This window comes from Cryptomeria japonica, chromosome 2, assembly GCF_030272615.1.
Source record: "Cryptomeria japonica chromosome 2, Sugi_1.0, whole genome shotgun sequence".
In the NCBI taxonomy this organism is placed as follows: Eukaryota; Viridiplantae; Streptophyta; class Pinopsida; order Cupressales; family Cupressaceae; genus Cryptomeria; species Cryptomeria japonica.
The window spans coordinates 636279355-636351443 of NC_081406.1; the positions used below are offsets into that span (position 1 = coordinate 636279355).

General features: G+C 37.1%; 2 protein-coding genes across 2 annotated transcripts; both read right to left on the reverse strand.

Annotated features, from left to right (window-relative positions):
* Positions 1-31047: 31047 nt before the first annotated feature.
* On the reverse strand, positions 31048-33273 carry LOC131055638 (uncharacterized). The gene has a single exon (XM_057990110.2). The coding sequence runs from the start codon at positions 33271-33273 to the stop codon at positions 31048-31050; it is 2226 nt and encodes a 741-aa protein (XP_057846093.2).
* A 6387-nt stretch (positions 33274-39660) lies between these two features.
* LOC131869072 (replication protein A 70 kDa DNA-binding subunit A-like) lies at positions 39661-40767 on the reverse strand. Its single transcript, XM_059215728.1, has 2 exons — positions 40065-40767; positions 39661-39794 (listed from the first exon to the last, which is right to left on the reverse strand). The coding sequence occupies exons 1-2, from the start codon at positions 40765-40767 to the stop codon at positions 39661-39663; spliced, it is 837 nt and encodes a 278-aa protein (XP_059071711.1).
* Positions 40768-72089: the final 31322 nt, after the last annotated feature.

Sequence of the window (72089 nt, forward strand, 5' to 3'; positions counted from 1 at the left end):
GTGCATACAGATCATACTACAATAAGATATCTCATGAATAAGCCATCAATCACTAGTAGATTAGCTCGTTGGTTATTGTTGATAATCACGGTTGTTGATAAGCCAGGGAAGTCTAATGTGGTTGTAGATTATCTTTCACGTCTTCAATTGTAGGAAGATTCCATAATAATAGATGACACTTTTCCAGATGAACATTTGTTTCTCATACAAGCTCACACCCCTTGGTATGTTGATATCTCCAACTATCTAGCTACAGCTAAGATGCCAATTTATTTCTCTCCTAGGGAAAAAAGGTTGCTAGTTGAAAAAAAAATTAACTTTTCATGGATTGTTGATTGTCTATTTTATACTGGACCTGACCAAGTCATGCGAAGATGTGTCAGAGAAGATGAAACATATGACATCCTGCATGCATGTCATGATGAACCATGTAGAGGTCATTTTGCTGCCAAAAGAACAGCACTTAAAATACTTAATACAGGATACTACTGGCCCATATTACACAAGGATGGAGCTCAGTACACAAGGAAATGTGACAAATGTCAGCGAATGGGCAAACCTACAAAATCTGATGAAATGCCACTATATCCTCAAATATCAATTGCACCATTTGACAAATGGGGCTTAGATTTTGTTGGCCCAATTGATCCCCCTTCTAATGGCAAATCTTATATCTTGGTATGTACAAACTATGTAACAAAATGGGTAGAGGCTAGAGCCATGACACATGCAAGAGATAATAAGGTGGTTGAGTTTCTCTATGAGAAGATATTTACAAGATATGGAGTACCAAGGGAAATTGTCTCTGACCAAGGACCTCAATTTACTTCAATATTGATAAAGGCATTGGTCAATGAATACAATATAAGACACAGGAAATCTACTCCATATCATCCACAGTCTAATGGACAGGTAGAAGTTACAAATAGAGAGCTTGAGACTATTCTTACAAAAACAGTGTCTGTTCACAGGAAAGATTGGTTTCATCGGCTTTCAGAAGCAATTTGGGCATATAGAACAACTTGGAAAACACCAATTGGTTTCACACCTTTTAAGGTGGTTTATGGCAAAACAACAATGATGCCTATTAAATTTGAGCATAAAACTTTGAGAACAACTTTGCAATTAAATATGACATTGTCTGAAGCACAGAAAGAACGCATTCAGCAATTAAATGCTCTAGATGAATGGAGAAAGATAGTTGTTCACCAGACAGAACTGATTCAAAATCAAAGAGCAAAATGGCATGATAAATATATCAGGGAAAAGAAATTCAAAGTTGGTGACTGGGCACTACTTTATGATTCCAGATATAAAGATACTATGGGAAAGCTTCAAACCAAGTGGTTAGGTCCTTATGAGATAGAAGAAGTTTTCCAGAATGGAGCAGCTCGTTTGTCTACAATTGATCTAGTTTGATTTAAACTCTTAGTAAATAGGTACCGACTAAGACTATATCATAAGCCAACTACTAAAGAAGAGTTCCTGCAGCAGTTTGTTCCACAAAGTGACAAAAAGGTTCCTACAGCCACTGAAAAGGTTCCTGCAGCAACTGATACGGATTCTGCAGCAACTCATGAGCTTCATGTTGCAATTAAGCAAGCTAATAAAGGTAATGTTCTTGCAGCCTCTGCAGTGAACATATTTGCCAGTTCATAATAAAATATTTCTATTTTATATGGGAATATTCTTCTCCGTGCATAAAATCTCATCCATGATATTCCATCCCACATTCTTACCTATCATTTCATTTCATTTTGCCTTCATTTTCGTGCAATTGCAGGTACATGTATATTGTATTTTATTTTAATTATGCATTTATTATTTCATTATGATTATATCCTGTTTAAATCCACTCCACTACCCGAAATCTTGTCAGCTTGTGTGGACACGTGCAAGGTTAAGTTGGGGGGGGAGTACTTTATGGTTCATTTTCCAATATGATTAATTATCAGTCCTTTTTGGTACCCCAAATTGATCTGCTCCCCATCATTACTGATTATGTTATTATTTCACGCAAGTGAATAATAAAGTCTGCCACCAGACTTAAGATATGTAAAGAGATTTCATTTTTTTTTAGCAATACTGTCAAATATTCTGGTTCAGCTGCAGAGAGAAAAATATCAGAGTAAAAGATGGGTGGTGATCTAATTCGCCATGAGTCAACGGTCCATGAAGGGTTGTTGCAGGATGGTGTTTGTGAGCATTATTTCCAAAAGCATGGCTAGTTGGATTACTTCTTGAAAATTAGGGATTACAACGAAGAAATTGCGGCAGAATTCATGCATTCCTTTGATGAAGGAGAAGCTACGGTTAAAGGTTTGAGGGTAATTGCTACGGAACAGTGAATAGCAAAAGTAACAGGGTTGCTACGGGATGGAGAACTCTTTCCGGAATCAAAAGACGCAAGGAGTGCCAAGGCAGAGTTCACAACTCCCACTGACGGACCCTTAATGGTGGATAGACAAGGAACTAGAAGAGTTTCTCTACCAGCACATTGGCCTCAAGTAGCTTTGTATGTTATGAAATACATTACATATGAAGGGTGGTATTCAAACCTACATTCACCTCATTTTATGTTACTTAGCCATTTGTGGCATGGTCGGCGAGTTAATGTACCTAATTTCTTATACCATCTCATTTCTACAAGTGCTAAGGAGACGCGAAAGAAAGGAAATCGCTCTGTTAGCCATCATGGACTGGTTAAGCTACTTGTAAAGCGGTCCCTGAGAGATGTTTCACAAATGGAATGGGGTGTATTTGAGGATATACATCAATTTAGGGTTGATGATGCCCCTATTGCAGATAATCCATCGGTTGAAGAAGAAAATGTTGCAGATAATCCGCCTGTTGAAGATGAGGGTTTGTTTGTTGCTAAAGGAGCCACAGTTATTATGGAAGAAAATATTGAGTCAGAACCAATTGAAAAACAACCCTCTACTTCTCTTAAAAGTGATTTGCCAGTTTTGCGAAGGAAGGGAAAAGAGTTAGAAATGGGTGAAACAGAGGAAGAATTTATTACGTGGCCGCAGGTAACTCAGATTCCTCCTGCAGCCAAGAGGCGTAGGACAAAAATAAAAGCTCTTGCAGCCATTCCAAAAGTGTATGTGAGAATAACATGAAGGAGGACACAAAAGACTCAACCTATGGGTAATCTAACAGAGGTTATTGCAGTAGAAACTTCGGAAGAAGGAAGCCCTATGGAGGATGAGATTCAAGAAAATGATGTGGAGATTCAAGAAAATGTTGTTGAGGATAAACTAGAAAATCTTGCTTCTGTGGCACTGCAATTTGAAGAAAATGTTGAAGATGTTCTACAGCAGCCTGAGGAAAATATGGAGGTATGCCAGCTCAGAATGAGGAGTTTATTGAAGAAATCCCATGATCTAAGGTAGTACCTATAAGACCTCCTTCATCCCTAAGTATTTATCTATTTCTTTAACATTTTATAGACAATGGGAAATAGAGAAGGATAGGTTGCAAGGAATTATTGATAAACAACAAAAAGAGATTGAAAAGAGAGATAATAGAATTGAAGAATTAGAAGCTAAGGTAGAAATAATTTATGGTATAGTTCCTGAGTTGATGCAGTGTAGGGAACCTCCAAGAATTTATGCAGTACATTTGAAAGAGCGGTATCTGAACTTCAAATTAAACCACATTGTTAGGGACCTTAATCCTTCCTTAGAAACACCTGAAGAATTCTTTTCTACTTATCAGACCTCTCCACCTGCTGTGAAAAATTTGCTATGTGAATTATATTTACATAACTATGTTGTACCTTCAGATAGGGAGTGGAATCCTTTATTGTATATTGGGGATATCCATATCAGAGCTTTAATGTCATGGATCCAAAATGAGATTATCATAGGGCCACAAGCTAGGGAGTATGAAAAATTAGAACTTGATTGTCCATTGCCATTAAGAAAGGAGTCACAAGAACCAAGGGTTCTTTATTATGATTGGCAAAAGTTACTAATAAGAGATGATGTTAGTAAAATATTACTTCTAATGAGAGAAGAAGTTAACCAACAATATGAGCATTTGGTTGAAACTAGCAGGACAGCTGCAATGGAAGGGTTAACTTAGCGCTGGAATAATCTACCAAAACATTTAAAACAAGGAGAACCTTACTACAAAAATTTTATGCAGCCATGCAAAGAGCCCCCAGATACATACAGTTAGGCAGGAAGAAAGCCAACAACTGGCTACCATTGATCTTTCAACCTTCGATCCTTATGTGGCCACTCTTGGCATGCCAGCCAACAAAGCAGAATTATGATGTATTCACAGAAGAAACAGCTAGATGGGCCAGGCTGGAAAAATTGAAAGGATTTTATTGGAACTCGGCTTCAGGGGGGACAGGTGAGGGCATTGTTGGTGATTTAAGGGTTATAGCGAGAATCAAAAAATTTCCTTTTGATGCAGGATCAGCAAACTCTTAAACTTGGGGGGCATGATAAGTTGATACTTTGTCATGTTTTTACTTTCAAAACTCTTAGGTTTTTGACATCTTTTGGGTTGCATTGTGGTAGTAAAGTATTGTGAATTGACTATATGCATTCCATGCATAAATCTGAACTTATGAAATCATGTTTGAACTTTGCTGGTCTATTCCTGCTACCATACCAATTTATTCCTGCAGCCAAGTGGTTTGTTCCTATTATTATGCAGATTATTTGGGATAATGCTATATGTGAGTTAATGAATGTATTAATTAAGTAAAATACGTATGCATGTCCTTGTATGTTGTTCTTGTTTAGTGCAGATAATAAATGATGTCGCGATGGATGTTCTCCTTTCGCGCTTAAGGAATGAAGAATCACGTATGAGATAACTGGAGATCAAACTGAAGAGGAGCTGAGTGAGCACAAGATATGGCATAACCGGAGCAGCCATACATCACTATGGGAGTTTAACTCTAGTGGGCATTGAATTCGTAAAATATCGCTACGACGTGCAAAGACTGTGGTTCGGTTTAGATCCATGTTTCCTACAGCCAAGCTCTAGTTATCTTCTTCATCTGCCAATCATCTGCCTCTTCTTCTGAGCGTGATTTGAGTTGTCCATTGTAGTTGACCTTTTCTTTATAATAAGCTCTTCCTTTTTCTTAGAGGTTAGACATAATAGAAAGGAATAGAGCAGAGAATTTTGATAGGCATTCTAGAGTTTTTCTTTTAGAACATGTAATCATTTTCAGGAAGAAATGAATGAGAAATATGTTGTTCAGATCTGTTAAAAGTATTTTGCTGGAAGCTTGATATCACTCATCCAAGGGGGCCCACTTGGTGAGTGATCCTGTGTTTATGTTCATTGAAATTATTTCTTCTTAGGTTGCAGTAGAAGTTCATGCCTGGATTGTTCCTGCAGCCACTGGAAATAGATTCACTGACTGTTCCTACAGCCAAGCCAAAACAGAGTTATTTATGTTATTTATATTAGATCATTCCAGCATAGTTTTTATAAGTTTTCATGTAGCCTTCTATGATTTCCATTCTTGCTTTTCCTTTCTGCGTAATGTTAAGTTACTGCAACAATGCAGAATAGCCATTGAAGGAGCTTAGTGCATATATAGTGCAGACCCATTTCAAGTTTTACATCCCTGGGTTGATAACTAAATGAACGCTAGCCATGAAAATAGTAACTTTACCATATGAATGTCCAAACTTCGGATTGAGATTTCAATTAGAGTTATTATTATTATAGTTGGAGTAGACAATATATATATATATATATATATATAATTGAGAATAAATCTATTGAACATATATTTATGTATAAGAAAAAATTGAGAATAAATCTATTGAATATTCTTATTAAGAAAACAATAAATAAATGTCATAGTTAAGTAAAGTGTGTTACAAATAAAAAAATTTATAAATTCATATTGACTCGAAGTAGATCTCCCAGCTATGTTATTAGAAATAAGTTTGTATATCCATATAATTTTTACATATATATACATATTTTTTATTTCATATAAATAACTAATTTTTTATTTATTTGTAAACAATTAATATTACAAGTTAATAATAGTATATTTAATTTTTTATAAAGCAATTTATATCATTAATATTTTTAATTTTATAAATTCCAAAAAGCAAACTAAACGATACACAAAGTGTAAACGCAATTAGAATAAATTAGCTCAAGTTAAAAAGGCTCTGGTAAGAAAACTATTATTAAAAGGTCATGTATCCATTGTGTCCAATCAATAAAAACTATAAAACTATACTCAACAAGCAGTGATCCGGCAAGTTCAAATGGATTAATTTCATGTGTCTTAAAAGACAAACCCTTAACTCATTGCAAAAAAGAGATTTAAATATTTTTGTTTGAGATTTCGATGGAAAAAACCATTAAACAAACTCTAATAAGAAAAATCAATAACCAGCTTCAATCATTCATATGATCCACTACATTCATCATAGAAGAAAAAGTTACAAAAGAATTAAAAATCTCTCGTATATCTTATTTGTTTTCAGACCGTTCAGGGGATTGTTTTGAGAGTAGGATAATCATAACTCTTTTTATATCATCCAATGAAAGGACAATAGCATTCAATATGTAAGAGTACAATCACTAGAAATGATTCTAATATAAAAAAGACCAAACCTAATAACAATACAAACCAAAAATAAAATATTCTATATAAAAGTGTGGGTGGCATTGCAACTACATTTAATCATTTTTTGGAATAAAAAATGGTTTGTTTTTTTTTAGCTAGGATGTATTGGTATTTTGTGGATCCACCGCTCCTCGTTAACAAAACTAATTGTGAGAAAAGGTGCAGCTTCATCATCACTCAACTCATTATATGCCCATGGAACTCTCCTTTCAATGTTTGAGCCTGGTCCAAAACATTTATTTTGTCCACATGTCACAAGCCTGCACAAAAACAAAATTCAAATCGATGTCAAATTAAATAAAACAAAAATCAAGAATGTCTCATTTATAATTGATTTTAGTTTTTTTGTTTTGTAATTTGCTTTGGATTCTTCTTGGGTAAAGTAACTCACTTTTGTCTTGTAAGATCATTCCAATCATCCCATCCTTGAGGGAATATAGTATCATCCATGTAGGTGAAGGCAAATATAACTGTGGAGTAATATCCCCATGCTCTACCCAAATACATTAATCCACCTCCTGTCACCTTGTGGTTTAAGAAAACAAACATTGTTGCTTTTCCACTTGCATTCCTTCTTTGTGCAACAATGGCTCCATTTTGACAAGGAATTGTATGTAGATGACATTTTTGTCACGAAACTAAAATACTCAAAATGAATAATCAAAATAAATTATTGTAATGGGTGTGCTGATTTTTTTCCTTACACTATTGTAGATATTAGTTTTTGGTTTAGTTTGATCTACCTCATAGAGAGATTGTCCATTGCCACATATAAAATCTACACCACCTTGAATGAAACAGTTTTTGAAGTAATGCCTAAAAACAGTCTTGATAGCCTAAAAACCTACAATTATAAAATGTTGATCTGTCCCCTGGAACTCTAATAGCAACAACTGCAATAGGGTTATCATCTAGCTCATATGAATTTTGCATGAATTTTTCAATTTTTTTAGTAACTATTCTTAAAAATATAAATGTAGGGTTTTTATTTTGATGTTGTTAAAACTCCATCATACCTCAATTGTAATATATCTCGCAACAAAATCTGAAACAAAAACTGTCAGAGATGCACACGAATATGTTCCTAATGCTTCAGCATTGTCATTCCAATTTATGATGGTGTTGTTGGCATTATAGTCGCTGAGTATTATGTAAGGCTTGTCTACAGGAATGGTCACTTTTTCCCTACAATATGTTTAATGATTATACAAATGTACTATTTAGGGTGCTATCTCTATCTAAGTGGGTTAGAATAAAAAAAAATTACAGGAACCTGTAGATGTTAGGCATGACATGGATGAGCACAAGATATGTGTTGTTATTGGGGATGGCATTGATTGCATCTTATATCTTGTTGAAATACCCTTCAGGTTTCCTTTGAGAAACAATTAAAACAGAGTTATAATGCAACTCATCAATATCATTAGCCACATACTTTTGTACATTCTTTGACTGGTTAGATACACGCGAATTTGTAAGGCCATAGGTAGGTTGAAAAAAGAACAACGCTTGCAATGCTACAAGTAGAAAGATAGTCATTAGGCTAGCATTCATTTTTCTCCTTGTGCTCTCTACTATCATCCTGATGATGGATCAATTTGAAACGATGATGAAAAAAACTCACACAATCGAATGTAAAAGAATACAGAGATAAGGAAACCTTGTTAGCACATGAATTATTAAGAATACAAGGGTAACTTGTTATTTTTCACGAGTTATTTTGTATTTTTTATTTAAATTTAACTAGTTGAACTGTCCATATCCAATGTTTTAAGTGCACTTTCCACTTAAAATTAAGTAGTTAAACTGTTCTCATGTAAATTAAAAATTAAGTTTCAAGAGTGAAGTGTTCTCATGCAATGCTTTTAAGTGCATTTTCTATTTTAGTTTAAGTAGTTGGAGTGTTCCCATTTAAGTTAAAAATTGAAAATAATTTTGCTTACTCTATGTTGAATTATTTTACTATTTACAAAAGATTTTATTTAAGTGTACATTTATTTTATTTGTTCTATATTTATTTTATTAAATTAAACAACTTCAATTAAGAGTGACTGAATTTAACGTGGTGGAGATTTTATGGTTCCAATTTAAATACCAGATTCATGTAAATTTTTATTCTCATAATTTACATGCAAGAGGTTCTCGAGATCACATTCTGCATGCATGCACTAAAATTTATTTTAAATTGTTTAATGCTAATTTCTATTCTCATATTATACTTGCAAGAGTTTCTCACACTCCGCATGCATGGGCTAAAATTTGTTTTAAATAGTTTCATCATAATTTTTATTCTCATATTCTATATGCAAGACTTTCTTGTATTATGTTCTATTCTCGTATTCTTATTCTAAGTTCAAAATTATATGTTTTATAATAGGAAGAGTAATAAATCATTATAGCAATTTAAATAAGTGTACATATAAATCAACCAAAGATCCAAAAAAAATTAATTTTTCATATGATATTGTGAAATACACCTAAAAGAATAATAAAATATAAAATTAATGAACATGTGTTATGAGAAAACTAAAATTATAGAAAATTATTGATAAATAATATAAAATAGTTGAGAATAAATCTATTAAACATATATTTATGTATAAGAAAAAATTGAGAATAAATCTATTGAATATTCTTATTAAGAAAACAATAAATCAATGTCATAGTTAAGTGAAGTGTGTTACAAATAAAAAAATTTATAAATTCATATTGACTCGAAGTAGATCTCCTAGCTATGTTATCAAAAATAAGTTTGTATATGCATATAATTTTTATATATATACATATTTTGTTAGGATAAGAAAACTATTATTAAAAGATTATGCATCCAATGTGTAGTGATCAGACAAGTTCAAATGGATTAATTCCATGTGTATTAAAAAACAAACCCTTGACTCATTGCAAAAAAAAAAATGTAAATATTTTGTTTGAGATTTCGATGAAAAAAAAAGTTAAACAAACTCTAATAAACAAAATCAATAACTAGCTTCAATAAACAAACTCTAATTTAGCACGAGGCAAAATTGATAATGCTTAGATTTAGATGAAAGGGTTCCTTTTTGAGGAGCTTTTTTAAAGTTTGTGGAAATTTTGTCAAGGAGTACATATTTCTAATAGTGATTAATTTAACGATACTTAGCTTCAGTAAAGGGGTTATGCTTAGATTCAAATTAGTTCTACCTGTATAATTTTGTGTTGTCTTTTACATATGATTCTTATTTCTTCTTTTACTTTTATTCATTTAGTATTTCTAATTCTTTTAAGGTTTTCTAATTCTTTAAAGGTGTGTGTGAAAAGATTAATATGTTAAATTTAAAAATATTTTTATACATTTTATTATTCTCTTCTTAAGATAAAGATTCATGTTTTCGATATATTTTTTTTCAATTAATGTGCATTCGAATTAGTGTCTTCAAATAAAAAAGAGTAATATTATAGTTTGAAAGTTTTTTTATTTTTTTCATTGGTAGTTTGTATTTTTGTCAGTATTTTTGTCAGTGGTTTTTTAATTTTTCATAAGAAAAAAGAATTTGACCAATCAATTTACACAGATAAGATAATCATTTTTGGTCCATAGACTATTTTATGTAAAAGAATTATGACCAAATGTCACGCGGAAAATATTTCTCGTGGACAATATTAGCCGCCAAAAGAAATTCACATTTTCACTTGAGGCACATGTAATTTAAATTTTGCTTTTAAAAAAGTCACCCACACATGAGGATGGGTTAATTTTTTATTTTAAATTGTTTGTTTTTAATTTTATATTTTTATATGTTTGTTTTAATTTTGTTTTTTAATATGTTTTTAATTTTTTTATTTTAATTATTTTTTATATTAGATTTAGTTCTATTGGTAAAGAAATCTTCTGGATGGCGTTTCTCTGTTGCTCTACGTGTGCAGGTTGGGGAAAACCCTAGCCGCAACTTCCCTTCCTTCCTGGGAGTTCTTCGAACCTAGTTGCTTCTTGTCGTGGTGGTGGGGTGTCAGGCAGGCTGTGTGGGGGGTGGTTATCAGTGGGTCGGGGTGCGGTGGTGTAGGAGTAGAGTGGGGTTGCCCTGCCCTACCTTCTTTTTCTTTTCTTTGGTTTTTGCAATGGGTGGTGGTGACGAGTTTTGGGTATCTGTGTCGCTTTTGTTGACTGGTTTGTGCTTTGGTTTTTGGGGTTTCGTGGGTTCTACTTATTTGTGTGGGGGCCTTGCATGGCTGCCCAAAAAGGACCCGTGGGTGCTTCGGGCACATCATTTCGTGATATTTTGACAGACAATATTTCTTCCTCCTGCATGTGGGAGAATCTGATGTTTGGTTTAGCCGGTTCATATATGGGGGAACAATCTTCTCATGCTAGAGGTTTCAAACCAACGAAGGTTAATGGATGTTTGGCTAAGAGTTGCATTAGGCCGATTGTTGTGATTTCTCTAGCTTCTGTTGAGGAGGACATTGAATATTTGTCTAGGAATGCTCTAATTTGTAAGTTTATGGGGATTCAAGTGTCCTTGCCTTTCTTGGAATCTTGGGCTCAAAGGACATGGAATCCAGAGGGGGAAATAGATGTGATGTTAGCTACTAATGGCTATTTTTTGGTAGTATTTTCATACTTGACTGACAGAAATAAGGTGTTTGAAGGGGGGCATTATTTCTATTATCAAATTGGCCTCTTTATCAAACCTTGGCATGTTGGATTTAATCCCACAGAGGAGCTTCCTTCGAGGGTTCATGTTGGATAAGGCTTCCTTGGTTTCCCTTGGAATTTTGGAGAGAGGACATTTTCAATCTAGTTGCAGCTCAGCTAGGAAAGCCAATTGGCCCCTCACGTCAGACTATGGAAAATAAGGTAATTACCTATGTCCGTGTCTGTGCAGAAATTGTTTTGAACAAGTCTCTCCCTGATTCCATGGAACTCCGGTTGGGATCTGGCTCATGGATTCAACAACTTGATTATGAAACACTATCATTTTGTTGCCGAATTTGTCATGAATATGGACATTTGCAGAAGATGTGCCCCAAGTCTAAATTAGCAGGGGATTTTAAATCCGAGACAGCCAATGCTCCCCCTAAACAAGATAAGGGGAAAGCTCCTATAAGGGAGAATAAGGAGGGTTTTGCCCTGGTTAAACTCAAAATAAAGGTCGGGGTTTAAAGAGGACTCTTATGGATAGGCAGGCAGATGAGGTCTTTAATAGATTTGATGCCCTTGAGGATCTGGAATAGTTTGATGGAGTTATTGCTAGTATGCCTATCAGCCAAGGTCTTTTAGAGGCAGGGGTAATAGGTGTGGAAGAGATCAATGATATTTAGATTGAATCACTGAATGAAGCAGTTGGGTGTGGATGGATACAGATACTTCCCTGAGGCCTGTGGGAGGGTTGGTAGGTAGTGGAGGTATGGAAGTACAGGTGACCTCAAATTCTATCTGCTTGGAGACCTGTGTTGGAAAGGACCTTAAGAGTGGGAGCAAAGGTACTTGAACTTCCCTTGTCTTAGGTATTCAGCAAAAAACTTTTAAGAAAGGTACTTAGAAGAAGTCCCTTAAGGTGGGTAGGAAGAAAGACCAGGAGAAGGTTAAACTTGCTGGTGAGACTTTAGTGGGATCTGGTGTTGTGAAGACCATTGATTCTCTCTTATCTCAACCTCAGGAAATGATTGTTCTCTCATAGAATGTAAGGGGGTTGAATAGCATCCCTAGACAAAAGGTCATTCAAGAGTTGATACGGTCTTATTCGCCTGATGTGGTTTTCATTCAGGAAACAAAGCTTTCTGTTGATGGTATGTTCAACATGGCTGCTAAAATTTGGTCAAGATGTCTTTGTCAATGTATTGGGGCTTAGGGTAGTTCGGGAGGCTTGGCTTTGTTATGGGATCCTCGCAAGCTTGTCTCACTTTGGTGGATCTCTAACAAGTCCTCTATCTCCTTGGTGGCCACTTGCTGCGAGACTGGTGAGACTCTCCTTCTCACTAATGTGTATGCTCCAATTAATTATGTTGGAAAATCCTCTCTAGTCACATATAGGTGTTGTCCGCTCTCTTGCGCCTTTGTTTCCCTAGATTCTAGCAGGTGATTTTAATGTTGTATTATGTTTGGAAGAGAAGGGGGGGGTATTTCCAGGTTGGACCCTTATACGTGGCTCTTGAGGAGTAACATTGAGACTCTGAGGGTTGTGGATGTCCAACCTTCCAATGGTTTATTTACCTGGAATAATAGGAGATGTGGGGCTGAGGCTATATCAGAAAGATTAGATAGGTTTCTAATTTCTAGCTACTGGTTGGAGGATAGTTGGACTACCTGTTTAGAGATTTTAGATTGGAGAGGCTCAGACCCCTGGCCTATCCTTTTGTCAGCCACTAAGTTTAGTAGGACTAAGAATCCCTCATTTAAGTTTCAGGTTATGTGGTTGGGGGATGTTTCTCTTCAGGATCATATGCTTGAATGGTGGAGGGAAGGGAAGCCGACTTTTGGTACTGGTATGTATTCCTTTGTCAAGTAGTTGCAACATATTAAGTATAGGCTGAAAAAGTGGAACAAGGTGAGCTTTGGTAATCTTTTCTCTGCCATAAGGAATGCTCAGCAAAGGGTGGACTTCATTACTCATCAAATTAGAGACCAGGGGATGTTTGAGCTTTATACAAAGAAGAGGCTATTGCTTTGAAAGAGCTAGAGGAATGGGAGCTTCGGGAGGAGATTTATTGGAAGCAAAAATCTCGGATTGATTGGCTTCAAGATGGGGATAGAAACATGGGATTCTTTCACAACTCAATAAAGGACAGGAGGCATGGTAGTACTCTCAATTCTCTCATTACTTCGGAAGGGACTCGGGTTTCCTCTCATAGGGAGATTGCCCAGGAAGCCATTATATTCTTTGGGAACTTGTTCAAAGAAGATTTGGTGCCTACTTGTGCTGAAGAAAGATTGGTGCTTGATTGCATTCCTTCCATAGTTACTCCAGAAATGAATGAGATTCTCATTAAACGTATTTCTCTTTCAGAGATTCAGGCAATGGTCTTTGGTATGAAGAAAGGAAAAGTTCCTGGGCCTGATGGTTTCCCTATTGATTTCTTTCAAGCTTTTTGGGATATTATCAAGCTAGATCTCTTGGAAGTTGTGCAGGAATGTTTTGGTAACAACCAAATGCTTAAGGCCCTAAATGCCACTTTTCTTGCTCTCATTCCTAAGAAGGAAGGTGCTAATTCTCTTGACTCCTTTAGGCCCATTATTTTGTCTAATGTGATCTACAAAATTATCACTAAATTGATTGCTGAAAGGCTAAAGTCTTGGATTAGTAGATTAATTTTTGAAGAGCAAGGGGGTTTTGTGTCTGGGAGACAGATTTTGGATGGTGTCATTATTGTTGTTGAAGCAGTGCATTCCATGGTTGTTTCTAAGGAGAAGGCTATGTTTATAAAGCTTGATATGGCCAAAGCCTACGATAGGGTCAGATGGAGTTTTCTGCAAAAGGTTCTCTTAGCTTTTAGATTCCGAAGTGAATGGATTAGTTGGGTTATGAGTTGCATCACCTATTCTTCCTTTGTTGTTCTTATTAATGGTGAGCCAACTGATTTGTTTGGTGCTACTAGAGGCCTGAGGCAAGGTGATCCTCTCTCACCCTATCTATTTCTTCTGATGGCTAATGGTTTGGGAAGGTTTCTCAAGTCTCAAGTCAGGCAAGGTTTGATTCAGGGTTGGAGGTGGGATCCTAGTATTCCTCCTTCTTCTCATCTTCAATTTGTGGATGACATTGCGTTAATGGGGGCTGCTAGAATCAATGAAGCGGCCAATTTCAGAAGAGCTCTGGATATTTATGTGAAGACCTCTGGACAGCTGATTAATGAGGAAAAATATCATTTTTTTTTCTTCTATACTCCTGCTCCCATTCAGGTGAGGATTGCACGGATTTTGAGGTTTCAAATTGGCACCCTTCCTTTTGTTTACATTGGAATTCCTCTTTCGATTCATAGATTGCCAGGAGTTTTTTGAAAGGAAATTTTGGATAAGTTTCAAAGCAAGGTGTGTCACTGGACTAATAGGTGGCTCTCAACTGCTAGTAGAGTTACTCTTTTAAAGTCAGTTGTTCAGGTGTTTCCTATTTACATGTGCTTTGTGTAGTCAGCCCCAGTTAGCTTTATGAAGGAATCTGAAGACCTCTCTAGATAGTTCTTATAGAATGGCAATTTGCTTTCCTCCAAGTGGAGTTTGGTTAAGTGGGATAATATGTGTAAATCAAAATAGGAGGATGGCCTTGGTTTGCGGAAAACTATCTTGAATGGTTGCACTCTTGCTACTAAGTTGTTTTGGAGATGGTGTGTAAATCAAGATCAAGGATGGGCTAGTATCCTTAGGATTAAATATCTTGGTGATGTGGAAGGGATGGATGTCCCCTGGTGCATCTTGAGAGGAAATGGGTCAATGATTTGGGACACCTTGAAGAGAGGATCTCATCTAGTCTAGAAGGGTCTCTTTTGGATTTGTAATAGAGGATTTGAAGCTTTGTTCTAGAAGGATTCTTGGGATGGATATCCTCCTATTTTGTCTCAATTTCCTCATCTCCAATCTCTCAGTGACATCTTTATGGAAGCAAACTGGAGTAAATTTGAGGACTTTAAAGTGATTTCAAGGGTGGGTTGTGGTGAGGTAGCTCGATGGAACGAACCTCAGGAATGACATCCTGGGGGTTTTGTGGACGAGAGGGAAGCCCTGGCTGAAATTCTAGCTGGGAGATTGTGTAATTCTCTTAGAGGTGTTGACACCCTTGCTTGGGGCCCTAATCCGAAGGGCAAGTTTTCTATGGCTTCTGGCTATCAATAGTTGGAACATATGTACTTTGCCAAGGTGGATGTTCCCTAGTGGAAACAAGTTTGGAATAGGTTGGCTTGGCCCAAGTGTAACTTTTTCTTGTGGCTTGTGGTGTATAATAGGTGTCTTACCTGGGAAAATCTTCAGAAGAGGGGCTTTCATGGGCCCTCTATATGTGTTTTATGTCATGAGAGTGAGGAGAACAACTCTCACCTTTTCTTCCAATGCTCCTTCGCCAGAGATATTTGGCATTGGTGGTGGGGAGTTTGGAAACATGCTTGTGTTCATGCTAGCACTCTGGTGGAGCTTTGGAACAGCCTTGGTAGACCTCCTACCAAGACTCCCTTCTGGATGCAGCTTGTGACATTGGTCCAGGTTTTATTATCTAGAAGGTTTGGTTGGAAAGGAACTGTAGTATTTTCCAGGATAGGATGAAAATGGTGCGACAAGTGTGGTTGAAAGTTTTAAATATGATTTGGGAGACCCTAATGGCAAAGTGTGACCTTTCAAGAGATGTTGATCCTGGTGACATGCGGGTGGTTCAAAGTTTGAATATTTTAGGCATGGGCCTTCATGATGCCTTATGTAAGAAACTTCAGGTCATGAGAAAAAATGTTAAAAGGACTTGTCGGGAAGGTAAGTGGACCCCTCCTCCTTTGGGATATCTTAAGATTAATACTGGCAAATCTTCTAGAGGTAATCCTAGGTATGTTGGGGTTGGTGGAATTGGCAGAGATAGTTCTGGTAATGATGGTTTTCTCTTTTCTATCTATAAGGGTTTCCAAACTAATAATTATATGGAGGCCCTTGCTATTCTGATGGCCCTTAAGAGAGTTTGTTCTCTTGGGTGGAGTAAATTATTTGTGATTCTGGTTCCCAGGTTGTGGTTGATATGTTAAATCATCAGCGGATGGAGGATGTAGAGTGGCATTTGGTTATGGTGGGTAGACAGATCCTTTCTTTGAGTGTTGCCTTTGAAACAGTTTCTTTTTGTTATGTGCCTCATGAGTGGAATAGAGTTGTTGATTGTCTGGCAAAATGGGCCTTAGATCACCTAGATGGGTGGAGAGTTGAAGATTCATCTACTCTTGGAGTCTGTTCATGTTGTTAAAGGTTTGGTCAAGGAGGATTTAGCAGTTTAGTTGTTGTTTGGTTGGGAGCTTTATGTTGAGTCCTCTGCTTCTTTTTGTTGAGATGAGGCCCTGTTCTGTGTATTGCTCAATTTGATTCAATAAATTTTTACCCCTCTTTTTTCAAAAAAAAAAAAAAAAAATCTATTGGTAAAAATCTATTTTTATTATAAAATATTTTTTAATAATTTTATTTTTTAATCGGTAATGGGTCGAGGCCAAGACTTTTATTATTTTTTATAAAATTATACATCCCGATTCGGTGGGAAGCTGGTAGGAAAGAATCGGGTGAAGAAAACCTCCAGCCTAGCCCTTAGAAATAATCCTTGATAAATACATTACAATAATCTCCCGAGGAGAAGAAAGTTACAATGCTCAGAAATTAACAATTTATCATCTACATGCCTAATTTCCCTTTTGGTCTGGAGAATTACATATTTGTGAGCTACTTTAACAAATTGTTACAATAAACCACCAAAAGGGAAATTGCTGCAATAACCCATTTAGACAACCTTCTGAGAATTTTCTTAAGGGGTAGCTTCAGCCAAGAAGTGCTTTATCAAAGTAAGGGGGTGAAGTAAGAGGCAACTCTATTTCAACCTGCAAACATCAGACTAAAAACTTCCACATTGTCATTTGTTAGGTATTAGCCAAATAGCCCAATGTATCAACCAATAGAAGGTTCAATTTAAGAGCCTAGTTATGATCGTAATCTAACAGAATTCACAAATAGAACCAAAATCTTCCTCAGGGCTGTTACAGCCATGAGTAAACCAAATGAACCAAGCCATATATCTCCTCGCTATTAGGAATCAAATGTTAGGCAGATATGTATTTTCTATCTGAATGGTAACCATAAGACTACTCATCAATAAACTACTGCATCTACTCTTGGATAAGGCATAGATACCAAATTTACTATTGCATGTCATCTAAGACTGGAAATCTACATCAGGACATAATATTCGAGCATGAAAACTTAGAATTTAAGTAAGCTTGCTTCTGTAAATCTAAAATAACAAGGGTCAAGGAGTATCCATTATGAAGAGAACTATTTTAGCTATCTAAAAAGAAAGTAGCTTAACTAAAAGAAGAAAACTGCAAGAGAACTGTCATACCATCCGAAACCAAGACAAAAGGGCAGGGAGATCTTACCAAGGACCCAATCTAGGGTCATGACAACCGTGGATGAGAAGAGACTCCATAATGAAAAGAAAGATGCCCGAGCTAGAAAAATAAAGGAAAGGAAATAAAAGAGGCAACAATATAATAAAGAAACAAGATATAAGAAGAAAAATATAAAAACAAAAAATAAAAGGGGATATATAGATAGATAGACAGATAGATAGATAGATAGATAGATAGATAGATAGATAGATACGAAACAGACCAAACAACAGAAAAAGAGAGAAAGAAAATCAGAATAAAAGTAAACAAAAACATAACCTACAAAGGAACCTTGTAGCCTTATAAGAAGGTTATACCTTGTTGGTAAACAGATTTGTCACTGTGATTGTTTCTTTGAAATTGACCATGTTTGTCCAAAGAGCAGTGACAAACATTCTAACAGTTGGAGAGATTGCAACCAAACCACAATCTTCCTCTGCGTTTGAGAGGGGTAGCTCCCTCATATGATGGGGGTATTTTGGGATTTTTGTGTACTTTTAACCTAAAAGTACATAAAGGAGAAAACATAAAACTAAGGAAAGATGACTCATAGAAACCCCAACATTAGACATATGAAAACCAATTGAGATTCCATAACTAATAATGATTACAAAAGGGGTTTATTACCAAATAGGTTGAAACATGCAATGATGATGAAGGAAGTACAATAAACCTCAACATACAGAGAGACGAGTTGTACTGTCACATGCAAGTCAAGATACCAGGAAATGATGTGTTTCATCAAATCAATTACATAGATCAAGGAACATAAAATCAATGGATTCCACCAATACACAAAAGGATTATCAATTTAACATACGAGAAAGAGATAATCATAACACATAAACACCTCCAATACATACGAATCAAATGCATTCTTTGTTATTCTTTTGAAAATATACAAGTCCAATTGCTTTGAGTACCAAAAGTGAAAACCAAAAGTTCTTTAAAGTTTCTCTACAAAATCCTGCAGGTTTCCCCTTCGTAAAAGTCTCCCCTTTACAATGCAAAAGCCTTGTATTTATAGGCTAGAGAGAATAACTAACTTATAACTACTTGGCCTAACTACTTAGGATAACTAACTAAGTTAGTCACTTAGGATAACTACCCTTTTAGAAATAAGTTAGGATTTACCTAACTTTTACAAAGCTCAAGCCAAAAAGATAACTTTAGTTAAAATTGGTGACAAAAAGTCACCTTTACCGAAAAGGTAACCTAAAACCCATATTTTGAATAAAAACCAAATTATGACTTTGTCAAGGTAGGTTTCATCTTTGTCTTATTACGACAACTTCCAAAGTTTAATCTTACTTCTTCATTGTACAATGACGAGGTACAAAAATGCTTGAACATATGAATTTGAATGTCGATGCCCATCACTGGCATATCATGAATTGCAAATAAAACTTCAGTAGAAGCATTTGAAAAGCTCTTTAACGAATCCATTTTATGAATATTTTGCAACCATTACATCAAGTTTATCACTTTTCTGAATTCCTTTGTCAATCTCCACATTATGATCCAGATCAATCATTTTGAAAGTCGTACTATTGGAAACATTCAGCCTATATTTGTATATTATCTACATGCACCAACAAAACATATTCACATAATCACAGTATTTCTAAATGGCATCGAGTGTTCCTATGATAGCCACCATGAGAATGACAGTCAACAATGGACACCTATTGATCAAATATATATGTAATGCAGCCCATGTGATTGGAATGTGTACAACCCTCGTCCACCAAATAGAACACAAATGAAGCAAAGCTTACAATGTTAGCATGTGCTCAAGAGTGTTTCATTAGTTCAAAGGTTTTGAGAGATTCCTTGCAAAGTCCATTTTGCACACATTCTTCAATCACTCCATTGAGATTAAATCTCTTTTGAGGTATCCCATCAAACAATTCACAGCCTTGTTTGTGCTTCTCAATCGGCCTTCAACTCGCACTTCTTATAGGCAAATAGTCAAACATTTTGCCTGCTACCTCTACTTCCACATTTGCATTCGGTGGGATGACATCTCTGAGGCATTTTGTCAAATATTTCACCTACCTTGTGTACGATTCCAAGTTCTGCAAGCAAGTCAATCATGCATCTCAAATCGTATACCTAATAAAAATCTTCATACACAGTGGTTTGATGGATGTCCATATATTATTTGAAATCTCATGCTCGCGGGCCAAGAGGATATCGACAAATATTTGTGTTGTGTACCCGCCAATTACACATGTCGTGTGCATTTGGTCTCGAGAGTTTTCAAAGCCTTTCAACAAATTCAATTTCTACATATTGTGCAATCACAACATACCATTCCTTGAAATAATGTCTCTATGAGGCATCTTTGTTCAAAACAACTAGGTTGCTTTGTGTATGATGCGGCCATGTCGTGTTATGAGACCACATTACTTCGAGTATTTTTCCAAACGGTTCACTTGCCTTGCCGATGCTTTGATACATGTCTATAACCTATTACAAAGGCTCCCATTTTACACAAGCAGGGAAAATGTTGGCAAAGTTGTTGAACTTAGCTTCACGCCTGCCAATTGCATTTGCTTGGAAGTTTCGCAAGCTTTGAGATGACATCTTTGTGAAGCATTATGTCAAACAGTGCATGTGCGTTGTCAATGCAATCACATTTTTTTTCGAAGTATTCTGTCAAATCCATTGTGCATATGCCACAATCATTACATACAATGGGATGATATCGTTTTGAGGTATTCTGTCAAACAAATCATGTGCATTGTCTATGCTCAGGGTTCCTTCAAAGCTTTATGTCAAATGATTAACGTGTTGTTTATGCACATATATTTGCTTGGAATTTTTTAAAGACATTTTCAACAAATTTATTTCTGCATATTGTGCAATCACGACATACCATGAGATGACATCGGTTTGAGGTGTCTTTGTTCGAAGATTCTATATTGGCACGAGTGGACTACTGGTAAAGGTCGTGGAATTCAGCTATACATCTGCCAATTGCATTAGCTTGAAAGTTTCTAAAGCCTTTTTAACAAATCCATTTTGTACATATGTTGCAACCATGGCATTCCATGAGACCACATTTCTTTGACGCATTTTGTCAAACAATTCACTTGCCTTGTCTACGCTTCCACATTTTGCATACATGTCTACTAGAGTAGTTGCAACTACAACATCTCACGAAATTCCTCTATCCTTTATGCTTTGATGAATGTCCATACCCTGATCTAAAGCTCCCATTTTGGCATAGGCTGCGACTATGTTGACAAATGTGAACTGATTGGGTTGGAAGCCTTTTCGTTGCATTTGGTGAAACAGTGCTACTGCCTCCTAAGGATACCCATGTCTTCAGTATGTAGCAATAACCGTGTTCCATGACACGATGTTTCATTCACTCATGTGATCAAACACTTTAAGTGAATCCACCAAACTTTGGCACTTGACATACAAATTAATAAGACTGTTCTGAAAAGAAGTGCGCGTAGCAAATGCAAATCGCCTGTGAGCAATGAAAGAGTGGACATTTTTCACTTGTGAGAGAACGTTCTTGAAAATACAAGTCTACAATAACTGAAGATATGTAGAGGAGTCTCCATGGGGGTTGTGAGTGGTAAGAAGAATGTGCAGCGCCTCTTTCAACTGGTCCTCTCTACATAATGTTGTGAGATTGAGATGAGGAGTGGATGGAAATGGTATCTTTTGATTGTAATTGGAGCATGGAAAATGTCCAGTGTCATGAGGTTAGGAACTTAAGTTTTTCAAGCAAGGGAGGTTAGAAAGTTAGGATTACTCAGCAAATGAGCATAAAGGTTAGGATTGCTCAATTTTTTAGCATATCTAACCTCATAAGGTTAGGATTTTGACTTTTCAAAGCAATAGGTTAGGATTGCTCACCTTTTGAGCAACAAAGGGCATTAAGCAAATGATCACTTGCAACAACTCAATCCGAACCTACATAAATACATTTGATTGTTTTTCCTCTTAAAAAAGGGTAAAATGGGAAATATATTGAAAACAATTTAAAATATTTGAATTATTTTTAACAGAATAATTAAAATATTTCCCATTAGACTTTAATGCCTTGATTTAGGAAAAATGGCCACAACTTTCAATTGGTAAGGAGTTAGGCTCCGAAATTTGAAACACATGTTGATGGTAGGGAAATGAGAAAATATCATCATTTATTCCTCATGACGATACCTAGGGTGAGGGATCTTAATTATTTTTGAGTGAGTGACATCAAAAATTGAAAGTTTAAAATATGGCAAACTGTGAACTGGGTTCAGGCAAAAATTGGTTATATGACACAAAACAATGCTTATGACATGTTCACAAAGCAATTTTCCTCAATTCTTTATAATTTTCAAAACTAATCCATTTTTCACATTTTGACTGACAACAACCTTGGATCACATGCTCACTCATTACGCATAGACACATATTTGGGCCTTCATTCAACATTGGGACCAATTTGAAATTCAAATTTTGGAATTCAAATTTTGGGTATGTCAAATATGGAGCAACATATCTGCATAATATTAGTCTCATAAAATACAACACCTCAGCTACGAAAAAAGGAAAAAATGGAAAAGATTATATATATATTGTCTCATGTATATATATATATATATATATATATATATATATTTGTGTGTGTGTGTATACACATATGTATGTATATGTGTGTGTGTGTGTGTGTGTGTGTGTGTGTGTGTGTGTGTGTGTGTGTGTGTGTGTGTGTAAATATGTGTGTGTGTGTGTGTGTGTGTGTGTGTGTATATATATATATGAGACGATATAAACAAAAGAATGCAAGATGTATGTATATATGCAAGATGCAGTGAGTATATGTATGTATATACATACATACATGTATATGTGTGTGTGTGTGTGTGTGTGTACATATCCATATACATATATGTATGTATGTATGTATGTATGTATGTATGTATGTATGTATGTGTGTATCTATATACATATCCATATACATATATGTATATGTATATACATATACATACATATGTATGTATATGTATATATATACATATATGTGTATGTGTATATGTATATGTACACACACACACAGATATATGTGTGTGTGTACATACATATACACACACATATATATATGTAGATCAGGAAATTGAATAATCATCAAAACAATAACAATTAGGACAACCACAAAACCTAAAGCTGTTATGAAAGCAATCCCAATCCAATCAATGAAGACATAAAGACAAGATATTCAAATCAAATGAAATCGGAGCAAACTAACGCAGATATCTCCTTCATGTGGCTCCATTGTTCTTCTTTCACCTTCAAATTTGACGTGGATCTCACCTACAAGTGCAAAATACAAGTGGAAAGCAAGTTGTTGAAAGATGAAATTCGTAGCATAAGGTTACTCGAAAACGTGATTGATTCCGAAAATGTGATTGATCTCCCTTCATTGAAGAAAATCATCCAATTTATAGACAAATTGGAGAGAGGACAAGATTAGCATGAAGAGATTTGAAAGGAAATTCAAATCAAGAATCGCAAAATTATGACAAATGTATGACAATTTCTATGCAAGGTGTATGACAAATTATGCACAAATTATGGCAAGTTGCTATGCAAGATGTATGACAAATTACGACAAGATTGAAATAGAAATTAGGAATTAGGAGAAATTAGCAAATTAGAAAATTGAGGAAAAAGATGAAATAGAAATTAGGTGAATTAATCAATAGGTTTTCATCCATTAATTAATTCATGAAAGAGACCTAGGACTAAATAAATAGATTTATTTAACCCACAAAGAAGAAAAAAAGGATTAAATGAACAAATCATAAAACCCTAGAAATAAGAGGACAAGGAATTAGGTCAAGACAACAAGAAATTAATGTAGGTTCGATCATGATTTCTGATTGACAAAGGACCAATGTTGATAAATGATTGAGATTGGTTGACAAAAATCAATGACAAATTGACCAAGATTGACAAGGAGATCAAATTGATAGGCGCCAATTGACAAGGAACAATGACTAGTCGATCCAAATTGACATGATTGAAAAGGAAAAGGATCGATGATGAATTGATCGCAAAATGACAAGATTGACAAGGACAAGGATCGATGACGAATCGATCGCAAAATGACGAGATTGACAAGTTGATAATCGCAAATGATTACTAACAAACTAAAGATGATTGAAAGATTGACAAGAGGACAAAAACCCTAATTCTATCATCGATTAGGATTGACGATGTCCAAAATGATGATAAATGAGCACGCACCATGATGCGACAGGATAAGATCGACCAAAATCATGACTGAAGATTGCTATCGACAAGACCTAATTCGAAAGCAAGAAAAATGAGGAATGCAGAAGAAGGACTCGATGCTCGCAAATGATAAAGACCAAGTGCGCAACATAAAAGAAATGTTAATGCGATGCAAGAACCCTAAAATAAGGCAATGAGCAAATGTTAAAGTATGACTCCACAAGCGTTGACCATTTTTAGACGTCTACAATATATATATATGTATATACATACATACATATATATATACATGTATATGTATGTATACATACATACATATGTATATACATGTATATGTATGTATGTATGTATACATACATACATACATATACATGTATATACATATGTATGTATGTATACATACATATACATGTATATATATGTATGTATATATGTATATGTGTGTGTATATGTGTATATGCATATATATACACATATATGTATATGCATATGTATATATACATATTGCATGTATATATACATATATACCAATACACATATGTATACACACACACACACACACACACACACACACACACACACACACACACACACATAGATACATATATATTAAATCAATATATATATCTAGAAGTTCATAAAATCTGGAGGAGTTAACTAAATCCTCTAGGAGGAAACCACCAATATAGAAGACTTACCCAATGCCTTGGCTAACAAACTCTTCGCCATCCGCCCCCATGTTAGCAAGTTCATCAGCTCTTTTGTTGCCTTCCCTATATACATGATTGATGAGGACATTGCTAAAGTAAGACATAAGGTCTTTAGATCTCCTAATCAAGTCGTTGATTTTCCAGTTGTGGGTCTTCTCTAATCTTAAAGAATTAATAATGGCGCCGAATCTCCTTCTATCTCCAGATTTTGGATGCCTGGTTGTTGTCAAATCAGCAAACCCTCTACTGTTGTGTTAGCCTCTACAACATTATTGGTGACTATTCCTAATGGCTTAGCGAGAGCTGCCAACTCTCTCCCATCCGAAGAGTGGATAACACACCCAATACCAGTCGGCCCAAGATTGCCCTGAGAGGCTCCATCAAAGTTAAGTTTATATCGGCCATCTTGGGGGGTCTAAAAACATTGTTCCCTAGCACAAAACTGGGAATCCCCCCCAAACCAACATATGAAGAAAGAATGAGACCCTCCCAAAGTTTCCTAAAGGATTCATCCCTGAAAGAAAATCTAGAATTCTTGATAGGGAAATTTCTTATGAAATTGTTGGCCACCTCAATAATGGAAGCTTCAATCTTAACAATGAGAGCGGAAGGGTTGAGGGATTTTTCTTTAAAGATTCTTTTGTTTCTTTACTTCCAAACCTCCCAGAGGAGAATAGAGAGGGAAATGATCCACAGATGCCCATAATGACCATGACAGAGGGAGATAGGCCGTCTGCTTGGCAGGAAATGTTGAAATTAAGCTTGCTAAAGAGCCATTACTAGTAGGAAGCAGTGAACTCATAATTGAGGAGTAAGTGATCGACATCTTCCTCCATCTTGTAGCATAGCGGACACCTAGAAGGACCTTCATACCCCCATTTCTTGAACCAGCTCGAGGTAAGGATTCTATTTTGCAGAGCTACCCAAAGGAAGGTCCTCACTTTTGGAGAGAAAGATTTATGCCAACAAAGAGTCAAAGGTAGATTGGAATTTTGTCTGGAATTTATCTTGTGAGCAGTCGAGTAACCCCACTTGACATTGTATTCCCCATTGGAAGAACCCACCCAAATTATATTGTTTTGATTGGAATTAAAGGTTAATATCCTATTATTTAAAATGGAGAGGAGGAGGGAATAGTCTATCTGGTTATTAGGGGAGGACACCAATGATTTCCAATGCCATCCCAATGTTGGGTCGGAGTTAGGAAATTCAACATAATCCCAAACCAATTTCCCTACAGAATCTCCCAGATCCTTTTTTAGGGAATCATTATGAATGATGTTTAGAATAGTGGGGTATCCCCCTTAAGAGTATTCCCAAAACAATACTTTATCCCCTTTCCCAATATTCCATGAGAGTTGGTTAGCTAAGATGCTCCTACAACTGATAAGAAAATTCCAAATTCTTGAACCTTTAGGGGGAGAGGGAATACAAAAGATACTAGTCGAGTCATGATTGCAAAGATATTTATTCCTAATTATTTTAACCCATTTCAGCTATGGTTCTTTGTAAATTTTCCAAACTAATTTTTCTCCCAAAGAAACATTCTTACTTTCCAGATTCCTAATACCTACGCCCCCATTGATCTTCAGAAGTCATAGTTTATCCCATGTAATAAGTGCAAACTTTTTCTCGTCCTCTAAGTCATGCCAAAAGAAGGTTCTCAAAATCCTATTAAGTCTATCCCTGATGCCTCCCGAAAGTTGGAGATAGGACATATAATATTGAGGAATTTCAAAAAGGAGAGATCTAATCATAACGATTCTCCCAGCTAATAATAGCCACTTGCATTTTCATGATTGCAGTCTAAGTTCTAATTTAGAGAGGAGACCATCCCAAAGCTTGTTTACTCTAACCCCTCTATCTAAAGAGAGCCCTAGATATTTGCATGGGAGAGTACCAGCCTGAAATCCCAATAAATTAATGATCTTTTGTTCCTTTCTCACATTCGTGTTAAGGAAGAACACGCTATACTTATTTTTATTAACCTCTTGGCCCAAAGCTTGTGCATACCAATCTAGAATTAGTTTAAAATTCTTGGCTTCACCAGGGCAACTCTTTCCTAACAATAGTGTGTCATCAACGAATTATTGATGGGTAACTGGATCAATGTTTCTAGTGACTCTTATACCTTCCATAATTCCTAGCTCTTGGGATTTTTGAATTGTCCTACCTAAGGCTTCTGCCATAACTATATAAAGAAAAGGGGAAATAGGATGCCCTTGCCTCAAACCGCGAGAACTATTGAAGTATCCTTGGGGACAAGAACAAAGAAATGTGGAATTGAGATACATTCAAATATCCGGTTGATCTAGCTTTTATTGAATCCAAAGGCTACCATACATTTACAGAGAAATCTCTAGTCAACTCTGTCGTATGCTTTCCTTATGTCCAACTTGATGAGCATCGAAGGATGCAAGTTCATTTGGATGGAGTAAATTTCCTCATGAGCTATGATTACACCATCAAATATTGATCTTCCGGGCCCAAAGGATGTTTTCTCTTCTGATATAATAATGGGGAGCAATGTTTTCATCCTATTGGCTAATGTTTTGGTTAATATTTTATAAAGTGTGTTTCACAGAGCAATAGGTCTATATTCTTCAATACTCTCTACAGCCTCTGTTTTTTGGATGAGGGCAATAAAGGTATTGGTAATCTCTCGAAGGATCCTACCCAATTTTCTGGCACTTTCTAAGGCCTCAACAAGTTCAATTCCCAAAAAATGTCAGCATGAATGAAAGAAGGCCGCAGGAAACCCGTCTGGCCCAGGGACCTTGTCTAGGTGCAAATCTTTAACTGTAGCTTCGATTTCTTCCAAGGTAAAAACTTTGTTTAACATCTGATTGTGCTCTTTAGTTAAGATTCTGGAGATGTTTTGCAAAAGGCTTTCTTAAGCTATTAGATCAGAGGAATTGACATTTAACAATTGATGAAAGAAATTAAATGCAACATCGGCTATGCCCTCATAATTATCTATTAAATTTCCATTGTTGTCTTTAATTTTGGTGATCTTATTAATTTTTTTCCTGGCTTTCGTACTAGCATGAAAAAATTTAGTGTTTCTATCCCCCTCAGCAAGCCAGGTTTCACTATATTTTTGTTTCCAAAATATTTCTTCTCTTGATAATATATCTTCATATTTTTTCATTAACTCTCTTTCTTTGTTATATCGATCTTGATCAATTCCTTAGTTAATAACTATCTCATTTAATCTACCTAATTCTGTCTCGATTTGGTTCTTAGTATCAAAAATGTTGCCAAATTTCTCTCGATTCCAAGATAAAAGGGATTGTCTAACCCTTTTAAGTTTTGATACAAAACATAAAAGTTTAGATCTTGAGACCTTATAGGAGTTCCACCAATTCTCAATCATTTTTGTAAAATTTTCTTCCTTCAACCACATAAGCTCAAATTTGAAAGGACAGTTTAGAGGCTTATGATCTTTTGTAATAGTGAGTTGGACCGAGAAATGGTCTGAAACTGAGATAGGTAGAATGGATGCCTTCAGGATGTTATTATTGAAGTTACCTAAATTCCCCTTAAATAAAAATCTATCGAGTCTTTCTGCAATCATACTAAAGCCAGATCTTCTGTTGGTCCAGGTAAAAACACTATTATTCATGAGAATGTCCATTAAATTATTCTGATATGACCAATTCATAAAATCTATGAGGGATTGGGGTTCTCGAGAACAACCTTCTGATTTCTCAGACATGTCACTTATGACATTAAAGTCTCCTCCTGTTAGGCAATTTTTATCCTTATGATTGTTTAGAAATACTGATATATCCTCCCAGACTCTACGTTTTAGTTCATTAGGGGTAGGTCCATAGACATTAATTAAGACAAAGTCTAAACTGTTATTGACACACCTAACCTCTGAGCTCATCCAATATCTGTTCCTTTCCAAATTGACTATGAAAATGTGCCTAGGGTACCAAATTATCCCTAGGTCCCTAGAAGCTCCTTCCGTCGAAACTCCCATCCAATTAAAATTACTTAATCTTCTGCCAAATTGTTCCCCTCTCATGTTATCTAACTTGGTTTCTTGAATAATGGTAATATCGGCTCTAATATTAAAGATGCAATGCTTCAGGATGCACTTCTTGTTAGGGGTATTGACATTCCACGTAATAATTTACATGGTGAGGTGGGAGGGAACTTCATCCTCCCTACATTAAAAGTGTGTGATCTTAGTTTGATTCAAAGCCTCAGTTGCCCTAAGTCGAAGTTCAGAATTGGTTCTTCTCCCCCACCTCTTTTGAGAAGATCCACAGTCCGGCTTAGTCCTACCTACCAAATTAAGAGATAGACCCAACGAACCTATATCCAAAGAAGAACTGAGGCAATGTTCCATAGGATGCATCCCCTATTTTGTCAAGCAGATCTACCCATTTGAAATTTCAGTTTTATGAAGATTTTGGGGGCTAAATATATTACTAGCAGTTGCAGGTTTAGTGCCTGCAACGGTGCGCTGATAGGCGATCCGAAATGGTGCAAGAGCACAATAATTTTATATAAATCTGGCAGAGGAAGCTGCAAGAGCAAGCTATAGAATAGAGGTGGGCAATCTGATGTGGAATGTCTTTTAAGACAGTGTACAGTTGGTTGGAACAGATTCCTACAGGGGTGACGAAATCAATTGAAGTCAGCTATTAGTTGGAATAATTTGTATATTAAAAGTATAGAGGAGAGGTGGAGAGGAATCGGAGCATACCTTCCATGTGAGGGGCCTATTTTGTAATTGGACTTTCACTCTTTGTGTGGAATGTGCAAGAGATGACAGCTAACTGTATTGGGAACGTAAAAAAAAAGTTTATATAGAGTGTGTGTGGATGTGAAATAAACAGGAATGAATATAAGTTTGTTAAATGTAGAGATCATAGCAGCAAGTTATAGTGATTATTTGGAAGGAGTTTACCTTTTGTTTCACCCAAAATTTGTTGAATTGGCTGGAAAATGTAACCTTTTCTGGGCCAAAGGAGACCTACAAAATGAAGTGAATGTGTATATTTTTTGGAAGGAAGCGATGTTATAAGGAAGTTTTTAAGTTAAAGAGTAGATTACATGGTAATATAAAACATCCACATAGTAAATTGCATAAAGAAATTCTAAAAATGTGTCATGTAGAGAAGGTCTCATCATGGTATCTCACCAGGGATACGTTGAGAGGAAATAGCACTGTCAATGGGTTGCATAGCATAGATGTAAAAAACAGCAGATTTGTAACATATATATATTGATGATGAAAATTCTGCAAATTGAATGGACAGGTGTTAGAACAGAAACAAAGAAGAGGAAGGGGGGAGAGTGGGTTGAATGTACCTGATTTTAGTAGAACCAAAACTGAGTTATCCAAGTGGAGGGAAACTGCATTGGAAAAGTGTTTCTGTTTTAACAAAAGAGGTGGAGCTGCATTGCAAAGGGTTGCATTAGAGAAAAATAGATTGTTAAGTTGGAAAAAGAAGTATAATAAAGGAGTGGACAGCGAGTTAAACGTACCTGGTAGAGCGAGGTTGCTTTTTTATAAGTTTATCTTAGTAGATTGAGTATAGCAGAGGAGGTAACAACAAACAATTGAAGTTGTATTTAATGAGAATGAAGCTAAATGTGAAAGAGACATGGAAAGTTAGTATTAATGTATGTAAAATTGTTTTAGACAAAACTATAAATAAAATATAGAATGCGGTGCAGGTGGAAGAGGTGTTAGTTGCAATGCAATTATGTTGTAACAAAGTTAACCAGTGCAGTGATGGGGAGTTCATATTAAGCAGTATAGCAGCAAAGTATATTTTTCAAAATGAAAATGACCAGAGCAAGAGTTGTTGATAGATATATTGTTACCAGGGGTGTAATGGCGGAATGGGGAAGGTGGAGGAAGAGAAGCCTACAATGTGGGTGCATGCAGCGAACAACAAGGTGTGGACGAATAGGGGAAACGACACCTGCAAGAAAACAATTGATGTTATGAAACCAAATGTATACAAGTAACGAGGAGAGTGGAGAAACCCAAAAGGAAAAGGGTGGAGTGGTAGGAATTTGGTGGAGTGACATACCTGATGCTGTAGGATATTAGAGTTCTTGGTGGGGAGGCGATGCAGATATCTGAATGGAGAGAGCAGTCAATATGTTTTCCTCTTTTTTCCTCATAGATGTATAAGTATTGCTTTGTAATTTTGAATATCTTTCAAAATTGAAAGGTGGCTCTATTCTTAGATCATGAAGAGACTTCACTCGTGACAATGCAGTGAAGGTCAGCCCTTGTTTTTCAGCCTTGCCAATGTCGACTGTTGCTTTGTCCAAAGTGAGGCCTTGGGATTTGTGAATAGTAAGGGCCCAAGCCATTGCAAGGGGGAGCTGGGTGCGGCTGCCTCAAGTGATAGGTGGTATAGGGACAAATTTTGGATTTGCATTGTCCCAATGAGGGCCAGAATAATTTTTGAATTCAACGACCACATACTTTGGCAAGTCAGGAGGTCTAGAATTTGTATCATAGATAATGGATCTGATTTGTCCTAATGATCCATTGACCAAACCAGCTTGTATCCATAGATTAGCAATCAACATAACTTGTTCATTAAGGGAGAGGAGAAATTCTGAAGGAAGTTGCTCATCATTATTATATTCAGGGTTTGTTTGCCTTGAATTTTGGGCGAGACATCTTGCAACAAGTAAGTGTAATTGTTTTAACATTTTAGTATTGTGGTGTTTGACAGATGCATTTGTTGCAAACAAATGAATTGAATTGTCAAAGTGCTTGTTATGATCTATAGGCAGTTTGGAAGAGGATCGGGACATAAGAGCTTCCCAATCTGTTTGGAGTGGATTGGCATTTCTAATGTTTTGCAAGATTGCACGAAATTGCTGTTGGATGTTTGAGGCACCTTGTTGTTGGAAACTTGTATCTAAGGTAACAACAGTTTGAAAGGAGCACCATAATGCAAGGGTTGTAGAATGCGAGGCATACAAAGGCTTGTCCATCACTGGAGGTAGTTGGCCGAGGTCACCTACAAGGATGATTGAGAGGCCTCCAAATGGTTCATGTTGCTGGCAAGGGAATGCCTGACGTAATCTGTTGTCAATTTTCAAAAGCAATTTAGGACCCAAAAAGCTCATCTCATCAATTAGTATATATTGTAAGTGTTTGTATTGTTCTTGGAAGAGCATCAAAGATTGTCCTGTTAAAGGTTGCATATCTCTAAGGGGGATACGCATGGCAGCATGAATAGTTGTTGCTTGGATATTATATGCAGAAACGTCGATTGGGGCAAGCACAAGCAAAGGATTGAGCTGTATATTTGTGGAAAGGTTAAGTCTATTTCTAATGCATTGTATCAAATATGATTTACCAGTGCCTGCAGTGCCTTGTATAAGCATATGGAGTGGAGGCAGGGTTCCAGGAGATGCATAATGGGCAAGAATGAGTTCAAGTGCAATTTTTTGTTTTGATGCTAAGGGGAACGAAGTAGTGGGAGGAGAAGTTGGCTGGAGAATGCTAGGCTGGCAATTTATTTTATTAGTGGAAATGAAGGTAACAATAGTATGATGAAGTGGATCGGTGGGATAAGGGGCATGCCAATCAAAGTTAATATCGTAATCGCGTCTACCCAGCATTTGGAGATCATTTACATTGATTTTGTTTGAAGCACCCATTTGGGAAAGGTATTCCCATTCATATTGGTCTTCATTGTGTGAATATAAGAAAGTATCACCATCAGATTCGATGTCATTTTCAGTTCTGCATTCATGTTCTATTCCATAAATATGCCAGCGTGTGTAACCATGTATGTACAATAGCTTCCAATTTGCAATGATTTGAGCAGGTGATGTACCTATATCTATTGGAATATTGCGAAATGGTTTGTACAAGAGAAGCTCACTCCAACAGTAGGCTTCAAAGTTGTCATCAACCTTAGGTGGAGAGGTTTTAAAATGCGGGTAGACATTGACAATTGCTTGTTTTTGGAGTTTTTGCCATTGATGCTTTTTCCGTTGGGTGTTGTATGAAAATTGTTGTGCTGATTGTATCAGCAAGATGCTTTCCAATTCAATAGGTCTTTCCATATAAGCAGAAATATAAGATTTGGAAAGTTTGGCATTGTCATTTTGTTCAGCAATTCGATGGAGGGCCTTTCTGCTGACATTAAGGGAGACAAAATGTCGGCTACAACTTATCAATGGGAGTTTTTGCAACATATGGCAAGTTTCTTGTGCGTTGATGTCACGATCAACAACTATCCCCATCATGAATTTTTGGTATGTCAGCAAGATGGTATCTTGCGTATTAGTTGTAGCAACTATTTTCTTTAGGATGTCAACATAGCCTACTAACTTTTGTTCTGTTTTTGCATCATATCTAGAGATATATTGTATGACAGCCATTTTGGAACAAACGGGCTGGCAATCAATATTTGCACGCCATATTGCAAGCATGATTGGATTGTGAATGTTCAAACGACTATCATTTCTTGCTGGTTCATATGATGGGTTGTTGGCAGTATCAACAATTAATGTTGAAAAATCTTGCTCAGGCCAAGGTGCTTTGTAGAGACAATGGAGGGTTGAGCCTTTTTTTTTAAGCAAGTGTGGGCAGAACATTTTGTATGTCGCTGAACAACATTGACGAGTTCCTCATAGCCATTCATACCTGTACCAATGGTCTTTAGCTTTGAAAAACTTGTCAATAATCTCCTCATGGAATATTGTGAATCTAAAATGCAAAAACAATGCTGTGACGTGTGGATTGTGGACAATGTTTTGTATAAATTGCTTCTTCATGGATTGGAATTCTGGAGACAAGTTAGGTGGAAACAATTTATGTAGTTCTGGCCATTTGGTATCAGCTGCACTTAATGTGAAGAATAATGTAGGTGCTCCCAATTGGTGTATCATTGCAGTGAGATCCTTGCGTGATCTTTTCCAATAAGCTCTTGTACCTCACAAAGAAGCTGCAAAACGCATTAATTGGTTTGGCAATTGATCGGATGGTGTGGACTGGAGCTGTTCACGCAAAGCTTGTAAAGTAGTTGGGATGGAGTTTTCTAAGTTGGTGCGTAGGAAAACTGAAGTTGTTTGCTGGGAACGGTGTCTCATAAGTAGATTGTAAAGATAATATCTGAACCTAACATGCTGTCCAAGCCTTTGGTCATGATATCTTATCAAGTGCAAAGCATATTCATGCAAGTGAACATGTTTTGTCCTTGGTTGGAGTGGCAGTGTGGATCCGCTTGGGAACAATGTTGGGAAAGCCATAGTAAACAAGCCTTCAGTGTTGTATTCATTAATGGGTGAGGAACTTATTTCAGGCCAAGGTGCAACATTTTGATCATCCGTATGAAGGTGTAATATCTTTTTAATGGTATCTAGTTCAGGGGCTGAACATGGCAGTTTTGGGATGAATGATGATGTCGTCTGCAATTCAACTTCATCATCATTAGAGAGTTGCTCTTGTGTTGGCGAAGGTGGTTGCAAATCAAAGGAATTTGGAAGGACATGCAAGAATTCAGATATATCGGTAGATGTTTCTGGCAATAAATCAACAACTGCATCATCAATGATAACATCACTATAGTATTGGTCATGTTGAATTTTGTAATGCAATGTGTCCATAACATGGAACTTGTTGACATAACAGTCATATTGTTTTCCTTCAAGATTTGTCCTTCGAATAATCACAACTTCCAAATGTTGGAATTTGCGGGGCAAAGTAGTTGCTATTTCTGAAATGTCTTGTGGGAAATTAATGGTGTGCCCTGTATATTTGTATTGACCACCTCTGGCATGGTTGACTTGCAAAACAGGAGCAATCCTTGCTATAAGCATCTGTTCTACTTGTGAGAGTCGTTTTAAAACGAAGGGTTGTTCGCCAGGGTCCATATTGTTTGCAATAGAGAATCTGTGAACACCCTTTTCATTATAACATCATGTGCAAATGATAGCAGGCTGAGTTAATTTGACATGCATACCAACATACTTCTCTTTGCAGATTGTACATATCTGTAGATGTGACAAGTTGTCAATCCTTGCTCGGAAAGAAGCTAGTGCAGTTGTAAATGCAGAAGATTTGAGATTTTCTGAGATTGGTGTTGTTGTAGCATTAGATGTAGCATTTGTTTGTAGATTAATTGGCAACGGTTGCATGTGGGGTTGACTGGATTGTGCAGCAGATTGGGTGGGTTGACTTGACTGTGGTTGGAGCACAGTTGATGGATGAGGTTCAGAAGAGGGCAACGGTATGTGAGGGATGGGGATGGCTGAAGAGCGAGATGCAACCAGGGTTGGCAACGGTTGCAAAACATTGGTATCAATGTTACAATGAAGGCGTTTGTTTCACCGCCTTAATGAAATTTCTTCTTTATGTTTTCCATAGTAGATCCTATTTTGTTCTTTCTTTCTAGCCCTTTGCAAATCTGACATTTGTGGAGCAAGTGCACTGGAGATCTGAGAGAAATACAAGAGTAGTGGTTTGTTAGAATGAGAAGGTATAAGACGAAAAGAAGAAGTGGAGGTGTATTAATTGTGTGGCACAAATGGTTGGGAGGATATGTATGCGGAAAGAATGCGAAATGGAATGCAGGGCTTTAAATCGGAAGAACCTCAGGCGGCTTCCAATGGTAGGAAACATGTGTTGTCATATCCATGAAAGGTAGTCAAAACGGTGTAGCCGATAGAACCCCAATTCCCTTCCAATGGTTCTCCACCCTCCTCCGTCGGCTGAAGGCAAAAGGGATTGCAAGATATGCATGTATATAAATATATATGCAGCAAACAAAAATATATAGGCATATGTGTGAATATGGAAATACACAGAGAGTGCAGCATCTCTATGCAAGTGCATACACACAGAGGCATATATACCTGCATATATATATATATATATGGATATACATACACATATATGCAGTCGAAACCAGGATATACTTACATATGTATATAAATATATATGTAGCAAACCAAAATTATAGGAATATGTGTGAATATGGAAACACATAGAGAGTGTAGCATCTCTATGTAAATTCATACACACAAAGGCATATATACTTGTATACATACATATATATATATATATATATATATATATATATATATATATATATATATATATATATATATATATATATATATATATAAATGGATATACAGACGAATAATAATGTAGAAGTGGCATGAAGGATGCTTGCAAGGCAGTATATAACAAAAGTGCATGATGGTAGGAAACATGTGTTGTCATATCCATGAAAGGTAGTGAAAACGGTGCAGCCGGTAGAACCCCAATTCCCTTCCAATGGTTCTCCACCCTCCTTCGCCGGCTGAAGGCAAAGGGGATTGCAAGATATGCATGTATATAAATATATATGAAGCAAACAAAAATATATAGGCATATGTGTGAATATGGAAACACACAGAGAGTGCAACATCTCTATGCAAGTGCATACACACAGAGGCATATATACCTGCATATATATATATATATATATATATATATATATATATATATGGATATACATACACATATATGCAGTCGAAACCAGGATATACTTACATATGTATATAAATATATATGCAGCAAACAAAAATATATAGGCATATGTGTGAATATGGAAATACATAGAGAGTGTAGCATCTCTATGTAAATGCATACACACAAAGGCATTTATACTTGTATACATACATACATACATATATATATATATATATATATATATATATATATATATATATATATATATATATATATATATATATATATATATATATATATATATATATATATATATATATATATACGAATAATAATGTAGAAGCGACATGAAGGATGCTTGCAAGGCAGTATATAACGAAAGTGCATGATGGTAGGAAACATGTGTTGTCATATCCATGAAAGGTAGTGAAAACGGTGCAGCCGGTAGAACCCCAATTCCCTTCCAATGGTTCTCCACCCTCCTTCGCCAGCTGAAGGCAAAGGGGATTGCAAGATATGCATGTAAATAAATATATATGCAGCAAACAAAAATATATAGGCACATGTGTGAATATGGAAATACATAGAGAGTGCAGCATCTCTATGCAAGTGCATAGACATAGAGGCATATATACCTGCATATATATATATATATATATGGATATACATACACATATATGCAGTCAAAACCAGGATATACTTACATATGTATATAAATATATATGTAGCAAAGAAAGATATATAGGCATATGTGTGAATATGGAAACACACAGAGAGTGTAGCATCTCTATGTAAATGCATACACACAGAGGCATATATACTTGCATACATAGATATATATATATACATATATACATATATATATATATATACATATATATATATATACATATATATATATATATACATATATATATATATACATATATATATATATATATACATATATATATATATATATATATATAAATGGATATACATACACATATATGCAGTCGAAAGCAGGATATACTTACATATGTATATAAATATATATGTAGCAAACAAAAATATATAGGCATATGTGTGAATATGGAAACACACAAAGAGTGTAGCATCTCTATGTAAATGCATACACACAAAGGCATATATACTTGTATACATACATATATATATATGGATATACAGACAGATATATGCAATCCAAAGCAGGATATACTTACATATGTGCATATGCATACATTTATGGAGATATATATATATATATATATATATATATATATATATATGCATAGATGTATATATACTGAGATGAACATAGATACCTATCTAGAGGAAGAGATACATATATGTATATGTATAAGCACATATAGATATATACTTAGGTGTTAAAGTATATATGTATATGGATATATACATATGTATATAAATAAACACAGATATAGACATACATATATATATATTGATATATATATATATATATATATATATATATATATATATATATATATATATATATATATATATATATATATATATATATATGTATGTGTATTGTGTGTGTGTGTGTGTGTGTCTGTGTGTGTGTGTCTGTGTGGGTGGATGTCTTTGTTAGTGTGCTTGTGTGTGTGTGTGTGTGTGTGTGTGTGTGTACAAAGAGATAGATATATATGTAGAATGGTATTTTTGTGAAGAAGGTAGAAGAGGTAGAGTTTAGGATCCAAGATTTATATAAAGAAAGGAAAAAAACATGGAATTATTTTCCTGTTTTGGGAAAATACATAACATAGATGTTGATTTGTTAAGGAAATGTAAATAACAATGCAGAACTCCAATGAAGTATGCTTGAAAGGCAGTATAAAACAAAAGTGTATGATGGGAAAACGTGTGGTGTTATATGCATGAAAGGCAGCAAAGATGGTTGAGGTGGGAGAATCCCAGTTGCTATGTGGTGGTTCTCCACCATCCTTTGTTGGCTGAACATGAAGGGGAGTGCAGCATATGTATGTATATAAATATATTGTGGCAAAAAGCAATGCATAGTCATATGTGTGGGTATGGAAACACATAGGCAGTCGAGCATCTCTATGTAAATGTATACACACAGATGTATATATATATATATATATATGGATAAACAGACATGTATATTATATATGTCGATGCTTTTCTTTACATAAATGTGTGCATATACACATATGTAAGTATATATTGCCGTGGACTGCATATACATGTCTGTTTATCCATATATATATGGACTGCATATACATGTCTGTTTATCCATATATATGTGTGTGTGTGTGTGTGTGTGTGTGTGTGTGTGTGTGTGTGTGTGTACATTTACATAGAGATGCTCGACTGCCTATGTGTTTCCATACCCACACATATGACTATGCATTGTTTTTTGCCACAATATATTTATATACATACATATGCTGCACTCCCCTTCATGTTCAGCCAACAAAGGATGGTGAAGAACCACTACATAGCAACTGGGATTCTCCCACCTCAACCATCTTTGCTGCCTTTCATGCATATAACACCACATGTTTTCCCATCATACACTTTTGTTTTATACTGCCTTTCAAGCACACGTGCATATATACTGAGATGAACATCCATATATAAATGTGTGTTTGTGCATATGTAAATAGAATAATATAATGATATAAAGATTCATATGAAGCAGGTCGCAGTGTCATGGGTTGGAGTTTAATTCTGTTATGCAAATGTGGAATAGAGAGATACGTATGTGCAGTTCAAAGTAGTACAAACTTACATAGGTGCATATGTAGACCCTTATGCAGGGCAAGACATACATTTATGTATATGTATATGCACATATGCATATATAGGTAGATGCATAACCATATATCTCTGTGTGTGTGTGTGTGTGTGTGTGTGTGTGTGTGTGTGTGTGTGTGTGTGTGTGTGTGTGTGTGTGTGTGTGTGTGTGTGTGTGCAAGACATACATTTATGTATATGTATATGCACATATGCATATATAGGCAGATGCATAACCATATGTGTGTGTGTGTGTTAATGCAAATACATAAATGGAAACAAATAAACATTAATTTGAAGTAGGGAATGCAGACATGATTTGAACTTAAATTTTGTTATGTAAATGTGAAACAACTGATAAGAGAACGTACATAGAATTGCAATTTGAATAGAAAAGAAAATTCATAGACATGTACATTGCGATCAAAAGTGTGGAGATGTGTTTATGTATACAAAACGCTGAAATATAAAGGCATCATATGTTTGTAGTGCTTTTATGAATAAAAGGAGGCATAGTAATTCACATCCTTCATTGGCAGAAAAACATATTAGTTAAATGATTGAACAAGCCATCTCAAAATGGAAAACAACAAAACAATAATATACGGTTATATGTAGTGGTTCAATGTTTGAAATGACTGCAAGCAATTGTGGCCGAACAAAACATTGTCAAATTGTGTCTGAATGTCAAAAAAAAAAGATTTGTATAGTGTATGCAGAGATAGAGCAGTCTTCTTTTTTTGGTTGCTGACAGGATAGAGTCATGTGACTGCATGCATTTGGGCAATTTCTGCAAGCAGGCAGGTGGACTCAGCTTTGAAATCGAGTCTTTGCATTTTGTCGATTGTGACTTTGATCCTGCGCTCAGAGTTGAATGTGTCAGTAGACACTAAAGCTGTAAAGGTATAGTGCTTGAACATAGCTTTTTTTAGTATGATGTGAGGTTTTTTTTTTTTTGTCAATTCATATTGTAACATGTATAGTTCCTTTGCAGACAGAGAGAAGAGTTATGTGCCAACGTTGTCAAATGCATTAGCCCAAACAGTGCCTGTATGATCTTGCAGTTTCATCTAGAGGAGGTATTTGTAGTTACATTCAGGGAATTGTGTTTGACACCTAGGGCAGGACCACAAATTCTCGGCTAATTTAGCACATTTTTTTTTACAGTCTTTTCCGTTGAATTGCAATGGGCAAGTTGTATAGTAAAAGGGGTCTTCATTTTTTAAGCGCAACACAGCTGTAATAGTAGTCTCAATGGCTTCAGGCATAACGCTAAGGCGCTGCAGGATGGATGCAATTGACATTCTTTGATACTGGTTATTTTTGCAATGGAAAGCTGAAGGATGTGGATCAAGGCTTTGTTGGATAGGGCCTCTTAAACAGAGGGGCTCAGCTTCAAGAATGGAAGGGTTGATTTCAAAAGCTATGGATGCTGATGCATTTATGACTTTTCCGTTGAAATAACCAACCCTTGCATTTTGAACAGCAAGGATGACAAATGTTCCAAATGTATGCATATTCTTCAAGTCATTGCCTAGTTGCTCTGAGGATGGGCCCCAAAGGTTAACATCTATTGTCAAAGTTGACATATCATTTATTTTTACTATTCTCTTGTTTACAACAGAGCCATCCTTTCTACGAATTACAGAGATCTCTCTGACATTGACAACGACACCAATAACATCAATCAAAGTATTGTTGGTAGCGGTGAGAAGTTCATCAATAGGGGTGAAGCAGGTTTTTTTATCAAGCCCAATAGCATCAGGGGCACAACGCTTCAAAACTGAAGTTTCAGTCAAGATAATCTCAAGCTGGCTGTTAAGTTTATTGTACACCTTGTTTGCATCTTTCACTGTACCTTTGGACATAACATATGAAGCTCCTTGCTCGATTCGATGATAGTGTAATTCAGCAATTTCGTCAAAGGAAGTGATTCTAATTTCACAACCCTCTTCGTCTATAATATCAAACTAAAAACCTGCCCATTGCGTTTTGGCGTGTTATATTTATGCATCTTCCTCTTATTTGTTACGCAGCCTTTTATGGTCCAATTGTTTTGGTAAGGGTTCAAGCTTTTAATAGGGCTGATATTTTCAGAAGGACCATTTTGTGGGGAAGGCAAATCTGCACCGAATTTAAGAGCACGTTTAGTGGGTGGCGAGGTTTCTCGGCCCAACATTTTCTCTTCTTGTTCCTTGAAGAGGTATCGAGGTTTGCCAAGCAAATGGTAATCTGTTTTTTTCACATCAAGAGTGAATACAATGATGGCCCTGTAAAAGTGAGAAGGAGGTATGCTCAACTGTGGGATATATGTTTGTAAATAGCATAGAAAGAGGTTCACATAAATGAGGGGGAACACATTATAGAAGGTACCTTGTGTTCCAAACGTATCGACAAGTATATTTCGTCAACAAAAGAACAGAGCCTATTTTCAACATCTCTGCATGCAACAAGTCAGCATACTTGGTTGGCAAAATGGCCACTTGCATATATGCGCCATCTAACAAGACAAGTTTGTATTTGTCATTGTCATTTGGATCACCAATGATTTTTTCAAATGATAGAAGCTACAGTAATGGTGGAGGGATATCATCTCCTGCATTAATAGATTGGATTGCATATGGGGTAAGCTCAAGGGGATCGGCAGGTCCCTACAAGGAGAGGAGAACAAGGTTGTTTTTTTAGAGGAAGGAAGCTTGATAGTAGCAATGCAGACACAATAAAAGAAAAGTATGCTTGGCAAGATAGATACATATATATATATATATATATATATATATATATATATATATATATATATATATATATATATATATATATATATATATATATATATATATATATATCTATGTATATATAGATATATCTATATATATATATAGATATATATATATATATATATCTATATATACATATATATATAGATATATATATATATATATATATCTATATATACATATATATATAGATATATATATATATATATATCTATATATATATATATATATATCTATATATACATATATATATATATATATATATCTATATATATATAGATATATATATATATGTATATATAGATATATATATATATGTATGTATATGTATATATATATATATTCAATTTGTTGACATACTATATATTTATTCATGCAACAAGTTAATAGAATGGCAATCGTATTAGCAGGGAGCAGAGCAGTTTTAATTAAAAGGATGTGTCATTCTATATTTCTATAAGGCAATGTGTTTGAGTTTGTTTTTTTGTCTTTTGATCAATGGATGGATAGAATGTATGCACAGAATGTTAAACATGGGAACGATGACAACTAAATGGATGGAATGAGACATGCAGACAAGCGATGTTTTTTTGTGCAGGGGAAACATTGAAAAGAATGCTCATATCTTTAAATGTGCGACAACATAGAATGGATTATCTTACCGTAGCATCTGGGGGAGGTTGTTCTGGTGGACCAGCAGAGCATGTAGAAGATGACATATTGCTTGATGCTCTTCACAAATGGAGGAAGGGATCTTTTGTCAAAGTAGAGAATGCCTATAGGAAAATAAGCAGCACAAAGAAAGGTTGAATAACATATTGAAATAAGACATTGAAAGGAAAGCGCAACATGAAAATCAACATACATAAATATTGAGATCAATATATATGGAAATTATGCATGCGTATATATATAAATACCCACAATTTTCAAGTCTCCACTCTCCAATCTGTTCACTTTTGGTTTGGAAATAGAAAAATGATTTAGTGGTTTTCTTTCAAGATGATCAAGGGAAAATACACTTAAGCTCATTTTCCAAGAACTAACATTCACTTCTCTTCATAAACATGTGTAGTGTAGTCCAGTATTGAACCTAAATAAACATAATTCTATCCAATTATGGCTGATTGATATCCGTTGTTTAAAATTCCATTCAAACAATAGTAGAAACATATAAGAGCTTTATATTTTATGATTTGTAAACATAAACATATCTCCACAATTTTAATGGCAATGTAAATATGTATAGATTTTCTTTTCTATTTAAAATGCAATTCTATATGTGCTTTCTTGCCATCTTTTCCATATTTATATAGGGAAATTAAAGTTTAAATCATGGCAATGCTAACTTCTTCGAATTAATCTTTATACAAATATTTTGAACTGTTTGCATATACACAAACACACACACATATATATATGGATGTGGACATGAGTATATGTGCAACAGTTAAACTGCAAAGACTGCTGCAATGATATCTGTCCCCCATCCTACGTAGTTGCCATCAACCTAAGCATCGAACAAATGTTGTGAAAGAAAGCACAAAGCATAGAAGATGAAGCAAAAATGCCTGATTATATAGATATATGGATGCAGACATGAGCATATGTACAACAGCTAAACTGCAAAGACCGCTGCAATGATATATGTTCCCTATTCTACGTAGTTGTCATCAACCTAAGCATCAAACAAATGCTGTGAAAGAAAGCACAAAGCATACAAGATGAAGGGAAAACGCCTGATTATGACCAGAAGACGAAGGGAAAATGCCTGATTATGACCGGTTTTTATTGGGTGGATTGAAGAATGAGCAGGAGCACACAATAGACAGCCAGTTTTTTTTGGGATAGCAGTTCGCAAAGGAGGCAGCAAGCAGAGCAATATAATTCTCTTGCCATAAAACGTTCTCTGGGATGGGCAAGTAAGATGGAGGAACCCAACAGAAGTCATGGAGCTTCCATTGTAATCTCTTTTGTTTGAAGCAAACCAAAGAAACAAATGAATAGTAGAGCTTAGTGCAAGAAGTAAAAAAGGACGGCAAAACCCAGCAATCAATGCGTATAAATGTCATTTGATGCCTTGATGTGTCAAACAACTCCTCGCAGATTGCATGTGACAAAGTATTTATTTCACTTGCCAAATTTTATATTTTAAAAAGCATATTTAAATCAGGGGCAATGTGCCAAATATGGGCACCACAAAACGAAAATGACGTGCAACCAGCTTGCAATATATATATATATATATATATATATATGCAAAGCTATATATTTGCATGTACAGACATACAGATACATAACCATGTGTATGCAGAAACATAAATATGTATGTATATAAATGCATGCACATACACATGGATATGTATGTATGGATATGGATATATAGGTGCACAAAGACATATGCATATACAGGTATAAGGACAAGCATATATAAACATGAATAGATGGCTATCATTAAATAATAGATGTGTGCCAGAACTTGTAACTGCATCTCTATGGTTTCAAATATTTCATCTATCTAGTTATAGTGAAGAATTTCAACAACTTTAACTCGATGAATCAATTTCTAAGGAGCAGGTGAGCTTTTCTCAAAGCCTAAATATATATAATCCATTTCAATGAACAAATATATTTATGTATATATATATATACAAAGCTATATGTTTGCATGTACGAACATAGAGATCCATAGGTATGTGCATGTAGAAACATAAATATGTATGTATATAGATAGATGGATATACACATGGATATGTATTTATTGACATGGATATGTAGATGCACAAGTATGTATGCACATACGAATACATGCATAAGCATATATATATATATATATATATACACAAATGTATTTATATAAACATATATATAAATGACTTTGGAGAAGGGGGGCTAATGGCAAGAGAGGCCATGAAAATGTATCTATATGGAAAAAAGCATTTTTTTTTCAATTATGATGTGGGTCTTTTTTCCGGTAGCAATTGGTGGGGGAAACGAGTCAATAGCATAAATTCAATATTGATCATATTGGGAAGGTGTAATTTACATTTAATTTTCCTGATCTGAGGCAATGGGTGCAAGGTGCTTAGTTATTATATTTTGGGTTCATTTCATCAATGACGAGGGAGGCCGCATGCAGAAGTTTATAATTTCTTAAACGCGGACATTACAAAAGCATATTCTGCTTAAACCATATTGATTGGAATGCAAAGGCTAATTTCAGATCAGAACTGTTATTAAGTTACAGGCAGTAACACGCTTGTTCTTGGCGGTATACATGGGGATTGTTATGTGTTAGTCTTGATGTCATGTCACCCTCTAACAATGTAGAAGAAGTATGACAGGTTGGAATAAAGTAGCGATTCACTTTAGAAGACTAGTGACTTGTCAATGCAATGCTCAGGGATAACATCAAGATAAAATAGCGTTCCTAAGATGCTGATGACAATAAGAATCAATCAAGAAATGACAACTGGTTCTAGGCAGCGATTTTTTAAGAGCACAGGAATTAAATAAATGAAGAGGCACATGGAAGAGATATCATTCCTTGAAGAGAAAGGGAATCGCCCAAGGGTCACAACCCTCCAACAAGGTTGAGGGATATTTAAGAAATAGAAAAGCATCATGCAAGGGGCATCGAACAGCAGACAACAGGAAGAGAATCAAATAAGAAAAGAAATCTCATCACAAAGATACCATGAGTAATCAACAAGCTTTGTTAATTACAAAGTGTTGGATTCTTTTAAAGCTTTCACCAAATCTGCGATCTCATTATGGGCGAAACAAGAAAGCAATATCGGATCGGAAAGTCATTGAGGAAGGGAACAGGAAAAAGAGATCGAGTCTGCAGCCACTGTTAGGATAAGATAATATTATGGTATGGAGTTCTGTGCATAACTTTCTTAATATTCTCAGCATATTATTATGGATAGCAAATTGTCTTTAAGACTATTCACTGCATATATTCTCCTGGACATAGTGTGTAATCTATTATGATTATATTAGGTAGAGAAACTGTTGTATAAGGCACCCTACATGATTATATTAGGCAAGGGAACTGCTGCACAAGGCAGCCTACATGATTAAGTTAGGCAGGGGAACCGATGTACAAGGGCATCGTACATGGATCGTATTGAGCTGGGTAGCTGTAATATAAGACAACCTACATGGATCATGTTGAGCAGGGGAAGTGTTATATATGACACCCTACATGATTGTATTGAGCTGGGTAACTCTAATATAAGACACCCTACATGGATCATGTTGAGCAGGGGAAGTGTTATATATGACCCCCTACATGATCATATGTTTATATCCCTGAATCTGAATCTATTTTATGCTTTATTTAGTTATTTCTGTACATAGTCGTTTGTATGACCATTTCTTTATGTAATTGGCAGTATCTTTTTGACCTTGTTTTTGTCTGGTTGATTAGAGCAGAGCCTAAGGCACTTCTCTAAACCCTTCACCTAGGAAGACGAAAGCGTAATTAAAGTATTTTAATATTAAAAGTCCTTGCTTAATTCATTTTGTTTGAATCTATATGCAATTGGTTTTCGAAGATTTTAACTTCATTGAAAATGCGATCATAAAAACCAGCTTGTGCACGGAGTATCGACACAGTAGTTGTATGCATAACCCCTTTTGGAGAAATTGGGCAACTTGTTAAAGGCTTCGATTATGAATAAGGAAAAGCTATGCTAGTTGCATGCATAACCCACTTTGGAGAAATTGGGTAGCTTGTTAAAGGGTTCGATTATGAATAAGGAAAAGCTATGTATACTGAGATGAGGCTCTTTACGAACTGTGTTTTAAATATAATTCAAAGACAAGAAGAAATAATTAATATCCCTCTTTTTGGTTGGAAGGGCTCATCTGTCTAACTCTTTCAGCTTCTCTGACATTTCTTAGCCGAGCACCATGTGACAAACATCATTTTTCTGTGTCAAACCCACTGTTTTTCAGGTGGGGTTTTTCTTGATTTCTTTATAGTTGGTCCCTTTGGCACAAGGAAGCCACAAACCATGTTCACAAGCATTTGGCGCAGACCAATTCGATGAAATAGATCCAACAGAGAGAAAGCATAAAAGCTCGTTCTTTAAGTGGTCATATTTTGGCTTATGTATCGCTCTAGTTCTATCTATTTCTGTGTTTGTGTACATTCAAGACAATGTTGGGTAGGGCATGGGCTTCGGCATCCCAACTACAGCCATGGCAATTGCACTGCCTCTCTGCATGCACGGAGCAAGAATGCACCAGCATTTGGTAATTCTGTTAAGGGTATAGTTTATCAACGAGGAAAGCAATTCCATAATTTCTTTAACGTAATAATATCATTCCTTACCCTTATGCACAATTCTACAATTTCATAAACGCGGAGATGACAATCACAATATAATCCACAACTACCAAAATGCAGGGAAGCAAATATCAAAGCTGCTGCACACCCAACTCAAAGAAACTGGACTTCAAAGGAGAAGCCATCAACAAGCAAATAAAGACCTTTTAAACTGCAAATCGGCGGTCTGCTACGATATTTGTTTCCTATTTTTCATAGTTGCCATCAACCTAAGCATCCAAAAAACGCTGTGAAAGAAACCACAAAGCAAACAAAACGAATGGAAAATACCAGAGCACGAGCGGTTTCTATTGTCTGGACCGAAGATTGAAGAGAAGCACACAACACAGAGCCAGCTTTCTTGTGATTGCAGTTCTTAAAGCAACCACAAAACACAGCAATATAATTACGAACAGAATATGCAGAGCTTCCTTCGCAACCTTTGCTGATTGGCACAAACCAAAGAAACAAATGAACAGCAGACCTGAGTGTGAGAAACAACAAAGAACGGCAAAACCTAGCGATCAATGCGCATAAATAACATTCAATGTCCGCACGCCTCAAACAACTCCTCGCAGATTGCATTTAATAAAGTATTTATTGCACTTGCGAAATTCCACATTTTAAACAACTTATTTAAATCACGGTTAATGTGCCAAATACGGCCACCGCAAAACGTATTTGACGTGCAGCCACCTTGCAAGTCGCACAGCCAAAATAAAGCCTATTTAAATCATGATTAATGTGCCAAATATAGGCACCACAAAACCCATTCAACGTGCAGAATAATGAATAATGCTCACCGTGAATAAAGCTCACCGTAAAAAAAATTCGTGTTGCCGCCAAAACGAAACCTCCGGGACACTGACAATTTTATGGGCATAAATGCCCCACGGAAAGCCTATCAACTTAGTTATCTGATTTATCCATATTATGTCTCGGGACATTTGAGGCGACAAGGGCTGGGGGGAATTCATATTTCCCTCATCAACTATACCAACCAGGCTATGATCAACAATTTCTATTTGCTCCACCATGTCAGCTTTCAAGGCATTAGTGAATTCAAGCAGATCATTAAGGGCTTCTTTATTTAAAGAGATGGAGTCTCTATCCAAATTATTGTTGACTTGCACAAAATTAGAGGGGCAACTGATAACTCTATGAACTGGATGCTCGCTGAACTTAAGTTGCTAGGCTTATGAGTAAAGGTAGGACAGGCATTTGTTGAAGAGGGCTTATGCTTCTCTGGACTCTTCGAGGCGAATGATGGCTGAGTCATATTATGTTTTTTTTTATTTGGAGCTAGAAAACGTCGGCGAAGAGGAATGACTGGAAGAGGTGGAGGAGGAGGAACCTGCTGTATTGCTTTGAATGTTTAAGGGTGATTTTGGAGTACGGTTGGAGCATGTCCTATTGGCCATCACTGGCCTTTGGATGGTTGTCTCTTTGGGCTGATGTGGGGAATTTTGGTTAACTACAACAACCTTGGTTGAATTTGGATTATGATCCACCAAAGCAGGGAAGGGTTTAGGATTAGACGGTTTGGGATTTCCACCCAAGGTATTTTTTCCATGGTTAACTTTAGAAGCCCTCTGTAGAGACGACGGTTGTCCCCTAGATGAAATGATATCTGATAAATCAATAAGACCATTGAAGATAGCAGGGTGGATGGTCCAAGTTCCAATGGGAGTGATCAACTCAACAGGATCCAATATTGGGCAGTCACTATTAAATTCCAAGAGAAATTTAACATCTTTATCAAGATTATATTTACGAATTCCTTATATAGGTAAACAATACCCTAATGACGAAGCAATCACATTCACCGCCTCCGTGAACTAAAATTCCACCTGCAGTGGACCGATATTGACCAAACTGAAAAATAACTTAGGTTTAAACAGTTTTGAATTGAAATTGGGGATCCAATCGAAGCGGTGAAAAACATGTCCACTGAGTAGAAGTACATCATCTTCTAAAATTTCCTGCTTTAGTTTAGAATCTATACATGTAATTAAAAAGAAATTATATCCAAGGTTAAAAACACTTACCTTATTTTGAAACCTGATTTTCCACCACTCCTTCAATTCAAGAAAAGTGGCACCATTGCCCAATTAATGGGTAATAATAACTTTGTTTTGATAAAAGTCCAAATGGGAGCGGAGTAGCTCCGGATCCAAATTAACCTACTTAGTTAAGGGTTTTTTCACAGTCGGAAGGGAAGCAGAAGGAGGGGCGGCAACGGGATTAGGCATGGCCCTGATAGGGTTATTCGATGGCAGAGGGGTGGAAGGAGCATTGGTGTTAGATTTTGATGGGCGGGGATGTATGGGTTTATTTTATTTGCCTTTTGAAGGGAAGAGGGGTTTAACACTAGCCGAGGAGAGCCAACGATCATTGAGGGTTTTTCTATATTCCCTTGCAGCCTTGACAAAGCCACGACCACTAGGAGGCAGATTGTTTGGGTTTGGAAAGCAGGCATATTTTGTCCCCAAGAGGATAGAATAAATAGAGGAATGCAGAGGCACTGCATTGGCGCCAGTAGGCCAACACCTAGACCGTAATCTACGCTTGGCATTCTTGCCCAATACCAGTTGTCATCCATTGTCCCCATTCCCCGTCGAGGAAGAAGCCACATCCGTCGAGAACTTAGTAATACGCATATTCTCGAGTCAGAAATATATGCCACAGAACATTAGAGAATAAAGTTCACAAAATTTGCTAAACACCGAGATTTGCAGATTAAAATGACTATTTTTTAACCCATATCTTATTCCAATTATTACTTACATTTTTAATAATTTAAAATTTTTTTTATTTTTTAAACAATTATTTATGAATATTTTAATTTTAATGTTATAAAATATCTTAATTTTATTTTTTTTAGGTGTTTGTTTTTAATTTATTTTTTTAATAATTTTTATATTAGATTTTATTATGTGTAAAAATTAATTTAATGTACAAGCATCTTCAACAATTTTAAATTGTATTGATTTTTTAAATAATTTATTTACTAGCATACCTATATTTTTAGAAATCTAAATGAAGTAGTGTAATGTCCCCTTCTCAGGCGTGATGTTTCAGTTGACCGATGACCTATTTCGAAGACCCGTAGGCTACTCAATGGGTGAAATTAGGGTTTCCAGTTTTGGAGGTTGTTGTTGCTTGTGAATTAGAGTTTGGATCGCGGATTCTTTCTGGGTTTTCAGAGGGCTTCGCAGTGGTATGTCCAGCTTTGCGTTCGGAGCACTTTTTGGAATTTACTATTTTTAGTAAATTCTATTTCTGGCAGTGGTCCTGATTATTTCGGCACAATTGGTTCTCTTCTTCAGTTGGTTCAGTTGGCTTCATCACTTTTGGCCTTGGGATGTTTTTGGAGAGATAAGTTCATTTCATTTAAATAATGTTATGTTTTAATGTTATATTTTAAAGTTGACCCCTTGGCCTAGCTTCATCACTACAAGTTGTTTTAAAAGGTGGTCTTCAAGGGTGGACGCATCATGGAAGGGATTTAATATTTCCTAAGGTCTAAAATCTTGCTTATGAAAAGGGGTGCCAACTTTATGAAGAAAAGTGAATTAAAATAAAGGTTAATTAAAGCTTTTAAAAGTGGCGCCATCTCTTGGAGGAAAATTCAAATGTGAAATTAGGGCGCACTTTCTAGAAGCCTCTAGAGATTCCTTGTTAAGCTTATAAATGGAGGCCTCTTCCCTTCATTTGGGATCTTATGTCTATTGTAATGTTACTCTATCGGAATGGTATTGGGGTTGCTTCGAGGAATGAATGCCTCCTAGCCTTGGCATTGCTTCTTGCTTGAAAGATAGCAACTAGTGGTGATTTAGTGTAGTTGTGAGAGTTTGTAGTGGGGATTGCATTGTAGCTTGAGTTGTGCTTGAAGTTCAGTTATTTGCATTTCATTTCATTTTTGGGAGTCACAGTTAGCAGGGCAAATTTGTAGTTTCACTCATATATTTCAAAATAAAAACATATTCATTCTGGGTATTGCATATTTCCTCTTGTTTTGGCTAGGCGCTCCTTTGTGCAAATTTGCAGATTCTAATATGAAGTGTTTTATTTTATAGAGAAGAATCGTCATTCTTGCCTGATGTCACTGTTGGGAATTACCTCGGGGTTCGTGATAAATAATCTGTTGGGTTAATGTCTGATTTCTTGGTATTGGTTGGGTCGCCTCCTTCATAGGAAGTCATTGCTTTTGGTTTTGGGTCATTCGTACTAGTATTGAGAGAGTAATGAGCATTTTAGTGATTCCATGTGTTGTCGATTAAGCATTTCACGTGCAGGGCTATCATAAATCAGAATATTAAGATTGATCCTTGAGTAGAATTTCTTGGACTTATCATTTTTGTTAAGCCCGGGAGAGCCTTCTATATTGTTACAACATTGTATAGTCTTAATCCTATGATCTTGGCAAGCATTTACTATCATATTGTAAGCTGAACAATAGTACTGGCAGCATTTTTTCTCATTTTCATTTCACGCTTGTTATTTACATTTGTAGGCACCTAAAATTGTCATGTCTAATTAAATAAATATTTTATTTATTTAATTATCTAAGCTTAATTCTTCTATTAATTAAATAAATCTTTATTTATTTAATTAATTTATTTATCCTCTTCTAGCCTTATTTCTCATTTAAATAAATACATTTATTTATTTAAATTGTCCTTTTCCTAAATTAAATAAATATCTTATTTATTTAATTATCCCACTTCTTCTATTTATTAAATAAATCTTTATTTATTTAATTAATTAATTAACCTTTTCTACCCATGACACATGTCATTCATCTCTTAATTCATACACTACCTACCCCTCTTATTATTTTATTATTTCTTTTACCTACCCTCTAATCATAGCCGACCTCCTTTTACACCTCTCAATCTTATCCCTCCATTTCTTATTGTGTCTTCTATATAAGGAGATGCTTCCTTCATTATCAAACCCTAATCAATCATTCTAATCATCTTTTATGCACTTGACTACATTACGATCCTACTTGCAACCACATTCTGTTCTTTGTTGAGCTCTTATGCACATAAAATCTGAGAGCAAATATATCAAGCAAGATCAATGGAGATAGGAAGAATGGAGATCCAAACCCTATTGGACATGTGATGGTATAATCTTTGTGATTTCGTTTGATTTGCATTGTCTTAGGTAATCTTCATATGTTATGGTGGATCTTTGTTGTTGTTAAGCTAGGGTTTTGTGGTTGAATTCATTTAGCCTTTCAATATCGTTATTATTGTTATCCATTTTCACCATATACATTTTGGCACGCCCAGTGGGTCTCTTGTCCCTTTTATATTTAACATTTTTGTTGCAGATCTTGTGTTTTGAAGTTGCAGATCTGACGTTTTCGACAGCATTTTGATATTCCCACGTCTGCGCACTTTCGGATCGCGTTTTTGATTTTCTAGCGCGTCTGCGACATCTCGAATCGTGTCTATGTTATTGGCAGTATTTTATTTTGCAGGTTCCGGGAAAGCGCGTTTGTGTTATTAAGTCGCGTCTACGGTGTTTTAAGCTGCGTCTGTGTTCAGAAGTCGCGTCTGCATTCTGGAGCCACGTCTGTGTCTCACAGAACCGCATCTGCGACAGGAAGTCGCGTCTGTGTTGAGGGTAATCGCGTCCGTGTTCACTGATTTTGAATTTTGAGTTATTGATTCAGTTTTGGATTTTGCATTTAGGGTTTCACATCTGGTTTATTTGGAGCTAACATTTTTAGATCTAGCTAACGAAATTGGTGCAACTTGTCTTGAAGGCAAAATCGTTTTGTTGAAGGCCCCTATTTTCACAAAGTCTTTTGGGATTTAAAATTTACCTAACTTGTGTGCTTGCAGGAAGGGGTGATCATTTCAAACAATCCAAACTACTAACAACTTTTTGTTGCAGGTCCTTGGCAAGGGTTTTTGGATTTTTATTGTGTGCCTTGTTTTCATAGACTAGCAAACACTTCAATTGGTGCACTAAAATTGAATCATTGTCTTTTGTGTCTTGAGCAATAGGCTCTTTTTGTTTAATCTTTAGAGGGCCTATCTTCCCGTGTGGTCATTAGGACTACTAGTGAGAAGAGAACGACCCAAGTGGTAGCGAGGAAAACCCACCTCTTCCGAACCACTATAAACAACTGTATTCATGGTGAAAACTATGGATAATGTGTGCCGATTAGTTCATACCGACACTATGTCTCCCCATAAACCCGTTTGATCAAATTTATTTGATCATTTGTAGGGCGTAACCCCTACCGGCTGGGAGCCTTCTGTATTTACAAAGCTAAAAGTGCTGCATGTATGGCCACATGAGCGGATGCCTTTACTAGCACCTTTTTGTTTTAGAAGCCCAAATCCTTTTAGTTGTTGGGGCAGGAGGTCGGACCTCTGGTAGTGGCCCACACACATACGGTTCTTAGTAGAGATGTGAAGTTCGGCACGGGGAGTTTTCATGGGGACTGATGCTTGGCTGACCCGAGAAGTGAGTGTCGAGGGTGGAGCCAGTGAGGTCAAGCATCTAAGTATCCACTCTGAATAGCATAGCCTCGGGGGTAAAACCCCATGTGGGATCAACAACTATTGTCTTGGCCAGCCATAAGAATTGTGCTTGACTTATTTTAAACATTCAAAACATTCAAGACCAAACAACAAAACATTGTGTCTTTTGTGTCTTCAAGTGTATGCAAAACATTTTCACATCAAACAACACACTTTTTATTGGAGTCATTTTGGAGTCTAGACACTTGCAAACATTAGGTCTTCATCAACACTGTGTCCTCTTGTCATGAAAAATAGTCGAACAGTCAGATTTGGTCACAACAAAACAACTTCACAGATTGGAAAAGATTGCACAAATTTTGTAGAAACGCGTCTGTGTCTGACATAATAGCGTCTGTGTTGTATAACCGCGTCTGTGAAGGGCAGAAATGCGTCTGTGTTTACAGAATCAACATTACACTTTGCAAAAAATTTCAGAAGCACGTCTGTGTTGATCAAAGCCACGTTTGTGTCAGGAAACCGCGTCTGTGAAGTATACAGGCGCGTCTGTGTTCAGAATTGAAAAACTGTTACAGTCCAGCAAACAAACACAATCAATTTCAGAATTCTTGAGCTTCCTAGGTCATTTTTCTAGGGTTTCATTTAGCAGTCAACCTGTCCTTGGGTCTCACAAAGTCCATCATTGCTTCACATCTCACTTTACATTCACAATTGTCTAAACTTGAGTCAAAAGGTCACTTGCTTGTCCTCATCATACTTTGTCAACACACTACATACAACAACACTTTGCTAGGTGGTCCCTCATCAAGGTTTCTTACCTTTGGGTCTCATTTGGTCTTACTTAGAGTCAAGGTTAACTTACCTCATCAAGAGAAACTATCCTCTCTTTGGAAGTCACACCTACTCTACTACATACATACTTGGTCTTACACTTTGGACATTGCAAGTACACCTCAGATTCATTTACATTCCATCCAACTCTTGGTCTTCCATACTTTTTCCATTTTCATCTAGTCTCACACATCTCGGTCAATACCTAGTTCATGGTTGAAACCCATCTTCAAAAATCTAGGAGAGAAACTAAAGAGGCTCAAGAGTCCGCAAACATGAGTTCTTATGAGTATGACAATGATATCTTTTTCAATTCTGATCATACTACATTACCTGACATGGATGCCTATAGAAACATTCCAAATGTTGAGAACATGGACACTACAAACAACAATGATACACACAATGACAATATGGACAACTTTTCCATACATTCAGCAGATGTGGAAGAATCCATTATGAATCCCTATTTCAATCGATTGGTTGAGGAAATAATGAGGAGGGATAGACAATACTTCTTACAAATGATGGCACAAAGTGGAGCCAAGTTACCTCATGATTTTAACATGTCTCAAATAATGGAAAATCGACCTTTGCAACAACCTCACTCCAACATGGATCAAAGAAGGCCTAATAGTGGAGGCAATAGAGGACCACATATGGTACCTGAATCACCATCATCTTTGTTTCAAAAACCAAAAGTCCCATACACACATGGTCAAGCATATGATACTCACCTTCGCAGACCATTATGGAAGTCTTATGCAGAGAAATATGCTCAATCACATATCAATGCTAAGGATCAACCACCAAAGCAATTGGATATTCAAAGGCATGCTCAAAATTTGGACACAAGGAAACCCCGTGTCAAATTTGGGGGCAACACATTAGAACATGACATGCCTGTAGAGTATGGTATACATGGACAAAATAGATATTCCATTCCTCAACATGACTCTATACCAAGTGGTCCATATATGCAGCATCACTATAGACCTCCTCCATATGAACATGTGTATGATCAATATCATCCATATATGCAACATGCTCCTCCTCCAATTGGTGCCTCAAGCATGGGGTATGGTCCAAGAAGTCGATCTCCACCTAAGAGCAATTTGGAACAACAAACCAGGGACTTACAAAAGAAAATGGAGGACATAAATACACCAAAGCCAACATACACAATGAGAGACATATGTCCCTATCCATTTGACAAAAGCATTCCAATGCCTCCATTTCCTACACACTTTGTGACGCCTAAATTTGATAAGTATAGAGGAAAAGGGGATCCTAAGGCACACATAAGACAGTTTTTCACAGCTTGCATTGAGGTAGCAGTAGAAGAGACATATTTGATGAGATTATTCCCACAAAGCTTAGGTGATCAAGCTATGGAATGGTTCTCCCAACTCCCACCTAGTATTAAGTCATGGGGTGATCTAGCAAAGGCATTTATTCAACATTTCTCCTACAACATAGAGACAGACATATCAGTCACTACTTTGTGCAACACCAAGCAAAAGGAGGGAGAGTCTTTTGCATCATTTTTACAAAGATGGAGGAATCTAGCCAACAGATGCTCTTGTGAAATTCCACAAAAACAAATGGTAGAGATGTTCACCCAGAATGTTAACAAAGACATTGGTTATGATCTAAGAAAAGCTTGTTTGTCCACCTTTAAGGACGTCATTGAAAAAGGCTTAGCAACAGAGAAGGTCCTAATTGAACAAGGAGTCATTAAGATATTCAAGGAAAACAAAGAGGACTTTAAGGGAAAAGACAAGCCAAGATTTTGGAATAAAAACAAGAACATAGTCAATGATGGTGTTGTTGATGCCAACACAGTGCGACCCAAATTCATCTTTTCAGGATCAAGTTCTACAAACAATCAAGTGAATACTCAAACAACTTCCAGATCATGAAGGAAGTACACTCCATTGGGAGAACCACTTGAGTCAGTCTTCAAAAAGCTAGTGGCAAACAAGGTAATCACAGTTCCAGATTTTCCTCCATATGAACCAAAGGTCAAACCAAATTGGTGGAATGATGATGAGTATTGCAAATTTCATAAGAGCAAGGGTCATAAGACAGGAAATTGTCATCGACTGAAGAACATCATACAAGATCTCATTGATAGGGGTGACATTGAAATTGAGGGACACTCATCCAATCAAGAACATGAGATGTTCAAGGAACCATTCCCAAAGCATGACAAGGGAAAAGCTAAAGCTACAGATGACCAAACCAACTATACCAGAGCAACCTATAACTATGATTCAACTATCAATCACATCTCAATGGACAACTATGTCTCTACCATTATCATCAAGGACAAAACGTCTAAGAATTTTACCAGGAGACCCAGGATTGTCCTAAAAGGTGTTGGATCTTCTTCCGAACCTAACTCTGAATGTAATGTCACAACCCACCGAGGTAAATTCACTTTGCAAGGTGCTCCAGCTAAGAACACCGCTTCTTCATCAACCAAACCTGAGTATGACCTTGTAGAATAGTTAGGGAAGACACCCGCGCTCATCTCCATCCTAGAGCTCTTACGCATATCCCCCACTCATAAAGCCATTCTTGACAAAATCTTGAGAGATACTGCCATTCCTACTGAGAGATACTGCCATTCCTACTGATCTAAACGTGGATGAGTTTCAAGCCATGGTGGGATACCTTTCCATTCCACATTCACAAAAGCCGATGACGCCTCCGTAAGTTAGCCACATAATGCACCGCTACATGTTGAAGCCTTCATACACAAACATCGAATAAAACGAGTCCTGATAGATGGAGGAGTAGGTCTAAACATTTGTACATTGAGCACAATTAAACAATTGGGATATTCTAATAAAGTTGTGAATTCTACAAATCAAATCACCATCAAGGCATATGATGATGAAGAGCGTTCATCCAAGGGCATAGTCACCTTGCCTCTCAGAGTTGGGCCAGTTACAAAGGATGTGGTTTGTCAAGTCTTGGATCTAGATCTCACTTATAATATCTTGCTAGGACGTCCTTGGATTCATGAAATGAGGGCAGTCCCATCTACATATCATCAATGCATTAAGTTTCCTCACAATGGAGTGGAGGTAACCGTTAACGATGATCCTAATCCGTTCATATACTACACTAACTTGAGATCAAAAATTGAGACCATCATTCCCAGTAATCGTGAAGTTGTTCCTTCCTCGACATACATTGATCCTGAGTCATTAAAACCTTCGACATCAAAACAAGGTGAGCTTAAAGGCAAGTTTCAAGACAAAGGCATGGGGGAATACACTTTAAATCAGACCATGTACTTACGACAAGTCATGATTTCCCCAAAAGAATATGGAAGACCACATCCTAACAAGCAAGTATCCATCATGGTACTTAAATGGGACCCTACTACCTTTCAAAGATGGGGCGAACTGGAAGAAGAAGACTTATACAAAATGCTTTATAAAGACATTGAAGATGACACACAAGATCACATCAGTCTACCATGTGAGAAATATGGCAAAGGCTTCAAAATTCTACAAAAATTCGGGTATGATGGAAAAAGCCCTCTTGGGTTAAAAAAGGAAGGCATCATTGAACCTTTACAACCTGAATTGACTTTCAAAAAGGAACGCTCAAAAGGACTTGGTTTCTTAACTTCCAAGGTCCACACCCAAAGGACAGAAGAAGCCTTACAAATCAAAGCTGCCAAAATTCAACAAGAGGATCGCTATTCCACAGACTCCAACGAATGGGAATGGGGTTCAGATAAGTCCTCTAGTGACTACGAGCTCACCGAGATATTTAGAGAGCCAGATGAACCCACAGAAGAAGAGGAATTTTATAAAAGATTCAAAGTTGGTCAAGAAACGACCCATGAGGATTCCACACAGTCCTTGTCTCAAGGTCCTAGGTTGAAATCACATAGGATGAGAACACCCATCCCAGAATGCGCTACTAGTGATGATAATTTGGATTTGCTCGCGATCGAGACTGATATCGATGACCTCAATAATTACCTTGACATACCCGAATATAACTGCATCTTCACTCTTAGCCCCACTAACTTTGAAGACATTAAAGGCCTTCCCCTTGTTCACCACCAACTCATTGACTGGGATCATGAAGGACCTGCACAGTTTGACACATTCCAAAATGATGAAGCTTTTATTGACTATCTTGGCATATGAGATGATCTTCCCGTGGGGACCATAAAGCGAGATACAGTATAGAACTCAATAGCGTGGCATATTTTGGTGAGGGTGTCGGACCTTCCAGTTGCAAAAATGTGAAAATAAGAACAAATCAAGGGTCTTATGGTGAAAACCACACTGTGGCGCTGTCTGACCTCAAAAAAGTAAAAAGAAAGGACGTATCTGAGGGCGAAAACCTCTCCGAGGCACCCGAAGATGGAAGGCTCGACATTCTCCCAGCATCATATGAGGAAAAGTCATCCATGTTGGTAGAGGAGACTATTAAAACAAGCATTGGTACAAAAGAGGTTCCACACAACATATTCTTGCCTCAATCGTTGACAGAGTCCGAAAGGTCAAAATTCATCGGTTTCTTCAAAGATCGACAAATCAACTTTGCATGGTCATATGCTGATATGCCTGGATTAGATCCGGATTTGGTAATGCATCATTTGACAGTTAAACCGGGGGCAAAACCAGTGAAACATAAATTAAGAAAAATGCATCCACAAGTGGCATTACTAGTCAAAGCAGAACTTGAGAAATTATTGGATGTCGGATTCATGCGCCTAATTGATTATCCTGATTGGATCTCTAACTTGGTGTCAATAAACCAGATCGCAGCATCAGAATATGTACAGATTTCAGAGACATCAATAAAGCTAGTCCAAAGGATGACTTCCCATTACCAAATATTGACTTGATTGTTGATCTCACAACAGGTCATGAAATGTTATCATTAATGGATGGATTCTCTGGTTATAATCAAATAAAGATCGCGCCCGAGGATCAACACAAAACATCATTCACTTGTCCTTGGGGAACTTTCTACTGGAATGTCATGCCCTTCGGGCTAAAAAATGCAGGTGCTACATATCAAAGAGCCATGACTACTATCTTTCATGATCTCATGCACGTAACCGTGGAAGATTATGTCGACGACCTCTTGAGCAAATCAATTGACAGAAATACACATTTGGACATACTTTCAGTCATCTTTGATCGGTTGGAAAAATACAAAGTACGATTAAACCCCAAGAAATGTGTCTTTGGAGTAACCTTCGTAAGCTCCTAGGATTCATTGTATCCAAAAGAGGAATCGAAGCTAATCCAGCAAAAGTCAAAGCCATCTTGGAGATGCAACCACCAAGAAATATCAGTCAACTTGGATCCTTACAAGGCAGCCTCCAGTCCATACGAAGATTCATAGCACAACTTGCAGATAAGTGTAATCCTTTTCAACACCTGCTACATAAAAACATCAAATTCAAATGGGATGATAATTGTCAACAGGCTTTCCAGACGCTCAAAAATTATCTTCTAAATCTGCCAGTTCTGATGCCACCAGTTCCAGATCAACCTCTGTTACTATACATATCAGCTACTTCAACAGCACTGGGGGCACTCTTAGCACAACAAATTGCTGAGGGCAAGGAAAAAGCAGTATACTATATCAGTCGCACATTGGTGGGATATGAGCTAAACTACACACCAATTGAGCGTGCATGTCTCACCGTGGTCTTTGCTTCCCAGAAATTATGACATTACATGCTCACTCATAAGACTAAGTTGGTTGCAAGGATAGACCCATTAAAATACCTTCTCAATAAAGCAACACTTACTGGGTGACTAGCCAAATGGGTAATGATCCTGAGTGAATTTGACATCGAGTATGTGGACAGAAAAGTAATACAAGGACAAGCCATCGCAGATCAATTAGCAGATGCTCCCATGATAGATGATGTTCCTCTAAGTTCAGAATTTCCAGATGAATCCATTTTAACAATGTCACATGCAAAGCCATGGCAACTGTACTTCAACGGCTCATACACATAGCATGGGGCAGGAGCTGGCATCCCCTTTATAACTCCTCAAGGGGATTCTATACCAAAATCATACCACTTATCATTTCCCTGCACTAATAATATAGCGGAATATGAGTCATTAACAACAGGATTACGGATTGCAGTTCAGTGGAAGATCCAGGAACTTCGTGTTTTTGGGGACTCTCAACTTGTCATATGTCAAGCAACTGATGATTACCAAACAAAAGATGAAAAATTAATGCCTTATAAACAAATGGTGGATGACCTGAAACAACACTTCACAAAGATAAACTTTGAGGAGATACCAAGAGAGCAGAATCGCTCCGCAGATGCCATGGCTACAATTGCTTCACTGATTGATCTACCTCCAAACGAGACCCGCTATGAGTTCTCGGTGGATAACCTTTTGGTTCCTTCATATGAGATCATGCCTACTGAGATGATATGTGTTGTCAGTCCCGAGTCCCAGTTATACGGTTCCATCTTCACATACCTTCGTGACAATACCCTACCTCCTGATCTATCAAATAACCAACGTCGCACTTTCATTCGCCAATCCTCTCGATATGTCATTTTAGCTGATATCCTATACCAGCGAGGTCTAGATGGCACTCTTCTTAGATGTTTAGAAAGAAACGAAGCTCATATTGCGTTATGTGAAGTACATGAAGGGATATGTGGTCCACATGCTAGTGGTCCTACCTTGGCCAAGAAACTCATCAGGACTGGATATTACTGGCCCAATATGGAAAAAGACTCATATCAATTTGTCAAGAAATGTAAGCAATGTCAAATTCATGGAGACCTCATACACGTGCCAGCACAAGAACTTCAACCAATTGCGTCTCCTTGGCCCTTTTGTGAGTGGGGACTCGATCTCATAGGCAAGATTCACCCTCCTTCTTCCAATGGTCATAAATTCATTATCACTGCCACAGAGTATTTCACAAAATGGATTGAAGTCATGCCTCTCACACAAGTCACTGGAAAACAGATTGCTACATTCATCCTCAACTATATCATTTGCCAATACGTTATTCCTATTTCCATTATCACTGATAACGAGTGTCCCTTCAAAAACCAGGATGTTTGTGAACTCTGTGACCGCTTCCATATTTCACATCGTTTCTCCATGCCATATTATCCCCAAGGTAATGGTCAAGCTGAGGCATCTAATAAAACAATCCTTAAAATCCTCAAAAAGATAGTTGACGATGTTGGTCGTAATTGGCATATCCAACTTAATCTTGCACTTTGGGCCTACCGCACAAGTGTCCGCACACCTACAGGAGCTACACCCTATTCACATGTCTATGGCGTTGAAGCCATCTTGCCTATTGAGGTCAAGCTACCCTCTTTACGGGTCTCTTGCAAAACATCATCAGTGATGACAACTATAGGGTCTCTCGCTTACAAGAGTTGGAACTACTGGATGAACGAAGACAAATTGCTTTTAATCATCTCAAGGCTTATCAACAACGAATGAGTCGCAGCTACAATCACAAGGTCAAGCCTTGCACATTTGAGGTAGGTGATTTGGTTCTCAGAGAAAATCCTAAAAATCAGCAAGACAGAGAGAAGAAGGGCAAGTTCAAACCAAACTGGCTTGGTCCTTACATCATTACAGCAACATATGGATCTGGTGCATATCAACTCTCAACTACAGAGGGTGAACCTTTGGAGGATCCTATCAACAGCATGCACCTTCGCAGATTTTACACATAGCTCTTCAGAATATCCTAAATTCAATAAATTAAAAAAAAAAAATTCAAAAAATTCAAAAATACAAAAAAAAATTATAAAACAAAAAAATCGTTACTTGGTGAAAACCTGGCAAATAGGCGCCTTGTGACACAAAAAACATTGAAAAATCGAAACAAGTAAAGAGAAATAATTTCGTCCAATGGTGAAAACCACTTTGGTGGCGCCTTGGGCAAGTACCATGGTGAAAACTGGGTCACCAGCGCCATGTGTAGAGACATTGCTCCTCCCTCCTTCAGGATTCTCTTTCATCACTTCATTTTGCACACACTCACGACCAATTCATCAATAATAAACTTACCCATTCCCATCATGGCTTGTTATTGATCTACCCAAGATTGGTTAGCCATTCATAATAAACCTCCCTTTTCACCTCCCTTTCCATCCATAATAAATCAAATCCTATATGTGGCTAAGGCAAATCCTACGTCTAGTGATGGGTGTAGAACTGAGAACATCACATGTTTCGAGGAGTACAGTTCTTTCAGCTTCCTTCAGTCTGTCCGCGCACAATCCGCAATAAAGCAACATTTGCATCACAGATCCGCAATAAAGTTTCATCTTCTCCGCAATAAAGTATCAGTTTCATGGATTTAGTCGGTTTCAGATGAGACACAGCAGCAACAATGGGCTTCAACAAATCAAATCTTTCAACAGACTCAAACAACATATGGTTCAGTGCTATCTATCCTTTCTGTGAAAGTAAACATTGTGACCACAATCAAATAAGACTTATACAAGTGACAAGAGACACTAAATTTGAGGACTACAGTGGATGTTGGTGTCGAGTCTTGGTTTTCTTTTGATTTTATCTTTTGGTGACATATCTTTTAGCTTTTCCAGGATGTCTCTGACTAGAGATTCTATCTCCAGGATGTCTTTGACTAGAAAAGCGAGGATGGGGTATCGTCACCTATTTGTATTTGTCGTCTGTGGATTGTCTCTTAGTAATGCTATGACTTGTCCAAGGATATGAGGACACTGTGAGTCTAGTGTGAACTAGGGCATTCCTTGTTTGTGACTGTCTTATCTCCATGCAAACAGGTACAATGACTTTCTAGGTCAAACATATGTCTCGATTGTCATAACCTACTTGCCATAATAAAGCTCAATGATGATAACGCACAAGAAGCTCTTTCACTTTCATATCTTCTATCTTTCATCCCCCTTTCTTGATTGCCTTCCATCGTCCTTCTCGAGTCCGCATAGCCTGCTATCACATGACTAAGTATAATGACACACCAAAAACATTTACATTTCATGTAATTGCACCTACATTATCACATGTTAGCATTTCATACATACATATAGGTATCACAATTGCATCACATCCTACACACAACACATATTAGCACATTTTACATTGGCATTATCATATTCATCTGCATTTCATACATTCACATTTGCATCATGCATACACCTATAAAACATAAAAGAACAAAAAAAAATATTGCATTTCATTATGTACATATTTGCATCCATATCATAACCATCACATAGAAACATACATCATGAAACATCTCATCACATAGGTACACATGCATATAGCTAATGCAAAGAATCATCTCATATATATAATCAAAAGTGTCATGATACAATGATGTCAAAATACATATGGCTACACAGCCAACCCTCGTGTCACCCTATCCGGACAGAGGAATCCATTGATAACTCTTGCCAACACTGTTGGTAGTGCTAATCATGTCCATGTCATGGTATCCCATGCCACATGTCCCACCCTCATCTCCAGTCCCAGATCCTAGAACACTCATCTAAGGGCATCCCTTCTCCGTCTCGATCGTACGGAATCAGCTCCCCATCAATCGGTATCCGCATAATCCTATATACATCCTCCAGGGTGACTGTCATCTCACCCATTGGCAAATGGAACGTACAAGTCTTAGAGTGCCACCTCTCCGCCAACGCAGTCAACAGTCCCATGTTCGCCCAAAACTCAGGCACATACAGCACATGTCTCAATCCCATAGCCTCGATAGCAGCTCGCTCCTCGGCTGTCAGCGCAGGTCGCAACCTCTGAGTCGATGGGAATCTCTCCCGTGACTCCAACATAGGCAAATACTCCTACAGTCTAGCAAATCAATCATCTCAGTCCTAGTGACACTCATTGTTCATCACAAAGTGTTGCTTCTATCCTAGTGACACTCATTGTTCATCACAAAGTGTTGCTTCTATCCTAGTGGTACTCCCTATTCATCACAAAGTACTACATGTTTGGCACTCACTGTTCATCACAAAGTGCTGCTCACATTTGCACTCACTGTTCATCACAAAGTGCTGCTCATATTTTAGTACTCCCTGTTCATCACAAAGTACTCTATCTTGGTACTCACTGTTCATCACACAGTCCCTTGATCTATTCTAGTCTTCCCTAGAGGACCTGCTTGAGTGTATCCTCTCAGCAGCTTATCCAATCGACAACGTATGTTCATCACAGAACTGTCGATTTGACCTAGAAGACACAAATTCACATTTTTGGACACAAACACGCTTACCTAACATAAACGCACTTAAAGACTACACAGACGTGCCTATGCTCTGCACAGACGCGCCTGGGCGACATAGACGTGCCTTCTTGACATAGACACGCCTACGCATCACAAACGCGGCCGCATTTGGCACAGACGCGATTTCCATCACAGACGCGCCTAGCACAAACACAGACGCGCCTCGTGAGCATGGACGCGCCTGGCACCAACGCAGACACGCCTGGACGTTTTTTGACATTTTTGGACCCTAACCTAAAGCGCATTTATTGCCCTATCTACCATGCATTAATGCCAACAATAAATGCATCGAAGTACGAGGAGGTTTGGTGGTACTTACCAGCTCTCCTGCCTCTACTGGCCTCTCGAATCGGCGAACGCGGTCGAATCTATGAACGAAGGCCATCGTTGCTGACTGTTGCTGCTCTATTTTCGCTCTGCACTCTGCTCTCGTGGATGTGTAGATGACAATGAGGATGTATTTTCCCTCGTGGTCTATCTTAAAGACTAACCTAGCCCTAGCCCTCGTCTCCCGAGTCCGTCTTCTTTATCCCGCGACTCTGTCACTTTATCCGGTCAGTCCATTCTAGCCTTTCTTTCTTATTGAGAGATTGTCTGTGATCTTTGCAAACATTTTCATCCAATCTCTCGAGGGGGCATATCATTCCCATCTTGGGGCAACTCTGTATCAGTTCATCTTATCTTCTTTGAAACAACGCGACAAGCCGCATTGTCTCAAAGAGGGGCAAAATGTAGACACCTAAAATTGTCATGTCTAATTAAATAAATATTTTATTTATTTAATTATCTGAGCTTAATTCTTCTATTAATTAAATAAATCTTTATTTATTTAATTTATTTATTTATCCTCTTCTAGCCTTATTTCTCATTTAAATAAATACATTTATTTATTTAAATTGTCCTTTTCCTAAATTAAATAAATATCTTATTTATTTAATTATCCCACTTCTTCTATTTATTAAATAAATCTTTATTTATTTAATTAATTCATTAACCTTTTCTACCCATGACACATGTCATTCATCTCTTAAGTCATACACTACCTACCCCTCTTATTATTTTATTATTTCTTTTACCTGCCCTCTAATTATAGCCGACCTCCTTTTACACCTCTCAATCTTATCCCTCCATTTCTTATTGTGTCTTCTATATAAGGAGATACTTCCTTCATTATCAAACCCTAATCAATCATTCTAATCATCTTTTATGCACTTGACTACATTACGATCCTACTTGCAACCACATTCCGTTCTTTGTTGAGCTCTTGTGCACATAAAATCTGAGAGCAAATATATCAAGCAAGATCAATGGAGATAGGAAGAATGGAGATCCAAACCCTATTGGACATGTGATGGTATAATCTTTGTGATTTCGTTTGATTTGCATTGTCTTAGGTAATCTTCATATGTTATGGTGGATCTTTGTTGTTGTTAGGCTAGGGTTTTGTGGTTGAATTCATTTAGCCTTTCAATATCATTATTATTGTTATCCATTTTCACCATATACAACATTTAATTCCATTTCTAAGTTCTTAGCATCTCCGCCATATGGTGGCTCCATTCCCACCCTGGGTTTGAAAGCACATGCTTGGTGTCGAGTTTTCCATTCAGCAGTTGTAATTGTAAAGATCCTCTGACCATATGTTAGTTCATCTTGGGCACATTCTTGGTTAGAGTTGCTTTTAGCATGCACCAAGATCCTCTGACCATATGTTAGTCCATCTTGGGCACATTCTTGGTTAATGTTACTTTCAGAATGCTTTAAGACCCTCTGACCATATGCTCACGCCTGGCCCAACCCGGGATCCTAGTGTACATTCTTGGTTAGAGTTGTTTTCCTCATCGTTTTGGTTTAAGTGCTAACCCTAACAGATGTGTGTTGCATTACTCTTTGTAATTGAAAAATTGAAAAAAATTGGTCTGGGATATTTCAGTGGTATCAGAGCTTCACATCCTACCATCCTATGAAACAAACCTTCTATGAGTGACAGAGAAAGAAGATACTTAGCAAGGGAAGATAAGAAGGCTGCAAGTCAGTTTCAGTTTCAGTTTCAATGGTATCAGGTTCCTGAAGGTCAAACAACATCAGAGGTTTTGAGGGCTCATTGGGAGTCTTCTTTGGAAACAGAAATGGGGGACAGTGAGAGGCTAGTGGGTGGTACTGAGAGGTTTACCAGCAATCGGGATGAAAGTGGAAAAGGAAGGGAAAGAACACCAAGTCCAGGAAGGAGGTTCGAGAGGAAGATGGATGCCTTATTGGATATGGTATCTCTCATGATGGGGAAAATGGGTCAAAGTTCTAATTCATAGAACAATCAAGGGCACACCGGAGAACATAGCGGCTCCAACCAGCATAGTGAACATGCTACTCCGCATACCTCAAATAGAAAAAACATTTCTTCCAGGCCTTTTAAACCCACCTTCTTGGCACCAGTGAACCCTCAACCTGATCCGGGAGAGAATGCATCATTTGTGGAACAATTGAGACTTGGTCGTGCTGAGTATGAGTCTCTTCCTGATGAAATCAAGTTAGACATGTCTTACAATGATTTTGTGGACCATAAAAGGAAGAATAAAGGACATGGGAGACATCATGAACATAGGGAAGAAGGTGGTGTTAAGAGGAATGTCTAACGGTGGACCTCAGATCGTGTCATTCAAGTGAATGGCAAAGTTGATTCGGCATGATCAAGTTGAGTGGGCTGCGGAATGTATGATTCTCCCAGCTAGTCCAGTTGAAACAAAGAGGGACTACCCTCCTGATATCCAGTCCTTACTCACTAGGAAGAGTAAAGTGTTTGCTGATTTACCTCCTGGGCCACCTCCCGAACGAGGCTCAGAGCATGTCATAGAGCTCAAGGAAGGGGCTAAACCAGTTATCACAACTCCATATCGGTACCCTAAGAAGCAAAAGGATGAGATTGAGAAAAACATTAAGGAACTCTTGGAGATGGGCTTCATTCGTCCAAGTAAGAGTCATTTCGCTTCAACAGTTGTTCATGTGAAGAAGAAGGATGGTACCATTCGCATGTGTGTGGATTATGGTGCTTTGAATCAAAGCACCATCAAAAATCGATACCCCATTCCAAGGATAGATGAGCTACAAGGAGCCAAGTTCTTCTCAAATATTGATCTAAGGTCGGGCTACTACCAAATTCGGATGAGAGGGTCTGATGTTGAGAAGACAACATTTAGATGTCACTATGGTCACTTCGAGTTTTTAGTCATGCCATTTGGGTTGACTAATGCTCCTGCTACCTTCCAGTCTTGTATGAACAGAGTCTTTCAAAAGCAATTGAGGAACTTTGTGTTAATCTTTTTTGATGACATTCTGATCTACAACAAGACATGGGAAGAACACCTCAAGCACACAAAGGAAGTGCTTAGCATCCTTGAATCAGAAAGTCTGTTTGCCAAAGAATCCAAATGTGAATTTGGAATGAAGGAGCTACTTTACCTTGGTCACATAATTAGTGCTAATGGAGTGAAGGTTGATCCCAAAAAGATCAAGGCAATAGTTGATTGGCCACCCCTAGAGAACTTGGCTCATTTGAAAGGGTTCTTGGGTCTTTGTGGTTTTTATAGAAGATTTGTGAAGGGCTATTCATAGAACGCTGCTCCTCTTACTGACCTCACAAAAAAGGGAGCCTTTTGTTGGACAGAAAAAGCTCAAACTACTTTTGATAAGTTTAAGAAGATCATGAGCTCTTGTCCGGTTTTGGCAATTCCAGATTTCTCCAAGCCCTTCGAGCTACAATGTGATGCATCTGGAGAAGGTGTTGGGGCTGTTTTGATGCAAGACAAGCATCCCATTGTGTTTGAGAGCAGAAAATTAAGAGGTGTTGAAAAGACCTACTCCATCTATGATAAGGAAATGCTTGCAATCATGCATGCATTAGCTAAGTTCAGACAGTATTTGGTGGGGAGCAAATTTGTAGTCAAGACTGATCACAATAGTCTCAAGCACTTCATGCATCAGAAGGATTTGAACGAGAGACAACAAAAGTGGGTGAGTAAGCTTCAAGCTTACGATTTTGGCATTGAGTATGTCAAAGGGAAAAACAATATTGTGGCTGATGCTCTATCTAGGAGACCTCATCTAAGTTCATTGTGTGAGCTTACTGCTGATTGGAAGGACATGTTGCTTGCTGATTATGCCAAAAATCAGTTGGCAATCAGCATCATTGAAGGTACTTTTCATGACGAAAGGTACAAGGTGGTTGACGAGCTGATACACTACAAGGGTAGAATCTTTGTGGTGGCTGATTCTAAGCTCAAAAAGAATATTTTGATGACATTCCATGACATTCCACTTGCTGGTCATCAGGGTTTCTTCAAGACATATAGGCAGATTCGGGAAAGATTTGCTTGGAAAGGGCTGAAAGGGGAAGTTCAACGCTACATCCAGGAATGTCCTACTTGTCAGATGAACAAGAATGAGCACACTCTACCTGCTGGTCTACTGCAACCTCTTCCCATTCCCAACCAAAAATGGGAAAGCATATCAATGGACTTTATCACTGGGTTGCCAAAGGCCCAAGGCAAAGATTGTATCTATGTTGTAGTGGACAGATTGACAAAGTTTGCTCACTTATTTGCCATCATGAGCTCTTTTTCAGCAGCTCAAGTTGCAAATTTGTTTTTTCATGAGGTGTTTAGGCTGCATGGGTTGCCAAAAAACATTGTGAGTGATAGGGACAGCAAGTTCCTAAGCACCTTTTGGCAAGAAGTCTTTAGGATGAGTGGTACGGTGCTTACTCCAAGCACTAGTTATCACCCCCAAACCGATGGACAAACAGAGATAGTGAACAAGTGGTTGGAAGGCTATCTGAGAAACTATGTTTCAGAGCAGCAAAGAGCATGGGTGAAATGGCTCCACATAGGCAAGTATTGTTACAATTCTTCCTTTCACATGTCAATAAGGATGTCTCCATTCATGGCTCTCTATGGTTATGAGGCTCCTAGCTTTGCTAATTTGGTGTTTGGTGATAGCAAAGCCCCTCAAGCCAAGGATTTGTTGTAGCAAAGTCAAGACATCTTGAAATCCTTGAAGAACAACTTGCAGATTGCTCACAATCAGCAGAAGATGTACGTTGATCAACGACGCGTTGAGCGCTCTTTTGAGGTTGGAGATATGGTTTATCTTCGACTACAACCATACAGACAATCTACTCTCAAGAAGAGTGGAGCTGAGAAGCTCAAGCCTCGTTTCTATGGGCCATTCCAAGTCATCAGAAAGGTTGGAGCAGTAGCTTATGAGTTGGAGCTACCTTCAAGTAGTAAAGTGCACAATGTCTTCCACGTGTCTCACCTCAAGAAGGCACTTGGACATAATGTTATTGCTTCTTCACAATTACCACCTTTGGACGAAGAAGGGCAGTTGATTTTGATTCCGAAAGAAATTATTGATTCCACAGAGCGTTCTTTGAGAAGAAGAACAATCAAGGAATAATTGGTGAGGTGGAAGAATTTGCCCTTGGAGGATGCAACTTGGGAGAATGAGGAGATTTTGCAGCATCCAAACTTGCAATTGCTTGAGGGCAAGCAATCTTGGGGAGGGCGGACTGTTTCAGTTGACCGATGGCCTATTTTGGAGACCCGTAGGCTACTCAATGGGTGAAATTAGGGTTTCCAATTTTGGAGGTTGTTGTTGCTCGTGAATTAGAGTTTGGATTATGGATTCTTTCTGGGTTTTCAGAGGGCTTCGCAGTGGTATGTCTGGCTTTGCGTTCTGAGAACTTTTTGGAATTTACTATTTTTAGTAAATTCTATTTCTGGCAGTGGTCCTGATTATTTCGGCACACTTGGTTCTCTTCTTCAGTTGGTTCAGTTGGCTTCATCACTTTTGGCCTTGGGATTTTTTTGGAGAGATAAGTTCATTTCATTTAAATAATGTTATGTTTTAATGTTATATTTTAAAGTTGACCCCTTGGCCTAGCTTCATCACTACAAGTTGTTTTAAAAGGTGGTCTTCAAGGGTGGACGCATCATGGAAGGGATTTAATATTTCCTAAGGTCTAAAATCTTGCTTATGAAAAGGGGTGCCAACTTTATGAAGAAAAGTGAATTAAAATAAAGGTTAATTAAAGCTTTTAAAAGTGGCGCCATCTCTTGGAGGAAAATTCAAATGTGAAATTAGGGCGCACTTTCTAGAAGCCTCTAGAGATTCCTTGTTAAGCTTATAAATGGAGGCCTCTTCCCTTCATTTGGGATCTTATGTCTATTTTAATGTTACTCTGTTGGAATGGTATTGGGGTTGCTTCGAGGAATGAATGCCTCCTAGCCTTGGCATTGCTTCTTGCTTGAAAGATAACAACTAGTGGTGATTTAGTGTAGTTGTGAGAGTTTGTAGTGGGGATTACATTGTAGCTTGAGTTGTGCTTGAAGTTCAGTTATTTGCATTTCATTTCATTTTTGGGAGTCGCGGTTAGCAGGGCAGATTTGTAGTTTCACTCATATATTTCAAAATAAAAACATATTCATTCTGGGTATTGCATACTTCCTCTTTTTTTGGTTGGGTGCTCCTTTGTGCAAATTTGCAGATTCTAATATGAAGTGTTTTATTTTATAGAGAAGAATCGCCATTCTTGCCTTGCGTCACTGCTGGGAATTGCCTCGAGGTTCGTGATAAATAATCTGTTGGGTTAATGTCTGATTTCTTGGTATTGGTTGGGTCGCCTCCTTCATTGGAAGCCATTGCTTTTGGTTTTGGGTCATTCGGACTAGTATTGAGAGAGTAATGAGCATTTTAGTGATTCCATGTGTTGTTGATTAAGCATTTCTTGTGCAAGTCTATCATAAATCAGAATATTAAGATTGATCCTTGAGTAGAATTTCTTGGACTTATCATTTTTGTTAAGCCCGGGAGAGCCTTCTATATTGTTACAACATTGTATAGTCTTAATCCTATGATCTTGGCAAGCATTTACTATCATATTGTAAGCTAAACAGTAGTACTGGCAGCATTTCTTATCATTTTCATTTCACGCTTGTTATTTACATTTAATTCCATTTCTAAGTTCTTAGCATCTCTGCCATATGGTAGCTCCATTACCACCCTGGGTTTGAAAGCACATGCTTGGTGTCGAGTTTTCCATTCAGCAGTTGTAATTGTAAAGATCCTTTGACCATATGTTAGTCCATCTTGAACACATTCTTGGTTAGAGTTACTTTCAGAATGCTTTAAGACCCTCTGACCATATGCTCACGCCTTGCCCAACCCAGGATCTTGGTGTACATTCTTGGTTAGAGTTGTTTTCTGCATCGTTTTGGTTTAAGTGCTAACCCTAACGGATGTGTGTTGCATTACTCTTTGTAATTGAAAAATTGAAAAAAATTGGTCTGGGATATTTCAAGTAGGCCAAGAGATATCAAGTTGCAAAATATGGAATATTTATATGTTCAATGATAAAATATGAAGTTCAATTAAATTCAATGATCCAT

Coding starts and splice junctions, on each gene's coding strand:
- LOC131055638 (XM_057990110.2), bottom strand. CDS start 33,273: ATGTTCTGCCCACACTTGCTTAAAAAAAAAGGCTCAACCCTCCATTGT.
- LOC131869072 (XM_059215728.1), bottom strand. CDS start 40,767: ATGTCCAAAGGTACAGTGAAAGATGCAAACAAGGTGTACAATAAACTT. Junction 39,795..40,064: donor GCAATTCAACGGAAAAGACT/GTAAAAAAAAAT, acceptor ATACCTTTACAG/CTTTAGTGTCTACTGACACA.